This window comes from Capra hircus, chromosome 11 (assembly GCF_001704415.2).
Source record: "Capra hircus breed San Clemente chromosome 11, ASM170441v1, whole genome shotgun sequence".
NCBI classification, from domain to species: domain Eukaryota; kingdom Metazoa; phylum Chordata; class Mammalia; order Artiodactyla; family Bovidae; genus Capra; species Capra hircus.
In genome coordinates, this window is record NC_030818.1 from 44,493,599 (window position 1) to 44,565,243 (window position 71,645).

Consider the following 71,645-nt stretch of genomic DNA (forward strand, 5'->3'; position numbering starts at 1 on the left):
TAGTCCATGGGGTTGCAAAGAGTCGGACATGACTGAGAAACTAATACTTTCACAGACATAACTGCATACCAACCTGAATGCCCCAGGGCTGTTTATAAAGGAACATCTTCAGAAAACTAAACATGCTTCTGGAGGTTGAGGGGCTCGGCAGACCTCAGTGTGAATTCTCATGGCATGGGGGCATTCACCTCCGTCTTCTCTAGGTGCTGTATCTCAGTCCCTCGGCTCAGACCTAACCCGAGTCTGTGCCCCTCCCCCCCCATCACAGAAGGATTTGTGCCCTGAGTAGGGGACATGCTATCCTGGGACCCCCACCACCTAGGCCCCCTCCCTCTGCCCCACAGGGCGTGGGTTCCCCGTGGTTCCACCCGAGAGGCCATGTGTCGGGGAGCAGGCACACACACGCACACGCAGGATTATCTGTCCTGTGGTTAATGATTTGCGTGCTTGCTTAGAAGGTGAAAGATCACAGGCTGCAGACAGGGCTGACTCAGGTCCTTGAAAGCGGCATGACTACAGAGGGAAACTTCCCAACTTTCTTTCTTTTCTTTACTTGTTTTTTGACACATCTATTTTTAAAAAAAATTTTATTGAGGTCTAGTTGATTTGCAATGTTGGCTTACTTTCAGGTGCACAACAAAGTGAATATATCCACTCTTTTTAGATTATATTCCCATATAGGCTATTACAGAGTATTGAGTAGAGCTTCCTGAGCTGCAGAGTAGGTTCTCATTAGTCATCTATTTCCTGACTCTCTTTTAAAACAAAGCACTGACCTTAGTACAACCTGTGTGAATGAGGGTGGATGCTTCCTTGAGCAGGCTTTAACAAGGAGAATCAGGATACGTGAAACTAAGCGACTCAGCCTTCCTGACAATTCTAAGAGCATCTGTCTACAGGGAATAACACAGTGCTGATTCCTCCAGAGACAGGACAGTCACCTCATCCTGGAGGTAGGTGCCCATGGTGCTGGCTGTTCTCTTCTATTTCATTTCTCTTGGGCTAATTCGGGGCTTCTTTCTTCTCTCCAAGAAGTCTACTTGGAATTTATTAATTAAGCTGCCCTGGCTTTCTGGCCTATATTTGCTCTGAGATCCTAATGGTTTGGTCCCTTGACTTGAGACCATCCGTGTCTCAGTCTGAGCCTCAGACCCCACTCCCCACCACCCCTTCAGGCCCTGAGCCTCGAGGCCTGGAGTCTCTGTGAGTGAGGCCTTCTCAGTCTCTCGCTGCGGACCTCAGGGGATAAGACGGTCCCTCTCACGTTCTCCAGGGCCCACTCCTCATCTCTTTGTGTCCCTCTTGTGTTGGAGGTCTGGGCTGACCCTTTCTTCCCTTTCCTCCAGCCTTGACCCCGGGAGGCTCGCCAGGTGCTGTGCTCTAACGTTGGGATCAAGTCGTGCATTTACTTTGCTCCAGCTCCTCACATGGCTGGGCCTCTGTGAACCACTGAGCAATTTACCTTCAAACTTCTTTCTACTCAGGGTTTGATTGTATTTTGTGTATCTTGGGACATGGGGTCTACAGCATGCAAAGCTCAGGATGAAAGGGAGGGAGTCATTGTTTTCAGCATCCTGATGGTGAGGCTCACATGTCTAAAGTCAGTGAGCAGGCCTCGCTGGGCCCCGAAACTCAGAGGGCTGTGCGGAAGGTCAGGGTGCTCCCAGCCATCTTCCTCTCGTAGTCCTTGTCAAAGTCCTCATTCTGAGCCACCGTGAAGTAGTTCTTCCAGTCCCCAGGCATTCCTGCAAGGAGGTGAAACCTCAGTGAGTCCGGGGAGGGGATTGGGTGAGGAGGCACCCAGGGGCTGGCACAGGGCGGATTATGGGGTCTGCTCCTCAGACACTGTTGGGAGTGTCGCCAACAGCACAGGTGCGGGAGCCAGAAGCATGACTGGGAAGCGGAAAGGGGCTGGAGTCCTGTGCAACCTCTGGGCGCGTGGGCCTCCCTCGCTCCCTCTCTCCATCCCTCCCTTGTGCACCTCGCCTCATGAAGGGGGAGATGGAGTGGTCCATGATGCTGGTGGGCAGTGTGGTGTAGTTGGCCATCGGGTTCTCTTTCATGACCTCAAAGGACGTGTGATGGATGATTTTGTCCAGAACTTCCTCCGACACCTCTTTCTCCAGGAACTTCAGGATCTTCCGAATTTCCCGCCTTGGATCCTGCATGTGGAACAGTCACAAAAAGTCAGGTAGTTGGGGGTTTCCCATGAAGGGGTGATGTTCTGTTAGACAAACTGTGTTTGGGGAGGGACGACTTAAGGGAGCAGTTCAATTACAGTCAACGTGTCTTCCCTGGGGGAATGACTGTGGATGGTGCTGGACGGTCTTGGGAAGGAAGGACATAGACATCAGGGCTCTCCTAGCCCCAGGGAGGCTGACCGAGAAGGAGGGGAGAGAAACATGAGCACAGCTCTGCGACACCCATCCGGAAACGTGCTGCCCGCATGCACACATGCAGGGTGAGGACGGACTTCAGGGCAGGGAGTGTGTCCCCTGGAGGAAGAGACGCAGAGGCACAGAAAGAGGGGAGTGACTCTAGGACCAGAGATGGCACAGCACCTGCAAGTTAAACACAAGGTCTGTCAGAGGCTGAATCAGGGGACCTCACACTGACCCAGAAACGAAAGCCCTTGTGGCCTGTTCTTTCTGATCACAGACATGTAGAGGAAGGACCTTTGGAGTCTGACCAGATTTCAGAGAACCTCTCAGCAAGGGCCCAGGGGTGGTTTTGTAATTCTAGGGCACTGATCCCTGGGTGCGAGAGTGACCGTGTGATGCCCTGGACACTCAATGAGTGGGACCATGTGGGACCAGGCCTGCCAGCATCTGTGTGGACTAAACTTCAGTGTGTGGAGTGGGTTTGGGGTGTGGATGCCAGGAGCTTTACAAGTCATCTTCTAAATCTTCAAGGTAATATCCTGAGACAGACAAAAAAAGAGCTGATTTGCATTTTGTAGGTGAAGAAACATGGTTCCTAAGTGGCAGGATCAATCAGATTGTAAAAGTGCGTGAGATTTCCCGAGTGGAGAATCATCTAAAACTTGTGATCAGAAGCAAAGTTGGAAGACTTTTTAGGAAAAATGTATGACATTTTGATTCCACTTATTTGATTTAGTATGAATAGAATGCTACATTTCTAATTAAAAAACAGAGATGCAATGAGCAACAAAGGTATAGTACAGGGAACTATAGTCAATATCTTGTCATAACCTATAATGGAAAATAATCTGAAACTAATGTATGTGTATATGTATAACTGAATCACCTTGTGGTGCGCTTGAAACATTGTCAACTATACTTCAATAAAATAAATATATTAAGGAAAAATAAAGATTGGAGAAAGAAAAAAGAAAACAAGAGAGAAAAAAAGAAAACGTAGTTGCATCATTTGAGGATAAAGCTGAGTTGGACAGGGCATCAGGGAGAGAGGCCTGGTGTGGTCAGTTCGCGTGCAGGTGTGACTATAGTTTGATCCCCTCAAGGACACGGCGGGAAGCAGCGGTGGCTGCATGCTCCTCACCTCCTTCATGTCCTCGTAGAAGAGGTAGAGGATGCGATGCTGGTCCTTGGCGTGCCACCAGCCCTTCACGTGGTCGTACCAGGAGCCCCACAGCACTGACGGGAGGGAGAAAGGAGGGGGTGTCTGTATTAACCTGAAGCTTCTGAAATGAGCACTGGCATCTCAAATAAAAGAGGATATTTGAAAAACACAACTAGAATTCTTATTTGCAGAGACAGGGATTTTTCTTTTTTTAAATATTTAGGGAGTTGATAAAAAGTATCCTGGATTTCGTGGCTTCTGTTCCCGCCCTTGAATGTATTCCCTTATGAGAAACTGTCCCGAGGGCAGGGGGCAGGTCTGTGTTCCCGTTACATCACCGCATGGGGCCAGACCAGCATTTTGAGATAAATACTGTTCCCCAACATGCTGATTACGGGAACAAAGGCCCATATAGTCAAAGCTATGGTTTTTCCATTAGTCATGTACAGATGTGAGAGTTGGACCATAAAGAAGGCTGAGGGCTGAAGAATTGATGTTTTCCAACTGTGGTGTTGGAGAAGACTCTTGAGAGTCCATTGGACTTCAAAGGGATCAAACCTGTCAATTCTAAAGGAAATCAATTCTGAATATTCATTGGAAGGACTGATGTTGAACCTGAAGCTCCAATACTTTGGCCACATGATGCGAAGAGCTGATGCACTGAAAAAGACCCAGAATCTGGGATAGATTTAGGGCAGGAGGAGAAGATGGTGACAGAGGATAAGACGGTTGGATGGCATCACCAACTGAATGGACATGAATTTGAACAAACTGTGGGATGGTGAAGGACAGGGAAGCCTGGTGTGCTGCAGTCCACAGGATCGAAAAGAGTCAGACACGACTGAGCAACTGAACAACAACACAGGCTGACTGTGAAGAGAAGCTGTGAATCCATTCTGAAGAATCCCAGTGACCAGATGTTTGGGCCCCTTCACCCTCTTGATGGAGAATGGGGGAGAGGGTGCACAGTGTCCTCCCCTGGCCCCCAAGCCACCCGCACCCTCCTCCGGCTGCGAGGTTGACCCTGAGGTCAGTGTCACTGGACCCTCTGTCTTCTGGGTCCCACCTGGGGCCAGGGCTGTGCAGGGCGATCCTTTCCCTGCAACTCCCTGTGGCGGACTGTCTCCCTAGGAACTGCCTCAGCACCCGGCCACACCCCTGGGTCCTGCACCATCACCTGTGAGTTTGTGACCCTCCACCCACAGTGTTCTAAGTAGCATCTTATTGTGACCTCTGGACAGTGAACCCTGAACAGTAACCCTGCCTGGGCGACACCTGTGTCCTCCCAGAACCTCGAGCAGCTCAGCCGCTCAGCAGAAGCCATGCCTCTCTGATATGCGGGTGAGTGAAAACAGAGGCGTGGACCTCAGTTTCCTTTCGCTCACCTTTCCCAGCTTTGAAGTTCTCGACATACTCCTCCCAGGAGCCAGGGTCTGGCACCATCCTATTCATTCTTGAGAAATGGTAATAGGATACCAGGCAGTCCTTGGCGTTCCTGGCCACGTAGATGATCTGCAATCAGCCGGGAAAATGATGGTCACAGAGGAAACAAGATGGGAAAGATTACTGTTCAGGAAGAGCCCATGTTGTTTGAAGGACTTAGACCTTAGCCCGTGTTGTTAGACGGACCCTGGGTTGGGAAGATCCCTTGGAAAAGGGAATGGCTACCCATTCCAGTATTCTTAGGGCTTCCCTGGTGGATCAGATGGTAAAGAATCTGCCTGAAATGTGGGAGACTCAGGTTCAGTCCCTGGGTCAGAAACAGCCTCTGGAGAAGGGAATGAATACCCACTCCTGTATTCTTGCCTGGAGACTTCCATGGACAGAGGAGCCTGGGGGATATAGTCCATAGAGTCGCAAAGAGCTGGACACTGAGCAATTAACATTTTCGCTTTCCCCAACCTCAGATCTTCAGACTGGTACCTCCTGTCAGATATGTAGCATTAGATTAGAAATAAGGTGCACAAAAATGTAACGCGCTTGAATCGCCCCCAAACCATTGTCCCCGCTCCCTGCCCTGGTCCATGGAAAAATTGTCTTCCATGAAATGGGTGCCTGGTTCCAGAAAGGCTGGGGACTGCTGTCTTGGACCATCCTGTCTGAGTGACTAGACCTGTGTTATCTGCCACTGTCTCCAGTTTGCCTGGCACAGTTCTGATTATAGCTGGGTCTTAGCAGAGTCAGGGACAACACACCCTTTCTCTCAGGTGTCCTGCTTAGCATGACAGGTGCTGCAGTCACCCTACCTCTGCTATTTCTGGGGCGGGAGAGGCCCCGAGGTGTTACTCAGGCGAGGAGAAGAAGGTCCTGTTGGCTGTCACTGAGCAGGGTGTCTACCCTACTTGTAGGGCAGGGCTGCCTCTGCCTTCTGAGCACCCGAGGAGTTGCCTTCTGAGCACCCGAGGAGTTGCCTCCTCACAGTGACCATCATCCCTGCTAAGATCGCTGGACCCCAGTGCAGTGCTACATCTATCGCTGGAGCTGCTGGTGACCTGACCCCTCCTGGGAGAGGCAGAGCTGCTCTGGTCTTGTCCCACTCCGCTTCCTCCCACCCCCCACTCAGGCTGCCCTGTGCTGTAAAGGCCTTTTTTTTTTTCGTAAAGGTGTTTTGGAAAATTTTGTGACCAAGTCTGCTCTGTGAATTGCAGGACAGAGGAAGGTATGTTTACAATTTTGATAGAGCCACAAATTGCTTGTTTTTTTTTCTTTTTTCCTTCTGTGTTGAGTGAGTTCTCCATATACTTTGTATATTACCCCTTTATCAGATGTAGGATTTGCAAGTATTTCCTCCCATTCAGTTCAGTTCAGTTGCTCAGTTGTGTCTGATTCTTTATGACCCCATGGACTACAGCATGCCAGGCCTCCCTGCCCATCACCCACTCCCGGAGTTCACTCAGACTCACGTCCACTGAGTCCGTGATGCCATCCAGCCATCTCATCCTCTGTCATCCCCTTTTCCTCCTGCCCCTAATCCCTCTCAGTATCAGGGTCTTTTCCAATGAGTCAACTCTTCGCATGAGGTGGCCAAAGTATTGGAGTTTCAGCTTCAGCAACAGTCCTTCCAATGAACACTCAGGACTGATTTCCTTTAGGATGGACTGGTTGGATCTCCTTGCAGTCCAAGGGACTCTCAAGAGTTCTGCAACACCACAGTTCGAAAGCATCAATTCTTTGGCGCTCAGCTTTCTTCACAGTCCAACTCTCAAATCCATACATGACCACTGGAAAAACCATAGCCTTGACTATATGGACCTTTGTTGGCAAAGTAATCTCTCTGCTTTTGAATATGCTATCTAGGTTGGTCATAACTTTCCTTCCAAGGAGTAAGTGTCTTTTAATTTCATAGCTGGAGTCACCATCTGCAGTGATTTTGGAGCCCCAAAATTAAAGTCTGACACTGTTTCCACTGTTTCCCCATCTATTTCCCATGAAGTGATGGGACTGGATGCCATGATCTTTGTTTTCTGAATGTTGAGCTTTAAGCCAACATTTTCACTCTCCTCTTTCACTTTCATCAAGAGGCTTTTTAGTTCCTCTTCACTTTCTGCCATAAGAGTGGTGTCATCTGCATATCTGAGGTTATTAATATTTCTCCCAGCAATCTTGATTCCAGCTTGTGCTTCTACCAGCCCAGCGTTTCTCATAATATACTATGCATATAATTTAAATAAGCAGGGTGACAATATACAGCCTTGACGTACTCCTTTTCCTATTTGGAACCAGTATGTTGTTCCATGTCCAGTTCTAACTGTTGCTTCCTGACCTGCATATAGGTTTCTCAAGAGGCAGGTCAGGTGGTCTGGTATTCCCATCTCTTTTAGAATTTTCCACAGTTTATTGTGATCCATACAGTCAAAGGCTTTGGCATAGTCAATAAAGCAGAAATAGATGTTTTTCTGGAACTCTCTTGCTTTTTCCATGATCCACGAGATGTTGGCAATTTGATATCTGGTTCCTCTGCCTTTTCTAAAATCAGCTTGAACTTCTGGAAGTTCATGGCTCATGTACTGCTGAAGCCTGGCTTGGAGAATTTTGAGCATTACTTTACTAGCATGTGAGATGAGTGCAGTTGTGCGGTAGTTTGGCATTCTTTGGCATTGCTTTTCTTTGGGATTGGAATGAAAACTGACCTTTTGCTGTCCTGTGGCCACTGCTGAGTTTTCCAAATTTGCCGGCATATTGAGTGCAGCACTTTCACAGCATCATCTTTCAGGATTTGAAATAGCTCAACTGGAATTCCGTCACCTCCACTAGCTTTGTCCGTAGTGATGCTTTCTAAGGCCCACTTGACTTCACATTCCAAGATGTCTGGCTCTATATGAGTGATCACACCATCGTGATTATCTGGGTTGTGAAGCTCTTTTTTGTACAGTTCTTCTGTGTATTCTTGCCACCTCTTCTTAATATCTTCTGCTTCTGTGAGGTCCATACCATTTCTGTCCTTTATCAAGCCCATCTTTGCATGAAATGTTGGTGTCTCTAATTTTCTTGAAGAGATCTCTAGTCTTTCCCATTCTATTGTTTTCCTCTATTTGTTTGCATTGGTCACTGAGGAAGGCTTTCTTATCTCTCCTTGTTATTCTTTGGAACTCTGCATTCAGATGCTTGTATCTTTCTTTTTCTCCTTTGCTTTTCACTTCTCTTCTTTTCACAGCTATTTGTAAGGCCTCCTTATACAGCCATTTTGTTTTTTTGCATTTCTTTTCCATGGGGATGGTCTTGATCTCTGTCTCCTGTACAATGTCTTTTCCTTATGTTGGTGGTTTCCTTCGCTGTGAAGAAACTTTTTAGTTTGATGTAGTCTCACTTGTTTATTTTTGCTTTTTATGTCAAATCCAAGAAAATTATTGTTGAGACTGATATCAAAGAGTGTACTACCTGTATTCTTTACTAGGGGTCTTGTGGTTCCAGGTCTTCCATTCAGATCTTTGATCCATCTTGAGTTAATTTTTGTCTGGTGTGAGAGAGTGGTCCCATTTTATTCCTTTGCATGTGGGATCAACTGTCAGATGTAGAAGTGGAGACATAAAGTAGGCAGGGGGCTCTGGGGGAGGAGCCCATGGATGGTTTCTCAAGCGTGTTCCCTGTGTTGTGAGTACTCAGCAGACCAGTCCCCCCGGGTAGGGGATGGGGGGAGGTATTTCCATCTGATCAAATTAGCACAGGTCCTGCAGCCTCGGCTCCTCCTGTGAGCCCAGCACTGCAGGAACTCTGCCCTTTGCCTCTTTCCTCCCACTGGACAGCCCTCCAGTGTCCATGAACATTCTCAGAAAACCCAAAGGGATGCTCAGCATCAAGGTCTTAGGATCAAGTAAACACATTTCTCAATGCTTATGTTGGTTATCACTTTTTTTTTTTTTAAAGCAAATTGAAGCTGAGTAATCAGAATTGAGGAAGCTCCAGCTGGATGGGGACCTGCTGAAATGCTTCCAGTCTGGAGTCAGATGTCCGAGTGGGAGTGAAGGCCACATGCTCACATATTCTGAGTCCACGATCCATCTGTGTGAGTCTCTGGCTGCTGCTGTGACAAATTGCCACAGGTGGGGAGCCTTAAAACAGCAAGAGGTTGGCTCTCTTACAGTCTGGAGCTCGGGGTCACTGGACTGGATTCCAGCTGGCCGTGGCGCTGGCTTCAGGGCAGGGGACAAACTTCCCTGCAGTTCCTGGAACCTGAGGCCATCTATGCCCCTTGGCATGGACTCTTCCCTGGAATTGCCCCCATTTCTGCATCAGGTGTCACATCCTTCACGTTGTCCTTCCACCTTCTTGCCTCCTTACCATCAGGATCCTTGTGACGATGCTCCAGGCTGTCCAGGTAACCAGAAGATCTTCGGTCTCAAGATGCTCGACTTAATCACACCTGCCAAGCACACTCTACAGGTGAGGTGCATTTGCAGGGCTTGGGAGGGGCTGGGATGCAGGTGTCTTTGGGGAACTCCATTTAGCTCACTGCCCCATCATAACAGGAAAAGCTGGGACTAAGCTCGCCCACACCTTCTCCTACTCAAACAATCCACAGCTCTCAGCAGATAAAAGAATGTGCTGCCATGGAGATTGTGACATTTTAGAAGGCCTGGTTTCAAAAAAAGGCCGTTAATCTGATGACAAAATACATGTTAGCATGTCTTCTGACTTTGAGTCTAAAAGCATAATTTGGAAATAAGATTAGTTCTAGAGCACCAAAATTACATTAACTGTCTGTAGGAATAAATCAAGATGTTTTCAAAGTCATGGTAATCTGGGTGTAATCTCAGGGCAGCAAATAAGGTGATACCATTTGATATATGGAAACCTAGGGCACCTCTGATGGGAGATGGATAAGATGAGGTGATGGAGCGCCATGGAAACCAGAGTAGAGAAACTCAAAAGCAGGCACTCACATTGCATCTCCGAGCTTTGCACTAAGTAGAGAGTGTCTTGGCTAAACAGCCTTGACAGTGTAGCTCCCCTTGAAAGGGCTCAGCCCAGAGCATGGAAGGGTCTGTGGTTGGGTCTGCAAAGTAGCCTACCCACAGAGAGGTGGACGGTCCAGCCGAGACAAACATCTGACTCTGCAAATGTTTGATACACTTTTCTTTGCAAATCTCTAAGCTGATATTTGTGGTATATTCTGTATTTCATTGACTTCCAGACTCACTGATGAAGCTGACATCAAAAACAAAACAAAACACTAGTACATTCAGTGTACACTGCATTTATAGGATCTCAGTTTGCTAAAACAAAAATTTAAAAATAGAGGACAGAGGCATGGCTGTTGCTGGTAGCTTATCCATGACAGAGATGATTTCCAGACACCACATGTGGCCCTGGGCCCCCTAGGACCCCCTCTGGAGACCCTCTCTGGGGTCTCCCTCCTCCCTCATGGGTTTTCCCTAAATAAACCCCCTTCACATCTTACTCAGCCCTGGCTTGGCTCCTGGAGGATTCACACTGATATGACTGCCTCCCCAGGAAGCAGGGGCCCTGCCTCGTTGCTCATTGTCTGTGAACGTGGCTCAGCTGATGGTTGATGAGGATGGCACTGCCTGGAGTCTAGTCTACTGGTACCCAGAAGGAATATTCTGAGAGAAAGATGGATCCAGGCTGGAGTGGTGGGTATGGAGAGGGGTCTCAGCTCACTGCCCAACGAAACTGCACCAGGCACTTATCTTTTGAGGTCCATGGTTTTTTCCTCTTAGATGGAGACAGTCTGTGAGTATTTGGATCAAGCTTAGCTGTCCTTACCTTTGAGTTCTCTTTCCAGAAGGAAGGGGGGAGCATCTGAACAGGCAGGTGAGTCTTCAGAGTCCTCGGAGAAGGCATCTTGTTGGCGAGATCCAGACCTGCAACAAGGCCAGTGCTCAGCTAACACTTCTCACCCGCATCTCCGTTGTTTTGCCAGCATCTGGAGTCACACTCACCGCATGCTCGGTACCCCTCACCCAACTCCACATTGCAAATTACATCCTAGGCTGGTGGCCCATCCCGTGTCACCAAGTTACATGTTTTCATCTACAGCTACAGTCTTCAGACAGTGTGGTATTGGCACGAAGAGGGACACGTAATGGAACAAAGCAGAACAGAAAATTCAGAATGCACCCATATGCGTGTGTGTGTTAGTCATTCAGTCGTCTCATTCTTTGGCGACCCCTGCCAGGCTCCTCTGTCCATGGAATTCTCCAGGCAAGAATACTGGAGTGGGTTGTCATTCCCTTCTCCGGCAGATCTTCCCAACCCAGAGATCTACACCGGGTCTCCTGCATTGCAGGTAGATACTTTACCACGTGAGCCACCAGGGGAGCCCATACATAGAAGGCAAAATTCAAGTTTTGTGAAGGGGCCATGGCAATTCGATGTGAGAAAAGATAATTTTTTTTTGCCTGATGGTGCTGGAATAACTGGCTCAATCAGTCATGGGTTTTCAACAGGCAGTATTTTTAGAAATGAGGGATGATTAGAGTTTGAGAGGTTTAATAATGTGCTCAAGGTTGTCCAGATAAGAATCCAAACCAGAACTGTTTGCGTCCAAAGTCTCTGTCTTTTCATCATCAGGTTGGGTCCTACTGCAAAGCTACTCTTTGCTGCTATTTACTCTATAAAAACACTCCCTTGCAGACTTATGGACACAGCGAGGGAAGGAGAGGATGGGACTAAGTGAGAGAGCATTGACATGTATACACGACCATGCGTGAAATAGCTAGCTAGTGGGAAGCTGCTGTATAGCACAGGGAACTCAGCACCAGGCTCCATGATGACCTAGAGGGGTGGGATATAGGGCTGGGAGAGAGGTTCAAGAAGGAGGGGACATCTGTATACATATAGCTGATTCAGGCTGATGTATGACGGAAACCAACACAATATTGTAAAGCAATTATGCTCCAATTAGAAAAAAAATCGAAAAAAACACACCCTTCATTCCTAATTGGTTGCCAGCTCTTCAAGGGTGTGCTCTCCTATATTTCTTAGTATCTTTGATGTGAAGTGCATCATTTGTTGATATTAATAACAGAAGGACTATGTATGATTTAACTTGGACCCCTGGCAGACAGGTCGGAGATGAAACACAGCAGAAGCCAGTTCTCCTGGAGTGGGCAGACCTGACCCAGGGGTGAGGTTCCTGGTCACTGGAGGCCAGCTGTCCTCAACCCTGCCTCCCCTGTGTGGAACATTCCTGCCTACTCGAGTCCTCGAGAAATCACAGGAGACGTGCTGTCTGAAGCTGCCCAGTCCTGTATTTCAGCAGAGGGACTGAGGGGTCTTTTCTCACAGCTGACGGAGGTATGTTGACCTGAACCATCCTCAGACTCCTTCCCAGCAGAGGCCACAGCCCCACAGGCCCAGGCGGCACATACCTGAGTTGAGGGGCGGGGGGAGCGCCCACTCGATGAAAGGGTGCCGATCAAAGGTGTTGGCCCGCTGGCACTTCTGCAGATCCCCGTCGTTCTGGATCATGTCCACGATCTCCTGGGTCCAGGTGGTGCCTGGAAGGGTTACTGAACCTCAGCTCTCCCTGCTCTCTGGGCAACTCCATTCTATGTCAGTTATTCCCATATTCAGTAAAACCTACCTCTGCTTACATTGAGCACCTGCATGACCCCCAGGGTGGATGGGCCTCTGCTCTGAGCCCCTGTCCTCACTGCCAAGGTCTCCCCAGTACCTGTCTTCTCGTGAGACTGAGAGCTCCACTGAGTAGGGGCTGGCCTTTTGTCCCTCTGTCTCTCAGACCTCATACCTGGCATAGGGTTTTGAACCTAATAAGTGTAGCCTGAGAGAAAGAATATTGACTCAAAGGAATGTCAGGAGATACAAAGTTGAGGCAGATACTGTCCATGTTCCAACAAGCTTCCAGTCTTGTTGGAAGAGATAACAATATACTGAAGACGGCTTCTTGCCTAGTTAATATCCATTCTCCCCAAGTTTCTCAAGTTAATAGATCCTTAATTTTTAGCAGGGCATATAGCTAAAGGCTGGACTGCCCAGATGGTCCTAGTCATAAACAACCTGCCTTCCAACGCAGGAGACTCAAGAGACGTGGATTTGATCCCTGAGTTGAGAAGGTCCCCTAGAGGAGGGCATGGCAACCCGCTCCAGTATTCTTGCCTGGAGAATCCCATGGACAGAAGATCTGACAGGCTATAGTCCATGGGGTCACAAAGAGTTGGACATGACTGAAACCACTTGGCACACATGCAAGCACATAGCCAAAGGCTATATAAAAAGATTATTTTCTCAAACTTTCTTAGTGCTAAAGGTGGCCATGCCATTACATTTTGGGAAGCTGTCTTTAAAGGGCAGGAACATGACCTCATTCCCTTCTTCCTGCCTTCTTGTTGCTGTTTGGAACATGCATGTGATGGCTGGAGCTCTAGCAGTCATACTGGACTATGAAATCAAAAGCTAAGCCTATAGATGGTGGAGCAGAAAGTTCAAAGACCCAGGGTTTCTAAGGATCAGTGCAGCCACCATTTTAACTCTGGACTTTTAACCTCCAGGGTGCTTTTACTTTTGAGTTTCCTGATACATATAGCCAAACTGAATCCTAAGGATGGAGACATGTGGGTGGGCAAAGAGCTAGCCCATGTGCCCTACCCACCACATGTCCATTTTCCTTTTCACACCAAAGGCATTTATTGCCCCCGACTCAGCCTAGCCTGGCGCTCGCTGATACATAAGACAATACACGGATAACTGAGAGGTCTTCAGTAAGAGCCATGAAGACCGTACAAAGGGCCCTGGGAGCTCAGAGGAGGAGGGGAGCCCACTGTGGATGGGTAGGTGGGCTCAGCTGAGCTGGTGTTTTGGAGAGGAACAGTCAGAGGGGGTGGAGAGCGTCCACTTGTGTTAATAAGACAGAGCATCTGAGGGAGGGACCCTCGGAGCTAGGGTTAAGGTGGGCATATTCACATGCTAAAAGCTTAATCAGGACTCACGGGGATGGGGGATGGGGTGTGGGTATAGGGAGGATTGAGAGGCCGTGGGGGAGGTGGGAGAACACAGCTACAGAGAGTTCTGGGAGAGTCTGGGGGGTTGACTGCATAATTTCCAAGGTGAAGGGAGAGCAAATTTCTGCTCTGAGGTGCAGTGCCAATTTGAATTCAGATCCGAGCAAGAGACGTGCAAGCCAGACAAAGATGATTTTTGAGAAACTGAGAGCTTCCAACAGGAGTAAGCAGGAGCAACTCCCCCTACTTGGTCCCCTGCCCGCCCCTCCCCCTGCCATCTAGTTTTCTGAGCAGGCCTGGCTGGCAATGCTGTGTGGTAGGAGCAGTGTGAGGCTAGGGAAGGCATCCTGAGCTATGGAGGAGAGACATGCATGGTGACATGACATGGCCAGTTAGGAACCGTGGGGCAGGGGTACCCCGTGTGATCTTCCTGGTTCTGAGCATCTCAGACTCCTCTTGCAGCGTCTACTGGCCACCGAGAGACATTCCCAGGCTGGTTACAGCTGAAAAATTCTCTGCCTTCCTTGGCCCTACTGCTTGAACGATACATACATAACTGAGGGGCTTCCATCTCACCCTCCATCCAGCCCTCTGGGTTCTGAGGCCTCTGCTCCTCCAGCTGCAGAGCCTGGCCTCTCTGCTTCTTCCCTTCTGTTTCTTCCCACAAGCTTCTCTCCCTTTTGTAGGATTCTGTTTAAGTGTCACCCCGCCCACCTCCACCCCCATTCCTTCCCTCTGTACTCATGCAGGTTTGGACTAACACCACTTGCACTTTTCCCATTGGGGCAAAATGCTCAGTTCCAGCTCCATCTCCATGTGCAGGAGAGCCTGGAGAGGAGCACAGGCTTCCCCTAGGAGCTTCCTGCTGTTCCTAAGGCTCTGCACTTTCATGTGATTCTGTGGAAGGCTGGCCTTCTCTTCCTCCATCAGGGACCGAAATAAAAAGGAGGCTCGTGGACTCTGGGGGTTTGGAGTGCATCAGTAAGAGTGGTTTTCATTTTTCCAGGAACTGTGTGCTAAGTCACTTTAGTTGTGTCCAACTCTGCAACCCTTGGATTGTAGCCCCCCCCCAGGCTCTTCTGTCCATGGGATTCTCCAGGCAAGAATACTGGAGTGGGTTGCCCTGCCCTCCTCCAGGGGATCTTCCTCACCCAGGGATTGGACCCACATCTGCTTTGTCTCCTGCATTGGCAGGTGGGTTCTTTACCACTAGTGCCACCTGGGAAGCCAGGGTCTGGCCCTGGTGAAAACCTGTAATTTTAAAATCTGAGGAATCCCCAGGCATCCTGGCTCTGCTGAAGCCCCCCACCTCAACTTTCTTCAACCTACCTGCCTTTGCGTAAGTTGCAATGAGAAGGTCATCAGGCTTGGCTTGAAAATTCCAGATTTTGTCCCAGTTATCACTTATCATCTTGGTCATGAGGATTCCATTCACTTCCTTGGTTTCCGGTTGCAGGTATTTCTCCTCCAGGTGGAGATCTTTCATCTCCTCCAAAGACATCTTTGTCGGTGAGACTGTTTCACTGGTACATAAAAGAAAGGGGGTGGTTATGTCATTTCTAAAGCTTTGAATAGTCATTCCTTTTTTTTTAAATTTAAGATTCTCTGAGAAACTTAGGAGAGATGTGTTGGAAATTCATTATTATGTTTAATGTTAGCCTAAGAAGTGAGAGAAGTAAAAACTATGGGACCTTGAGCATTTTAAATAACTTCATTATTTAAAACATACAAATTGGAAAGAACAGAATGTTTTATTTAAAGCTGATTCTTCACATCTTCCCCCAAATATAAAACAATCTTCTTCATTAGGAAGAAATTAGGAAATTAAAAAAAATAATTTTCAAAAGATGGCTGTAGGCAACAGACTATCAAACAGTATTATGTGATTCTATTTCCATACCTGCTATCTTTCTGTTACTCTGTGCCCCATGACCTTGGGATGTCTACCATGGAAAAATCTGACTTGCTAAAGAATAATGTCGATTTTCTGAGTTCAAACAGATTTCTAATTTTTTCAGTCTATTTACAAATAGAAGCTATTTTTTGAATGACAGTATCCATTAGCATATTTTGTTGTTTTGTTTTTCTGCCAATATTTTTATTTTTATCTTGCTCATTTTTTCCATTTACACCCAGCTGGATTTGGTGGACTAAAGGCATAGCCAGTATTGAATATTCTGTCTTAAAATATAATGATTGTTAGAGAACAAAAGACAAGCCACAGGCTAAGGCAGAATATTTGCAGCAGGCATATCTGATAAAGTTCCGTTATCCAAACTATGCAGGGAACTCCTAAAACACAACAGAAAGAAAACAAACAACACGATCAAAAAGTGAGCAAAAGATCTAAGCCACACCCCACCAAAGATACAGATGACACATGAGCATGTGTTGAAAGCTTGTGTCCATACAGAACGTGAACACAGACATCCATGGCACTTTATTCACAAGTGCTCAAACCTGGAATCCAAGCCCTTATAGGGAATGGATAAAAAACCATGGTGCATTCACACAAGGGACTGTTACTCAGCACCAAAAAGAAATGAGCTGTCAAGCCATGAGAGGACATGGAGGAAGCTTCAGTGAATATGCCAAGCAAAACAAGCCAGTCTGAGAAGTGTTGGTCACTCAGTCGTGTCCGACTCTTTGTGACCCCATAGTCTGTAGCCTGCCAGTCTCCTCTGTCTGAGGGACTGTCCAGGCAAGAATACTGGAATAGGTTGCCATTCCCTTCTTCAGGGGATCTTCCTGACCCTGGGATTGAACCCACATCTCTTGGACTGGCAGGCAGGTTCTTTACCACTGAGCCACGTGGGGAGTCAGTATGTATGGGTATATTGTTCCCCTATTGATGGACCCACATGGCTCTTAGATATGTTGCCAGGTATACATTTTGCTCTCCTTTTATTGTCAGCCTAATTATCCCATTGTTTTCTGGCCTCTTTATGTTATTGAGAATTTTGCTCTCAGTTCTTTTTTTAAGTAGAATGTCTTTCTTCTCTAGTTTTAAAAACAGTATTTTCTCTTTGTTGTTTATGGGTTTATAGGATGATATCTAGGCTGGTGCAAGTTTTTATTTACCTTTCTTGGAACTTGCACTTTTGGTTTCAGGATCACGAGTGTCATAGATTTGGAACACTCTCAGCCCTTCTTCCTCTTCTCTCTGTTCTTTCCTTGGAACTCCAGCCAGCTCTGTGTCTGACCTTCAGTTTCTGTCCTCAGATCTCCTAGCCTTTCCTCGCTCTCTCTCTGGCTACAGTCAGTGTCATTCTTTTCAGCCTGCCTCTATGGTATGAATTGTATTGAATCTGTTACTTAACTCATTCTTAGTTTCAATTACTGTCATTATTTTTTACTCATAGATATTTTGTCTGTTCCTTATTTCCCACAGGTTATGACTTCATTCTTACACATCTTAGTGGACCTATTACATGTTGCTGGCGTTTCTGACTTCAGAACTTTGCAGGTGGCACTCAGCCGGCTCTGCTCCATTTACCCTTTCCCCAGGTGCCCTGTAGTTTCTTGTCCTTCACTCATGACCGACAGCCCTTTACTCATGGGAGCTCTTTGCTCATTCCAATAGTGGGCTCCTTCCAGGCTCAGTGACTGCTTTTGAAGACTCTCAGCTGACCTCTATGTAGAATGCCTGCTAACAAACGGGGGAGGAGTGATAGAAAAAACCCCACCCGTGGATGCTGACCACCATTGGATAAACTAGGGGCAGAAACAGGCTATTCACAGACTCAGAGTCTCAGCCCAGAGGTTTCAGATGGGCAATGTGCCTTCGTGATGGAGTGATGTGCAGGCGACACCTGGGCCAAGACCTGTCACTGAGCACATGAGGGGTCATCCTGTCCCCACACCACACGTGGCTGCACATTTAAAGGGCTGCTTGTTATCTGCATCTAGAACTTTCTGCTGTTTCTATTGGGAAGGTTTTCAAGTAATCTGGTTTTGTCAGTAGAACTGGAAGTTCCTTAAGCTATCATTTTTGGCTTAAAGTAAAACTTCTTTATCATGTAAATTGGCAGAAAGGACTTCCCTGGATATGTTTTAAACTTTGTAAAGTTCTTCTAGTCAAAAGAGAAAAATATTAACCTAAAAACCACATTCTTTCTGAAATTAAAAGATAATCTACACATATTCAGTTTGCTGCTGCTCCTGCTGCTAAGTCGCTTCAGTCGTGTCCGACTCTGTGCGACCCCATAGACGGCAGCCCACTAGGCTCCCCCGTCCCTGGGATTCTCCAGGCAAGAATACTGGAGTGGGTTGCCATTTCCTTCTCCAATGCGTGAAAGTGAACTTGCTCAGTCCTACCAGGCAGGCTTCTCTGCCCATGGGATTTTCCAGGCAAGAGTACTGGAGTGGGTTGCCATTGCCTTCTCCCATATTCAGTTTAGTAAAAAGCAATTTCAGTGGCATACAGAAATAGCGGAACTTGAGCAAACCTTGCTCTGGAAATCTAGAAATCCAGAAACAAACTAGTTTGAGCTTCTATGTGAGGAGCCCCGTCCCGTTCACCTGGGGCCTCCCGTGCTGGTCTGAGGACTCACACGATGGGAGTCTGACTTGGTTACGGCTGTTAAACCACTGCCTCAGCCTCCTTCTCTCCTGAGGCCTTGGTCAATCCGTCCCCTTGGGCTGAGGCTTGGGGATCCTGGGATACCCTCCCGCTGGCCATCCTCCCCATCGCCCCAGAAAGGGCTCTCCTGACCTTCTGGGTCTGCAACTGCCCAGCCCTTTCTTGGCCTGGGGTGTGGGGCCCCTTCCTGCAGCCACAAGCAAAGCCGAGAAGGCCTCTGGTCACCCGGCTCTGTGGGCTGCCCGCCTGGGCCCTGGATCTGCCGTCCGTTTGTCTGTCTGTTCTTTTCAAAACACTTCCAGTGAACAGCAGGGGCCTGAGTTTGGGGCAAGACCCTGGGCAAAGAGGCTGGCCCAACTTCCTGGGGGATCTGGGCCCACACTGGAAACACCTCCGTGTTCCCTGGGGACTTGCTTTGATGGGTGGAGGTGGCAGCCTGGCCTTTTGCAGGGAGGGATAGACCTGGAATTTGCTCAGGGGATCCCAGGTGAACCCCTAGGAAGGCCGCCTGGGATCCAGGGACAGAGGCTTCAGGAAAGTCTGGGATAAGGGGTGGAAAGTAATTTTCTGCCTCCTATCTTTGAGAAAAATGTTATTTCTGTATGAGCAGGCGCAAGCGGCCAGCCCATCCCTCTCCTGGCCACTTGCTCGTCCTCCTCCACAGGGGCTGAGCTGACGGGGAAGGACCCCAGGTGGCTCACCAACCTTGATCTCTGCTCCTGTGTGCTGGCCCCGAGGACTCCTTGCAGGCTCTTCTTCCACCTGTGTCCTGAAGCCCGGACCTGTGCCTGTGGAGGAGGCTGGGGAGCAGCTCCTCTCTGGTCCTGCCCCTTGGTTCCCTTGAAATAGGACCTGCTTAAGGTGGGCGGGGATGCGGCTTCGCTCAGGGTTCAGGCAGAGGGAGGGAGGTGAGGGAAGTGGCCAGTGGGCACCCTGATCATCCCCTCTGGTCCGTCTTCCCAGACCACAGCCTGGCCCTTGGTTCCGCTGTTTCAGCCCATGGCTGCCTATTTCCTGGTCCTGGCAAGCCATTTGGAATTACAAGGACAAAGGGCAGTGGCTCTGTGGCAGCTGCAGTAGCTTCTCCTATTCCTGGAGTGACCTCAGTAACTGCCCAGACATCTTCCCAATGCCCCCAGATGAGTCCTAGGAATTCTTTCAACCTTTTTCCAGAGCATCACCCCTCACTGAAAAGTGTTTGCTAAAAGAGCCTGGTGGCCATGCCCGGTCTAGAGTGTACATAGAATTCCGATGGGATAAAAGTCAAAAGGTTAAGAAAGCAATGGGATTTATTTTGTTTGCTTAGGATTCCATCTACTTACTATTGTTAACCAAGCCTTTTTGTCTCCTTTTTCTAGTTTAATTGAACTACCTGGGTGCTTACACAAAACTGCTGTATAAAATGTTCTTGCAGGAACTTCCCTGGTGGTCCAGTGGCTAAGACTCTGCACACCCAACGCAGGGGGTCCCCGGTTCAATCCCGGGTCAGGGGACAAGATCCCGCATTCCACAATTAAGACCTAGCACAGCCAAATAAATAAATAAATATCTAAAAAATGTCCTTGCAGTCAGACTGCCTGTGCCCTTGCACATTTGCTAAAATCTGTTTGTTTTATTCATTTTTAAGTGCTTTACTTGTATCACTATGATTTAAAAATCCTCCTCTCAGTCTTGCCAGATAGCTGCCATCATTACCTGTTTTACAGGGAAGAAATAAGAATCCTGGAGAGTAAGCCACCAGAGCCCAGAATAACTCAGGGGTTTGAATCCAGCTGGTCAAGGTTCAAAACCTCATAGCCACTACTTTGTTCTTCCCACGATGAGGTGAGGGCAGGTAAGTCCCAAGATGCTCACTTTGAATACACAGATTCAGGTCTATAGATTGACTAGATCCTCCCTATTTTATAGCAATGATTTTAGATTATGAAATTAGATTACATTATGAATTGGAGGAACCAGAGATCAAATTGCCGTTGGATCATTGAAAAAGCGAGAGAGTTCCAGAAAAACGTCTATTTCTGCCTTTTGATTATACCAAACCCTTCGTGTGGATCACAATAAACTGGAAAATTCTGTAAGAGATGGGAATACCAGATCACCTGATCTGCCTCTTGAGATACCTGTATGCAGGTCAGGAAGCAACAGTTAGAACTGGACATGGGGCAAAAGACTGGTTCCAAATAGGAAAAGGAGTACATCAAGGCTGTATATTGTCACCCTCCTTATTTAACTTATATGCAGAGTACATCATGAGAAACGCTGGGCTGGATGAAGCCCAAGCTGGAATCAAGATTGCTGGGAGAAATATCAATAACCTCAGATATGCAGATGACACCATCCATATGGCAGAAAGTGAAGAAGAACTAAAGAGCCTCTTGATGAAAGTGAAAGAGGAGAGTGAAAAAGTTGACTTAAAGCTCAACATTCAGAAAACGAAGATCATGGCATCCGGTCCCATCACTTCATGGTGAATAGATGGAGAAACAGTGGAAACACTGTCAGACTTTATTTTTTGGGGCTCCAAAATCACTGCAGATGGTGATTGCAGCCATGAAATAAAGACGCTTACTCTTTGGAAGAAAAGTTATGACCAACCTAGACAGCATAGTAAAAAGCAGAGACATTATTTTGCCAACAAAGGTCCATCTAGTCAAGGCTATGGTTTTTCCAGCAGTCATGTTTGGATGTGAGTGTTGGACTATAAAGAAAGCTGAGTGCCAAAGAATTGATGCTTTTGAACTGTGGTATTGGAGAAGACTCTTGAGAGTCCCTTGGACTGCAAGGAGATCCAACCAGTCCATCCTAAAGGAAATCAGTCCTGAATGTTCATTGGAAGGACTGATGTTGAAGCTGAAACTCCAATACTTTGGCCACCTGATGCGAAGAGCTGAGTCATTTGAAAAGACCCTGATGCTGGGAAAGATTGAAAGCAGGAGGAGAAGGGTTTGACAGAGGATGAGATGGTTGGATGGTATTACCGACTCAATGGACATGAGTTTGAGTAAACTCCAGGAGTTGGTGATGGACAGGGAAGCCTGGGGTGCTGCAGTCCATGGGGTCTCAAAGAGTCGGACATGACTGAGCAACTGATGAATTGGATTATGAAATTAGATTAGCAAATTTATAACTGTCCAAATAAGCTATAACATTATTATATGTTAAACTGGTCATCTAAAAAGTGTACCAAGTTACATATGTGTATGTTACTACATTAAAAAAAATGTTAAACCAAGTGTCTCCTTGGGTTTCCCTGGTGGCTCAGATGGTAAAGAATCTGCCTGCAATGCAGAGACCTGGGTTCCATCCCTGTGTCAGGAAGATCCCCTGGAGAAGGGAATGGCTATCCACTCCAGTATTCTTGCCTGGAGAATTCCATGGACAGAGGAGCCTGGCTGTCTACAGTGCATGGGGCCACACAGAGTTGAATACCAGCGATCAACACTTTCACTTTCAAGTGTCTTCCAAAGATGCTTGCTCTAATCTGCAGCATTAAACTTAAAGTTTATGAGGTCTGTTTGCTTCTGTTTGTTCTGGAGGAAAAGAGTGAGATGCGAGAAACAATATTTCTCTTTACAAGGAATGATAATTTCTGAAATTTTGATTTGGACTTTCAGTGACACTTAATGTTCATGACCTCTTGAGGAGCACACCCAGAACTTAAATCATGATTATCTGCATGATGTGTGTTTAATTGTTAATCACAGCTAAAATGTTAAATAGTTATATTGCTTCTGTTACCGATGTTCAAATGCCTTAGGATTTCTAGCTGGACTAGTCAATGGGAAGGATGGTGAATTCCCCAAGAGGAAGTGGCCAGAGAAGGCTGGACTGCTGTTCATGTCTGGATTGCATTTGAAAATGGTGGTGGGTTTGTGGATCCACTGGAGTGAAATACAGGGTACAAGCACTTAGATAGTTGAGGACTAGGTCACAATGGAGCTTTTTGTCTGAATGCAGTAGGTAGCTAGATGGTACTTATTTGTTCATGTGTGAATTCCATCCATGCATCTGTGCATCCACCTATGCCTCCATCCATCCCTCCATCCTTCTATCCATTTATCCATCCATCCATCCATTCATCCCTCCATCCATCCATCCTTGTACAAATCCATCTATGCATGCATGCTTCCATCCTTCTACCCATTCATCTATCCATTGTCCAAAGCAGAGTCACTGAGCACCTCCCATGTGCTAGGCTCTGCTGAAGAGTTGGTGCTGTAGGATGAAGCTTTCTGGTATGGTGACACAGATAGTAACAAAATAGGATGCAAGGTTACAGAAGGTGCCCTGTCATGAGGAAGACCAGGAGAGTTAGTGGTGGGATGCAGCAGGATGCTGGCCAAGAAACAATTCACAAACATGCTCTCCAAGGGAGTGGGTTTAGACCCGAAGGAGCCAGGTTGGCTTGGAGACTTGGCAGTGGAATTCTGGGCAGAAGGAGCTGCAGGTCCTAAGACTAGGGGCTGGAGTAGCTCTTGGAACTATAGGAGCCTGAGCCTCCGAGCTTGATGATCAGGGGTAAGGTCAGAAATGAAAGCTAGGGTCAGGTCAAGATGCTTTGGGTCTGGAAGTGAGTTTGGGTTTTGTTCTAACATGAGAGGGCCCTTCTGGGGGGCTTACATCTCCTGTTCACATCAGGCTCTGATTCACATGGGCAGAGAGCACACTGGCTAGTCCTAGAGGGTGGTTTGTGGGGGGCAGGATGCCAACAGCAGGAGCAGCTCAGAAACTCTTCTGCACTCAAACCACTGCCCACTGGGATTTATTCAGCCTTGGAACAGTGCTAAAAAGGTGTGCACTTTATACGCATGTCCTGGGTGGTAGATTTTGGCAGTGGCTGTGGGAATGTGGGCCCTGGCTGATATTATTACAGACCTGTGTTGTCCTTGGGGAAAGAACCAGTCCCAAGGCCAGCTCCCTACCCCCTGAACACCTGTTGGGTGTATTGGTTTACCGTTTGGACCCCTGCAGCGGGCATTCATTTCTCTCCACAATAGAAATCTTTTCAGGGAAAGCCTGACTCACTGCTCAGTTTCCCTGGGGACATAACAGGATCTCATCATTGGTGGACATAAGCTCAATCGTGTGCAGTCACAAAAGAATTAGGAGTGTGTTTACTGTTTCGAAGGGGCCAAGTGCACGCAGGGCCTGAGAGCAGGTGTGTGGGCCATGGGGAGAGGGCTTGTCTGGACCACCCCTCAGCTTCCTCCTTCCTTGCCAGATGAGGAGGAAGAATGCAGTGAAATTCATCTCTCACAAAGGCCAGGGCTATAATTTTGGGTAAGTCTGTATCTGAAAATAAAACAGAACAAAAAATATTCCAGGGGAGAAAAATAAACTTGTTCTGAGACACAGAGTCCCACCCTCTGGAAATTCACTCCCCCAGGGTCAAATTCCCTTGGTAGATTCTTTCAGAATTACTGAAGTTTCTGGGACACAGGAAAAAAAGTGGGCACAGTTAAATGGTTTGATGAACTTGCTGGCATTAATTGAAAATTGAAAGTAAGAAAAAATTTAAAAGCACAGAGGCATATAGGATGGAAAATAAAGTCTTTCTCCCCTCGTTTCCTACTATCAGCTCTTCTCTCTAAAGGGAAAAAAGTTGTTAAATTTCTAGTATATCTTTCCTTTAAAAAGTTATGCATGTTTATGCATAGGTCTACTGTCTGTCTATTGACCTATCATCCATCTATCATCTATCCTCTTACTATTTTATTTACTCAAAGAGTTCATTCTAAACACACTACTCTGTAACTTGCTTTTTTATTTTTTGGTTTTTCACCTCACTGTTCTTCACAATCTATCCATCTATCTATCCACAATCTATTCCTTCTCACCCATTCTTTTGGACGATGACTCTTTATTTCATTGCACAGATGCACCATAATTAAGGAGCCTCCTCTGCTATAACGTCTTTATTTTTTTTGGGGGGGATTGTTTTGGAAAATTTTGTAAACCGGTCTGCCCTGTGAATTGCAGGCTATAGGAAGGTATGTTCACAATTTTGATAGACAGAGTCATAAATTGCTTGTTTTTTTTTTCCTATTGAGTTATATGAGTTCTCCATATACTTTGGATATTAACCCCTTATCAGATATAGGATTTGAAAATATTTCCTTCTATTAGGTTGCCTTTTTCTTATGTTGGTGGTTTTTGCACCACAGCTTTGCTGTACAGAAGCTGTTTAGTTTGATGTAGCCCCACTTGTTTATTTTTGTTTTTGATGTAAAAAAAAAAAAAAATCCTTGCTGAAACTGATATCAAAGAGTGTACTGCCTGTGTTCTCTTCTAGGGGTCCTATGGTTCCAGGTCTTCATTCCAGTCTTTAAAACCCGCTTGAAGTTGATTTTTGTCCAGTGCGAGAAAGTGTTCCCGTTTCATTCCTTTGCCTATGGGGTCAACTGTCAGATGTAGAAGCGGAGACCTAAGTAGGCAGTTAGATTGACAATTCAGAAATTCAGCGCTCAAGTCTGGGATGGCGGCCAGCAGAGGGCAGTGATGAGCTTTCTGGGCAGAAATGTCCCCAGTGAGTCTAAAACCTGAAGAGGAGGACAGAGACTGCACAGTGAGGATGGAGTTCAAAGGGCAAGTTTTGAAGAAATCCTGAGCTGAACTAAGACACTGGTTTGAAGCTAAAACTCTCCACCAGATGAAACAAAGGGAATGGAGATGAGGTTCAGGGGGAGGGATGTAGAAGCAGTTCCCCACGGACTGAGGTCACCCGCTCGGTCCCTGGACCACACCCTCCTCTCTTCTCCTGGAAAGGTCTGTTCGGGGGTCTTGGAGCCCCTCCCCTCATTACTCTTTGGCTGCATAACTGCCCTTTGTGCATGCCCTCTTGGGGTTCCCTCCACTCACCCCCACTGTTGTGAACAGGCATGTGGAAAACAACCCACTTGTCTCTAATTCGAGGGTGCATTCTCATTCTTTTTGGGGGTGTCTTGCTTAATACACAGGACTGTTAATTACCTGCAGCATGAAACACCTAGGGATGATTTAATAAAAGACATGCAGGACTAATGTTAATTTCTATAAGACATTTTGAGAGAATTAAAGAGACCTAAACAAATGGGAAAATACACCATGTTCATAATTTGAAAGATGAAATATTGAGACGTCAGTTCCTCAGAACTGATCTATAGACTCAGCGCTGTCCTGATCAAAATCTTGGCAGAGGCTCACGTGCATGCACAGGCATGTGTGGGTGTGTAAAAGCGTTTGCAAGGATGGAGTGGAGTGACTGGAATTTTTATATACTTCTTGTCAGAAAACACAGAGTTCACTAAATTTCAGCATTTGCATAATTCAGATTTCAGCATTTCCATTCCTAAGAATATAAACAACAGAAAGGCACACACATTCATCAAAAGTATACATATATTTATAGGAATGATCACAGCAGTGCAGTAGCTATGCAGTAGCCAAAATCAAGAAACCACGTAAATATCCATCAACAGTAGAACGTGTGAAGTTGGTTATATTTACCCAATGGAATAATATCCATCACTGAGGATGAATGGGCCATGCAACCATATAGATGAATCTCATGTATGTTATGTTGGGTGATATTACGCTGAAGCCAGGCACAAATGGGTATATCTTTTGTAATTCTATACAAAAGATAATAATTTAATGCCAAATAGGGGTAAAAAACCTAATGCACAGTGTTAGGAGAGTGGGGAATATTGAAGAGGATGGTTGTTTCTGATGTGGTAGAAATATTCTATCTCTTGATCTGGGTGCTGATGATGAGGATGTACTCCCTTAAGATTCATTATCTTACACTTACGATTTGCGTGTCTTTGTTTCTTTTCTTCTTGTTAAATCATTGTCTTTCAGTCGCTCAGTCGTGTCTGACTCTTTTGACCCCATGGACTGCAGCACACCAGGCTTCCCTGTCCTTCACTGTCTCCCAGCGTTTGCTCAAACTCATGTCCATTGAGTCAATGATGCCACCCAACTTTTATCCTTTGTTGCCCCCCTCTCCTCCTGCCCCCAATCTTTCCCAGCATAGGGTCTTTTCCAATGAGTTGGTTCTTCAAGTCAGGTGTCCAAAGGATTGGAGCTTCAGCTCCAGCATCAGTCTTTCCAATGACTATTCAGGGTTGATTTCCTTGAGGATTGACTGCTTTGGTCTCCTTGCATTTCAAGGAGTCTTCTCCAGCACCACAGTTCAAGGACATCAATTCTTTGGTGTCAATTCTTCAGTGTGCAGCCATTTTTAAGTAGTAGTTAATTAAGATATACAGTTGACCTTTGAACCACACAGGTTTGGGGGATGGTCCTTTTATTCCTGGATTTTGTTTAATAGTAAATAAGGCAGCACCACATGACTGGTAGGTGTGAAACTTTGTCAGGAAGCAATGGCAGGAAGTGAACAGGGAAGAACCTTCATATTACAGGTTAGTCACTAAAGAGACACTGCCTGTCAGCCTAAATTCTACACAGTGGCCATCTCGGGGACCCTTGCCTCCCAGGTAGTGAGCATTAAGCCAAAACACCTCTGTTTAGCTCCCAAGAATCCTCCTGATGAGGCCCACCTGTGAGTGCCTAACCTGTTCTCCTGGAGGCTGATGGGAACCCAGAAGTGTCTGACTTTCCTCCCTCCCCTTTAGTATAAATGGGCTCTGAATCCTAACTCAGACATGATGGTTCTGACGCACAAGCCCACCATCTCCTGGGTCTACTGGTCTTCTGGATAATGTCACTATTCCTTGTCCCAACAACTTGTCTCAATTTATTGCCCTGTCGTGAGCTGACCAGAATGAGCCTGGACTCAGTAGCAAAAGGAGAGCTGACCGTAAAGTTATCTCAATTTTTGACTAGATGCTGGGGAGGAGGTGGTTGATGCCCTCAACCATCGTATTGTTTAAAGATCAACTGTACTTCATGTTTCATAAAATCTACCATTTTAAAGGTACAATTCAGTGTTTTTAAAGCATTCACAGAATTGTACAACCACTATTACCTTCTGATACAGGATGGTTCATCATCCCAGAAAGAAACCCTGTAGACACCAGCAGTCACTACACTTGGCCCCTCATCCCAGAAACCCTGAACCTACCTTCTATCAATATCTCTGTGGACTTGCCTGTTTGGAACATTGCACACAAAGGGAGCGTGTGTTCTCTCACTGATCACAATGCTGACCAAGCTCATCTGTACTTCCCTCCTCTTCATGGCTCAGTAATAGTCCCTGCACACACTTTGTTAATCCATTTGTCAGTGGATTCGGGCGGTTTCCACTTTTTAGCTATTGTGAATAGTGCTGTGTGTAAGTATTTGTATCTCCAAAGAGCAGAATTGCCACATGTAGATTAAAATTTTAAATAAATTTCAACAGACTGTGTAATTCAAAAACAGTTAGCACCATCTGGCTATAAGGCAGGAAGTCTTAAAAAGAAGTCTAATGGAAACATTCTGGTTAGAGCTAAAAGACCTTCTTTTTAGGGAAATTTTGCTAAGAATTTCTGCTCTGAGACATAGGCTCTTCTAAATCTTGGAAATCTACCAAAATACCATGATTCTTCTTCAGAATGCTAACACAAGCATAAACACTATAAATTAATACTTGCAAAGCATTTGGCATTATATATGTTTCCCTTTAAAGACAGACTGTATCAGTGTTATAAGCATATGTATATAAAACATATAATGCATTAACTAAATACTATTTATTATAAACATATAACATAAATAATTATATCTTTTAATAATAGGAGGCACCTTTACTGGGGATCAGCAAGCAGTAAACCACGTGTGATCTGCTTTTGTGTGGTCAATGAAGTGACAGTAATTTTTATGTTTTTAAAGGGTTGTTAAAAGCAAAACAAAAAACAGAGGAAAACGTATAACAGACTGCATGTTCTCTGAACACTTAAATATTTACCCTCTGCCCTTACAGAAAATGTTCACTGTCCCTGCCTTACATTAAACAACTCATCATCACCCAGAAACTTGAAATATTTTCTCTAGAAGATTAAACAATACTCTGCCATCTGATTTTATTTCTCCACTTAATATCCAACAGAATCATGAGATAGCAGTTTGGACACTAGAGGGAGACTTTAATTTTGTTTCTGTTTTTTGATTTTTTTCACACAAAAAGAATGCTCAGATGAAACCCACCCAGACTTGAGATAAATCTGCATGGACTGAATGTTACATTTTCTAGGACAAGATTTAGCAGATGGTGCCGATATTTAAATGTGTCCTTGACTTTGCCTTCAAGAGTTGCAGGAACCACATGTTTTTTTCTAGACCTGGCAAGTGGCTTGGATCAGATTCCGCTGGATCTCCTTGGACCCTCCCAGTCTCTGGATCCAGCTCTGCCTTCTCACAGGTCCCATCCGGCCGTCCCTCACCTGCAGCCCTGCTGTACACCTCTGCGTCCCGGCCCAGGTGTGTAGCCTGGAAGCATGGGAAGCTGATCTTGTAGGAGGTAGACCTCCAGCCAGAGGGAGTGGGAAAACTGTGGATGAATTGTCCTCCTTCTGCCCCATCGGAGGGCCCCTCCCACATGTTATAACTGAGGCTTTTTCCAGTGTGTCTCCCCGATCAAGCTGTCAGTCACATTCAGGGAGGAGAGCTGGGTGGGCTATGTGGGGCGGGCTCATTGTATTGGCTCTGCCACCCTGACAGGATTATCCTTTCAATAAAACAGTGACTCATAAACTATCCACTTTAGGTTTTTGAGAAACACAGGCTCAGAGGGTAATGAATGAAAACAGAAAAATAAAGAATCCGTTTCATTTTCTGAAATCAGTCTGGTTGCTTGGGTTTTGGCATTAGAACACAAAATATACTCTTTCTTCATATTCATTTGGCTGCACTGGGTCTTAGGTGCGGCACACGGGATCTTTAGTTGTGGCACATGGGACCTAGCTTCTTGACCAGGGATCGAACCCAAGCCCCCAGCATTGGCAGCTTGGAGTCTCAGCCACTGAGTCACCAGGGAAGTCCCCACAGAATATTCCAGTTTCTCCATATAGCTGGGAAAGTGTGTTTCACACATATTGATTTTCTTAATATAGTCACTGAGGTTAATGAAGCTATCAAGTTAACGTCCATGTAACCCAAATGATTCCTTTCTCCAGCTGTCCTCTCCCATCCTGCTTCTTGCTGGGAATCATCTTGCTTCTATTCCTCCTGTTCCCAGAAGGAGGAACAGTGATTACAAATCAAAAGCCTGATCCCCAGCCAGAGCAACCTCCTGAATCTGAGCCAGTCGGGGTCCTTCCCCAAGAGAGTGGACTTGGGACAAAGAGACGCTGACTTTGCAACTGTTCTGCACTCAGGGGGGAGCACCTGTGCCTCCCTCCAAAGTCAACACTACTCTTGTTATCATGGACGGCGGCAGGTGGACAAAGGAGTCAAGGATTTGGGCCTGACCATCTTGGGTGGTCAGCCTGCCAATGGAGGAGACGTGGGTTCAATCCCTGGGTCAGTAAGATCCCCTGGAGGACGGAATGGCAACCCACACCAGTATTATTGCCTAGAGAATCCCATGGACAGAGGAGCGTGGCGGGCTACAGTCCACGGGGTTGCAAAAGAGTCAGACATGACTTAGTGACTAAACAACAAAACAAGAGAACATATTTAGTTTAAGTCTTTTACCCGGAGAAACTGCTGTGCATGGGGTCACAAAGGGTCAGACAAGACTGAGCATGAACACTCTTCATTATGTTGGTTTATCATTTTTCTAACCTGACTATGTATACTTCTGCAAAACAAGGGAGGTATATTAAAAACATACATATGAGAAAACGTGCAGACAGAAGAGAAAAACAGGAATCTTTAGACAGTAACTAAGTCAGACGGATACCGATCTACAGCTATTTCTGTATCATCTTTATTATTGTACAATTTTTTCAGGAGACAGATATGTATTCATATTGTCATGTTTGTGTGCTAAGTCGTGTCTGACTCTTTTGTGACCACATGAACTATGGCCCTCCAGGTTCCTCTATCCATGGGATTCTCCAGGCAAGAATACTGGAGTGGGTTGCCATGCCCTCCTCCAGGGGACCTTTCTGACCAAGCGATCAAACCTATGTCTCTCCTGTCTCCTGCATGGGCAGACAGGTACTTTACCACTAGCGTCACCTGGGAAGCCTATTTAGGTCGCACTATTAAGATTGCTGCTCTCTTGGTGTGATTTATTACAGATCCCAGTACAGCCCTGGGTCCAGGCTAGATGCAGTACTGGACTATTAGCTCTTGTAAGCATGTGAACATATTAATATATACACTAGAGAAGGAAGAAGGTGCGTGTGAGAGTGAAATATTGTTTGGCATAACTATTTCATTGAAAATACGACAACATGAAAAACTAATGTAGAAGTGGCAGGAAATTTATGTTTCTTGGTGAAGCCAGCAGGCTCTGGGATGCTTAAATCCTGTTATAAGGAGCTGTCGGTCCTTTCTCCCCATGGTATCAGTGGGTGTATATGGAAGCAGCTGTGTTTAATATAAGAGTGATTTTATATGGGCTTTTTAAGAGGCAGTATATTTTTGATGTAAGAGAAACCCCATCCGTGGTTTCGCCTGCATGTGAGCCTCAGGAGGTGTGAAAGCTGATGGATTAGTCTGGGGAGAACATTCTCTTTTTCTGACAAACCAGTCGGCTTCCCACTCTGTCTCTGCTTCATCGAATGAAAGCACCTTTCATGCTTGGCTTCATCCATTGTTAAGTTTTGTACGGCCACAGCCTGTAGGGCTGGGTGACAAAGAGCATCCATCAGCGTAAACCGGCGCTCAGTCCCTGGGTCCCGTCTGTCTTGGTGAGGCTCGCGGACTGTGAACCTGTTCTCCTTATGAGATGGCTGGTCCTGCCGACACAGCAGGACGTGGTGCACGATGCGGATTCTGACACTGAGAGCATTTTTAAAGCCCAAGATACATGCACGTGTGCTAAGTTGCCTCAGTCATATCCAGCTCTTTGCGACCCTGTGGACTGTGGCCCGCCAGGCTCCTCTGCACATGGAATTTCCCAGGCAAGAATACTGGGGTGGGCTGCCATGTCCTCCTCCAGGGGATTTCCTGGCCCAGGGATCAAACCCTCATCTCTCATGTCTCCTGCATTGGCAGGCAGGTCCTTTACCACTAGCACCACCTAGGAAGCGCCACATGTAGGTGAACTGAATTTCAGAGCATTCTTTGTCCTGCTAACAGTGTTGCTCACTAGAGTGTGAGTTAGTATTCTTCTCGAAAGCATTGATTTTTCAGTGGCCATAGAACAATCCTCGTGTGTCTGAAGGAAGGGAGAAATGAAGCAGAGCTGGTTATTAATTTTGTTGCTGTTGTTTTCACAGTGATTACCATTGAGCATCTGAAGGTTGACCTGGAAAATCAGCATTAAACTCGGTGCCAAAAAAGAGCCTCTAGCTGGACCGTTGCTAACCTGTATTAGAAGGATCTTAAATGTCTTTTGTCCTGAGTGAGTGAAAAGGAAACATGACCTTTACCATTCCTTCTGGGAAAATGTCTGATTTAGTAACAGGCATGAGGGAGGGGATGCTGGCCCATGGAAGTACATTGCCCAGTTTTCCTAGAAGCTTCCTTCGAGGCATTTGAGAGGAGGGCTTTTATCACAATTGACTTCTTTTTCTGAAAGGAGCAGCTTTAAGACAGTGCATCTCTCTCTCTCCCCCTGCCCCTGTTACCTCATCCCTCCCCTTCTCTCTCCTTTTGTCTCCTTTTCTCTCTCATTCTTCCCTCCCTCTTTATTTCCTCCTTTCTTTTTCTTATCCTATAGAAAATTTGGAAAATATAGAAAACCATAAATAGAGAAATTACCAAAGTCATCTCGAATCCCATTCCATGGAAAGTGTGCTTCGTTTGGAGGGAAAACGAGTGTGTGTGTGTGTGTGTGAGTGTGTGTGTGTGTGTGTGCTGTTGTGTATGTACACACAGATGTGTGCAATATGTGCAGCTTTGTGTTTTAGAGCCTTCCAAACAACTAAGCAGGTTATTCTTAACTAATAATTCCCTTTTAAGACACAGCCATGGGAAGTGCTAGCATCATCGACAAAAGGGGCTGATGCAATTTGCGAAAATATTTTTGCAAGGAGCGACATGGTCCCTCTTCCATGTTGAGTACTGGTTTTGGGTGGGTGGGTGGATAGGTTCTGAAAATCTCCCCCCCCCGTGGAAGTGTTGTTCTGTGTCAACTCTGCCCTCCTTTCTCCCCTGCCCCTGACAAGATGCTGATGCCAAAGCTGGCTGTGGATAAGGCTCCAGCGAGGACAGTGGGAAACTCAGGGTTGGAGTTAAGATGCGTAAAACATGTGTAAGAGCAGAAGTTGGGCTGGAGACATCACTCGAAAGCACGGAAAGTGTCTTCAGGCACAAGAGCAACTCAGCACTGTGATGCCGCAAAGGAGGCTCGGTGAGGACCAGAAACGTTCCATCATAAATAGTGCTTCCCTGCAGGAGATGCTCTGGTGGAACAGGCTCCCTCTTGCCCTCAGCTGGGCACTCAGCCAGCCCATGTGGGCGAGCTGTGGACCAGCGCACTCCTGAGTGTCCATCCTGTCTACATAGAGAGGGGATGGAGCCAGGCGTGCACACGCAGCATCACAGGTTAACATACAGCAGTTTTTACAGTGGCCTCACTCTGGGCTCACTACTGTGTTACACAGCAACACAAGCTGGAGAGAAATTCCACCAGGACCCAAATAGTGAGGTTACTTCTGAGCTATTAGTGTTTTCTCTAGGTAGATGGCCATGTTTTGAATAAATAGGCATTGAATTACCTTGACAAAGTAGAATAAGGGAAGCTTTGAATGAAGAGAATTTTTGTTGTCATAAATTCCAAAGGTTTGTTATCAAACAGATCACATATCTTTCACACGGGAAGAATAAATATTGTTAAAATGTCCATACCACTCAAAGCAATCTACAGACTCAATGACTTCCTGTCAAAATACCCATGATAGTTTACACAGAACTAGAACGAATAATCCTAAAATTCACATGGAACCATGGAAGACCCGAAATTGCTATAGCAATCTTGAGAGAAAAGAACAAAGCTGAGGTATCATATTCCCTGACTTCAGGCTATACTACAAAGCTACAGTCGTGAAACAGCATGGCACAGACACAAAAATAGGCACAGAGGACGATGGAACAGAATAGAGAGCCTGGAAATAAACCCACACACCTAAGGTCAATTAATCTATGACAGAGAGGAGCTCATGTCTGACCAAATACAAAGCAAGGGGGGTGTGGAGAGTTCCTGAGTCTGGGGGGTGGGTGGGGTGCCATTGGCCCTGTGTCATGAGCAGATGGCACAGTGGTAAAGAAACTGCCTGCTAACGTAGGAGACACAGATGTAGGCTTAATCCCTGGGTCAAAAAGATCCCCTGGAGGAGGAATATGACAACCAACCCACTCCAGCATTCTTGCCTGAACATTCCCATGGACATAGTCTGGTGGGCTAGAGTCCTAAGGGTCACAAAGAGTCAGATGTGACTGAGCAACTAAGCTTGCAGAGCGAGTGAAGGCATCGGACATCCCGGGCCTGTGGGTTCAGACCTGGTGCCCAGGAACCTGTAAAACTCATGCCAAATGGATGCACAGGAATCCACACGGTCCGCTCACACTACCAAGGAGGGGAAAGCTATTTTCACTGAGCCTGTAACCCAAGGTCCTGCCCAAGGAAGGAAACTGAAAGTGACCGTCCTGCAGTGGGAGGGCCCTGGGAAACCCCCACAAGGAGGCAGCTGCCCCTTTGGCTTTGCTGCCACACAGCATGGGCCCTGGCCTTCCATCTAAGCAGAGTGGGCAGAGGGCACATAGATTTCTTGGCTTTGATTGTCCAGGGAGAATTTTTAAATATCTCAGTATTTATATCTAGTGTTTACACTAACAGGATCCTTGCTGACCACCTCTTGCATTTTCCCTTCAGCGCTCACTCTTCTTTAGAGATCAAAAATAATTGTGTTATTCCTAACAAAATGATGATTCTGTTTGGGGGTAGAAAGTCAGAATTTTCTACACATTTTATCTTTTTGATTTTCAACAAAGCTACTGCTGTTTTGACACATAAAATGACCTTCTCTGTGCCTCTTAAATTCTCTGCTTTCTCTTCTCATTGTCTCTAATTCCAGAGCAGAAGGAAAAAGATTAAGAGAACATATTCTTGCTGCCCTTTCCAATAAGAAGAATCATTTGCCTAAATCCCCGAAAGCCAGAAACCTGGTACGATTTTTCTGGCTGATTGGGTTGCACATTTAATCTACCAGGCTGTTGAATTATTGATGCTGTATTTCTCTTCTCTTAATTTTGTAATACTTCCTGTAAACTCAACTTCACTTTAGGCTTTCATCCTGATTTCATGTTTTATTTTAGCCACGACACCATTAATAATTAAGTGTCTAAAGTTGTGTGTTATCCATCTCCTTTGGTGATTTTTAAGGCAACGTTGGTTGAAATGAAATTCTCTCCATATTCCTGGATGTTTATTATGGAAGATGCAGCTGTACCATTTGTCTAAAGCATAACCATGACCATATATCAACATAGTTACCTGATGTGCACAGATGTTAAGGTACAGGCTTACTGGAGGCTATTTTTTGTAATTGGGTTTAGGAAGTTTATTTTGATAAAGATGGCCAAAGGGATTAGTGAGGAGGCTGAGTGGTGACTTAGGCTACAGTTGTACAGTGCCAAGAAATATACCCTCTGTAATCAAAAAGAAATTGGTTTGAGAGAATTATGCATGTGATTGTCTCAAGAGGTGTGTATGGCTGACAGAAATAATCAAACATTTGTATCTCTTCCAACAGCTAGAGTGGATGATGAGTAATGCGGGTGGGAAATTGGGAGGTTTTTTTAGCTGCAGTAGATTAGAAGAAAAATACTTTTTTCTTTTACTTTGGAAAGGGAATTAAGGTTTATAAATTTGAGGTAGCTCAACCTGAAAGTTCTACAGGCATAGAGCTTAAATTATTAAGATCTCTTATGCTGAATTTATAAATTCCAAGGGGCTGCTAATAATTCCTTTCTTTTCTTTAACATTTACTCGAGTGGCCTCTGTGCAGTTTTGAAAAAAATAAGAGAATCACAAGGGTCTTTGATTGTATTATAAGCGTAGTTGCAACACTGGAAGATTCCTTTTTTTTTTTTTTTTACGTCCAGGTCTTTATTTTTACACCCATCAGGCCATGAACTCTTAGGGGACGGGCTCCACAGTTCGGGTTCCTTTCCATCGGTCCTCACAAAGTGTGCTTCTCTGCTTCAGCTGAACCCAAGTCCCTTTCTCTCTGGCTTCCTTCTTTTTCTGATCATTTTCCTTCACACGTTTCAGGAAGCTATCTCGGCTCTTAGAGTGCTTAATATGCTCGATACACACATTAATTCTCTTGGCAAGAATCTTGCCCTTAACTTGTTTGTTTACAATGATGCCAACGGCATGCTGGGTAACATTGTAGACTCTCCCAGTTTTGCCATGGTAACATTTGTGGGGCATTCCTTTTTGAACAGTACCCATTCCCTTGATATCTACAATATCACCCTTCCTGTAGATTCGCATGTATGTGGCCAAAGGAACAACTCCATGTTTTCTGAAGGGCCTGGAGAACATGTAGCAGGTGCCCTGCCTCTTTCCCTTTGTGTTGGTCATCTTGATGAATCACTGGAAGATGGCGGTTCCGGCCGAAAAACTGGAAGATTTTATTATCAGAAAGCTGAGCTTTGGCCCAAGGAACTCCACCATGAGCTCTTGTTGTTCAGTCACTAAGTTGGGTCTGACTCTCTGTGACCCTATGAACTGCAGCATGCCAGGCTTCCCTGTCCTTCCCTATCTTCTTGAGTTTGCTTAAACTCATGTCAATTGAGTAGATGATGTCCGTCTCATCCTCTGTTGCTCCCCTCTTCTCTCTGTTCTCAAGTTTCCCCAGCATCAGGGTCTTTTACATGAGTATTATGCTTCTGCATTTTAAAGACCTGTTGGTGTCAGAAGCATTGCACTTTGAGAGGTTAGAACTGGAACAAGCCTCTGCAAGTTTCCTGCTATACCTCTTGTGTTTGAAGGACTGAAGTCACTCAGGGACAAAGAACAGCGGTGGGATGGACATTCTCGGAACTCCAAGGCCCTGTGCTTCTCACTCACCTGCACCACCTCTGAGAGCACTAACAGAATTGGTCACGTGGGTGCAGGGGTGGCCCTTGGGCCCACATCTCAGCATCTAAAAGTCTTAATTGCTCTCCCTGTGTGGTAGGGACAGGGCTGAAAAGAGAAAGAGAAAATAAGACATGGAGGTGCAAGGAGGAGGAGGAAGAGATGGAAAAGTTCTGTGAAAAAGTAGGGAAATCTTATCTTGTGAAACATGAGATTCATTCACGAAACTGAAGGTTTATTTGTGTTTCTGTGTAGTATAGGGTTTCCTTCTTTTTTAGAAGCTAAATAGTACTGCATTTTATGAATAGGTCACATTCTCTTTATCCACTCACTTGTCCATAGACACTGAGGTTGTCTCCACATCTTGGCTGTTGTCAATCTGGGAGCGCAGATATCTCTTTGAGATCCTGATTTCAAGTATTTTGGATAGATACCTAGAAATAGGGTTCCTGGGTCATACAGTAGTTCTAATTTTTTTTTTTTTTTGAGAAACCCATACTGTTTTCTATGCCAACTGCACCTTTTGTGCTCCTACCAACCCTCTATAAGTGTCCCAGTTTCTGAATTCACCTTTTGAGTTTTCCAAAATGCTCAGACTCATAGAAGCAAAGAATAGAATGGTGATTCTTGGGGGCTGGGGTCAGGGGGAAATAGGGAACTCTTCATCAATGTGTAAAATTTAGTTATGCTCGATGAATAAGTTCTAGAGATCTCATATAGAACATTGTGCCCATAGACAGCAATAATTTTGTAAACAAAAACAAACAAAAAAATTGAAGAATCTCCTTGTCTACTCTCAAGAGATATCTCCACCCCCATATTCACTGCAGCATAATTCACCCTGGATATAAACCTCAAGTAAGATTTCAGGGTCATGATAGTTCTACCTTAAATTCCTTGAGGAACCTCCGTGCTGTTTCCATAGTGGCTGCACCAGCTTACATTTCCATCAACACTGAACAAGTGTTGCTATTTCACAAGACCCTCACCAGCACTTGGTATCTATTGCCTTTTTGATAACAGCCATTCTAACAGGTGTGAGATGATATCTCACTGTGGTTTTGATTTGCATTTCCCTGATGTTTAAGGATGTGGAGCACCTTTTCATGTACTTAGTGGCCATTTGTACATTTCCTTTTGGAGGAGGGGATATGTCTCTTTACATCCTTTGCCTGTTTTCTATTTGGATGATGATGATTTCATTATTTCTATTGAGTTCTATGAGTTCCTTGTATATTTTGGATATTAACTAATGTATAATTCTTATCAGTCATATGGTTTGCAAATATTTTCTCCCATTCTGTAGGCTGCCTTTTCATTTTGTTGACTGCTTCTTTTATTGGGCAGAAGCTTTTTTATTTGATGTAGTTCCACCTGTTGATATTTTCTTTTTTTGCTTGTGCTTTTAATACTATATCCAAAACCTCACAGGCAACGTTGATGTCAAGAACCTTATTCCCTATGTCTTCTGCTGGCTGCTATCTCCATTTTTGCAAGCACTCCTGCCAGCAAGAACGCAGCCAGCTGAGAACTGAGCACTGGGGGCTGTAAGCCCCGACCTCCTTTCTTTCTGTCTGACCCCTGGTGGTCAAGCTCTGCAGATTCCCCTGGGGTTCCTGTAAGGTGTGACATGGGTGCGCTCCTGGGAAACTTCTTGCAACAACGGGGAAACTGGCTGCCCACCTTGGGCCCTTGTTTTTCCTCTGGACAAACCAGAGGAAACCAGTGTGTGTGTGGGGGTGGGCTTTCTCAGTGTGATCCTGTGCTAGCCTAGAGGATGGGCTATGAGGTCAAAGAGTAGCAGCTCCTCTTCTCCTCCTGTGTTCTTCTTAGTCTCTGCTGTCCAGGGCGTGCTCACTCTTGGGTTCTGGGGTGTTTATCTATGGGTAGCTTCTAGCTGAGCTTGTGAGGGGACTTGAGTTGAGAATGACCTACATCTCTGTACTGATGACATCACCCCTGGTGTTTTTATTAAAAAATTAGGACTATAGAGCTAAGCAGTGGAAGAAAATTATGTCCTGTCATCTAAGGTCATTCAAAAACATGCCAGAGATGTTGTCCTATTTTTCAGAACACTCTCAGCTGGTAAATTAAGGTACTTTTCCTTACGATGCCAAGGGCAGTCTGAAGTCTTTTTCAGTTCTGTACAGGAAGACACAATTGCAATTTGACAGTAGTTGAACCTAAAGAATATATGTGTATCATTATAGAAAAGGAAGTTTGGTGTTGAGAGTGTGGCTTTATCAAGTACTGTTGAAATTCACTAGCTTGAGTTATGATATATGATGAATAAAATGAACTGTGCTGGGGAATCGAAAATAGAGTGGTAGATGGTATTGCATTTTGTTTTGCTTCAGGTTTTGTTATTTTATCTCAAGTTGCTTATATTTCTTTCTGAAACTAGTTATTCCACCACTACACCAGGGGAAGTTGTTCCTCTATCCATGAATCTGTCATTGTGCAAATTACCTGGATGCCATACACTGAATTTACAGTGCAACTTTTCAATATGAATTCTGCAGCACTCAAGTGAATACAATGAATAATTCATACCTCGAAACCAAAAAACAGTATTCCTTGGTAATTATGGTTTCTGAATATTCAAGTCTTTGATAGAGATTTCACCCACAAAGAGTTTGTCAAATTTACACATACACAAGTATATCTTTAAATTTTGATATGCTTTATAATGCAGGCTTCCCTGGTGGCTCAGCGGTAAAGAATCCACCTGCAATGCAGGAGATATGGGTTCAGTCCCTGGGTTGGGAAAGATCCTCTGGAGAAGGGAATGGAAACTTATTCCAGCATTCTTGCCTGGAAATCCCATGCACAGGGGAGCCTGGTGAGCTACAGGATGGGGTTGAAAAGAGGGTGACACAAATGAGAAAATAAACAACAACAAATGCTTTATAATACCACAGCTGTAGCTCCATAACTGGCTTATGACAAATCCAGTTCACACGTTGTCAAAACTGGTGGATTCTAGAATTTTAGTTAGAACTACCTTTGGAAGATCCAAGAATCACCAAATATAGCACAGAGAATTTGCAAGTAAGTGCTAATTAGAAAAATTCTAAAAATGTTAAATCCATATTAATTTTGAGTAAAATATGATTTTGTCTTATCATCTGACACTTGTAAATTCCATGATTATTCTTATTTCTTTTTATCACCTGGTTTTTATTGCTTTTGAAAATCCTATATTCATTGTGTAACTAATTGTTTGAAAGCTTTCTTTCCCTGTACATGTGCGCACCCTCCTCTCTCCCGACAAACATACACAGAGATACATTGCTCCTCTTTCCATGGGATTCTCCAGGCAAGAATAATGGAGTGGGTTTCCTCTTCCAGGGGATCTTTCTGACCCAGGGATCGAACCCACATCTCTTATGTCTCCTGCATTGGCAGGCAGATTCTTTAACATAGGTAATTTGATGATTGCATTTTCTCAGTTTTGTAGAAATGCTGAATTTGTCCTTCTTGTTGATGCCATGTATTTTGGGAGGAGGTAAGTGAAAGGGAAATGAAAAGTAAGATCTGACATTATTCTCCAGATCTGAGATTCCCCATGTACCTGTCATCTTTTATCTGATTCCTTTCAATGTTTCTCCTACCTTCCCTGGTTTTAATATTATCTTAGGCTTCTCCCGAATTCCAGTAATTGGATTTGAAGCAAGTCTATTTATAGTCTTGCTTTTTCTAATACAACAGTCAAATCTCTAATGGCCTTTTAATGTCAACTTGCTTTCTTCTCAATGATATTTTTTTCTTTTTACCTTACTCTTTTCTTTGATCTTCTAGATTTGGAATTCTTTAAGTTCTATTAAGTTTGTATTTTTAAGCTGTATAGCTTAAAGTGTTTGTAGGTTTTTATCCCATCCCCTGGGGAATGTTTTCTTCCAGAAAAAATTCTTAGTTCCTCACTTTTCTTTTGTTATTTTTCTCCCTCCCTTTCTTCCTCATTATTTTTCTGTCACTAGTTTACCTACTTGCCAGGCTGTCCATTACATTTTGTTCTTTTTATAATTGGCTACTCTCTCTGAGTGTCAAAGAACTGATGCTTTCAAACGGTGGTGCTGGAGAAGACTCTTGAGAGTCCCTTGGACTGCAAGGAGATGAAACCAGTTAATCCAAAAGGAAATCAACCTTGACTATTCATTGGAAGGACTGATGTTGAAGCTGAAGCTGCAACACTTCGGCCACCGGATGCAAAGAGCTGACTCATTGGAAAAGATCCTGATGCTGAGAAAGACTGAAGGCAAAAGGAGAAGGGAGTGATAGAAGATATCGCGTCCACCACCGACTCAATGGACATGAGTTTGAGCAAACTCTGGGATGTAGTGACGCAGCACACACAGGGAAGCCTGGTGCGCTGCAGGCCACAGGGTCACAAAGAGCTGGACACGACTGAGCGACTGAATAACAACAACTCTGTAGATCTTTGCCTTTCAATAATACTGTTTAAGATTTTGCTTTGTTTTGTCTCTGGCCCCTCCTCAAAAACAGCGACAAGACAAAATACTCTGCTTGATTTTTCCATGCCACATATACCTGGTGGGTTAATCAGAACAAACGCTCCGGAACCATCTTCTCTCAGGTTGTTGTCCACACCTTACAGCTTCTTGCTGAGCCATCGTCAGTGTTGATGAGCCAGGGTGGATGGAAAGGCACTTCTCTTTTCTTTCCTGAGGGAATCTCAGCTCAGCGTCTCACTTTTAATCACCGCTAATAGCTATTTTGGCACATATTCAGAGCAGCTCAGTGAGGGGCAGAGGACATATTTTGCATTAACTGGATGATGTTAAGTTTCTAGCCCTGCTCTGTTGCTTCAGGACAGAATGGATGGTACCTCGCTCACAGCCTACAAGGGGCTGGCTCTTGCAATGCTAAGCGGGGCTGAGTTCCCTGGTTCTGTGCACTGGACTCTGTGCTGAGGGCTTTTCCTTCAGGCTAGAGAAGGGCCACTGTGGGTCGTGTGCCAACTGTGTGGCTGATGTGATGGTCTATGTGATGATTAGAGAGTCTGGAAAAAGGAAAAAGTCATAAAAGTATGATTTGGCAGCTCCTTTCAGATGCTTCTGTGCAGGTCCCCCAGAAATTTCCCTCCAGAAGTTTCTGTTGTTGGTGATTAGTAAAAAGACAGAATGTATGCAGGGTGGGTTTGAAGCTTCCTATACACCCCAATTTGAGGGACTTTCTTGTTTTCAGGGCCCAACACCGACTGAAATGGACACCTCTGGGCTTGACAGGGACCTGGGGTCGAGTGGTTCTGATTGGTTTGAAGGGACAGAGCACAAAAGGCATTCTGAAATAACCCCTAGGACAGGAGCTCCGCCTAGAATCTGTCACATAATGGCCAGAAGCTTAGACTTTGGAGATCTGGCTTTAAATCTTGGATTCTCTAGGTGAGTGTATTTTAACACATTGATCAGTATTCCTGAGACTCAATTGTATCAATTAGTAGAACGAGGGGAATGCTATCAATCTGATAAGGTTACTTTGAGGACTCAGGGTGATTGTGTGTGTCAGTGAGTGTGTGCATGAGTGTGTGCATAAAGCACAGTGCCTGGCTTCAACTACTCAATAAACGACAACTAATATTGTTTGTCAGGTTGGGACCCTTTGCGCAATATTCCAGCTCCCTCAGGGCTGCTTCAGTTTCACAATACATTTTTATCTTTCTTATTGACAAAACGCCCGATGAAAGCTGTCTTAGTCGTCTCAGGCTGGATAACAAAATACCATTGTCTGGGTGGCTCAAACAACAGAAATTTGTCTTCTTGGAGTTCCAGAGGCTGGAAAGTCCAGGGCGAGGCTCCAGCAGGCTGTGTCTTCTGGTGAGGCTCTCTTCCCAGCTGTGGGAGCCAGCATCCTGCTGTGTCCTCTCCTGGTGCAGGGAGATGGCTCTCCCTCTTCTTAGGCCACAGGGCTGGTGGGTCAGAGTTTCACTCCAATGACCTCATTCCAGCTGAATTGACTCCTGAAGATCCTATCTCCATGTAGCAGTTATGTTGGGGGTCAGGGCATTCACACGTGCATTTTGGGAAGACACAATGCAGTCCACAGCAAAAGCCAAGCGCTCCTGACAAAAGGCACTCTTGACCATGGCAGAGGGTCGACCCCAACTCAGAGACATAGGTTCTGGCTTCCGGGGTGTCCCTTCCTATTTATTATGAGAATCGTCTTTTGCGACTTGCCGAGCAGGGAGAGGAAGACGAGTTCTCAGGACCATGAGATCCTCATATAAAATCATGTTTTAATGCATAACAATAGAACTGGATTTAGGTTCTGCCATCAGTTCCTCTCTCTGGGATGGGGAAATGGAACAGTATGAGACACCTGGTTGGTGGGGCCTCTCCAGTACTCCTTGAAGGCAGAGAGGTAGGAAGACAGGGGTGAGGGGTTCCGAAACCCTGTCATCTAAAGCACAAGGCTGCCCCTGGTCAGTCAGATGGGACTTTATCTATGGTTCTCATGGGAAACTGGCACACGGTCAGTATTTGTGGGATGAATAAATGAACATCCCTGCAGATCTGCTTGGTGGGATTACAAATACCTATTTTTATCAAATCACAGGAAGTCCGGCTTGAACAGTGCTCCTGTTTGACTTGTACATGAAAAGAGAAGGTGGCCCATGTAGGCAGTGTCTTACTGTGAAATCTTTGCTTGACTTCATTATAACAGCTGTAAATAAGAAGAAAGATTTGAATTAAGATGAATATGACTGTCTTTGTCACACTGTATTGTGACTATTAATGTGTTTGTTTTCTCCCTCCACTAGTCTGTGAACTCATTGAGAAAAGAAACCTCATTTATCTTTGTATTCCCAGGCCTGGCAAAGTACCTGGCATGTAATAAATGTATGTATTGTATATTTAACTATAAATTCTAAATTAACTTAGTATGACAGTAAATTGGCAATAATGAAATAATGAAGTACCTTTCTATACTTCAAATATCTATTTCCAATAGTAGAATAAAATAAATCTTGTATAAAGATCCTTTAATCATGAGATAATTTTGCCCCAAAACAATCCAATAAAAATGATTTCACTTGTGTGAGACCCAGTGTCTGTCCATAGTTAATGAGCTCATGAACTTGACTTCACACGGGAAAGCCTTATTTAGAGCGGAGGAATCGTTTTGAATGATGCCCTGATAGTAGCGGCAATGGGCAGCCAATGAAACTAAATCGCTTGTAGGTTCCGGGCCACTGAAGCGAAGCTCCTTCCACGAGATGATCTGTCATCCCATCAGGCTTTGTTGTGACAGCTGCAGACAATGATAATGTCGAGTCTGGCATTGAAATGTTCTAATTTGATCCCCAAATGAATTCTTGTACTTGTTATCCATGAAAAATGAGGTATATAAGAAGGCAGTAGCCCTTCAAGCAAAGTTTCCGGAGTGTGCAGCCTAGTGAGGACCTGCTGAGAGTGGGCGGCGCACACTGTCAACAAATTCCTTTAAGGATTAGCCTGGGACCTGGGCAATGAGTCTAAGCTGGAAAATAGATTTTTTTTTTTAAAATTTCTAGAAGGTAAGGGATGGAATAATAAATGCCTCACAACTTTTTCCTGTTATAATATTAGGCTATATTTCCTACTATGGAAACCACTCCAATGGATTGCAACTCCTTGAGAAAAATAGATCATTCTGACTAAATATGCAGAGCCCGCCATATTTAGCAAGAGGTAAATATTTTAAAATATCTAAATGGATTTGCTGGCAGCCAAATGCTCCTTTAATTTAACTTAGCCATACACTGGCTTAATTAAGGTCAATTTATCACCAGAGCACTCTGCTCCCAGGACCCAGACCAAGAGCTTAGGGGAAATTAAAGAAGGGAAGCAGTGATGCTGAAGCTGGTGGGACACTGCCTTCCACACCAGCAGCAGCATTCCCAGAATTCCAGGTTGGGCTCAAGAGCTGGTCAGCAGGGGGAATGCTTGCCTCTAGGAGGTACTAAAGGCAGCTAAAGTCACAGCTGGCAACCCGGGTCCATTTATGTCCTGGAGGGACTGATTATTGTCAGCTCTGCCATGGCTCAGTCTTATAGACCCGGGTCAATGTGGGAGACAGGTTCAATCACTGGGTTGGGAAGATCCCTCGGAGAAGGGCATGGCAACCCATTCCAGTATTCTTGCCCAGGGCATGGCAACCCATTCCAGTATTCTTGCCTGGGAAATCCCACAGACAGAGGAGCCTGGTAGGGTACAGTCCATGGGGTTAAAATGAGTTGGACATGACTGAGTGATATATTTGGATTTTAGATTTTTTTGGATCCAGCAAATTCTAGTAAGTGAGGAAGAGAGCCCAGTATCCATACAACCTGCTAGCAACAGGGAATATAGATCTTGGATTGACATAATCTGATTCCTTTATGTCAGCAAAGACACACGTCCATCAAAGCCAGTTTATACAATGAGAAGAAGAAGAGATTTTCTGGTGGCTAAAGATCAGTATTCCCAGATAAATCTCACTAAACAAAACTCCTTTGTGTTTTCCCATTAAGAACACAGAAATCAAACCGTCCTTGATTGATGTCGGTAGTGTCTGGATAAGGCATGACAAGACCTCCTTCCATCAAACAACGGTTGTCTGAAGCAGACTGTCCACTAGATTTATCACCCGCACTCAGAGGAAACAAACAATCATTTCCTATAATACGCTCCTTTCAGAATGGAATCTAAGCATCCAGGGGCTGCCATCCAACCCAGTTGTTTTCCCCACAGCCTGGGCCAGAGGAGGAACAAATTGTACATCTTCTAATGACTCTGGTCACGATAGCTAGTATTTTATGTGTTAAAAATACACTTGCAAAGTGAAAAACTAACAACCCGATTCCCTGAGACCAAGATGCCTTCCTTACGAGGACAAACCATACTCCCAGATGACTTTGCAGATGGGAGCCTGTGATGCATAATTTGGATCCATCTCCAGTGAATACTCCTCCACTCTGTCCCATAATGTAATTAACATTGCAGGTCTCCTGGCTCTTTTTAAGAGAATTAGAAGCAATGAGTCATCTGGACATCATCAGAACGAGCTCTCCTAATGCACACTGAGCCAATCACAGAAATTGCTATCTGGCAGCATTCCGAGAAAGCAAGACCTGAAAGCCATCATTTAATCTGATTTAGGGCCTCTTAAAATATTCTTCCAACTTGACTAAACATTGTTCTGGTAAAAAAGATGGAGAATTATTTTAAGAGCCTGCCAAGGACTGAGCTGTCTTAGCTGTTATTGATTCTTTTTTAAGTAATTGCATTTAATTTGGAAACCTATGGACAAACAAGCTAATGAAGAAGTATGACTATGCTAATTAGAATGAATGTATAGCACAAAGATCCTATAAAAGCAGGGATCTTTGCATGGATGTACTGTTGTTCTGTTTGGTGTTCTTAATGGCAGGACTTAGTCTATTAGTCTGTATTGTTGTTGATTAGTTGCTCAGTTGTGTCTGACTCTTTTTGACCCCATGGACTGCAGCACGCCATGCTTCCCTGTCCTTCACAATCTCCTGGAGTTTGCTCAGATTCATGTCCATTGAGTCGGTGATGCTATCCAACCATCTCATCCTCTGTCGTCCCCTTCTCCTCCTGCCTTCAATCTTTCCCAGCATCAGGGTCTTTTCTAGTGAGTCAACTCTTCGCATCAGGTGGCCAAAGTATTGGAGCTTCAGCTTCAGCATCAGTCCTTCCAATGAATATTCAGGGTTGATTTCCTTTAGGATGGACTAATTTGATCTCCTTGCAGTCCAAGGGACTCCCAAGAGTCTTCTCCAACACCACAGTTCAAAGGCCTCAATTCTTTAACCCTCAGCCTTCTTTATGGTCCAGCTCTCACATCCATACATGACTACTGGAAAAACCATAGCTTTGACTAGACAAATTTTTGTCAGCAAAGTAATGTCTCTGCTTTTTAATATGCTGTCTAGGTTTGTCATAGTTTTTCTCCATTTTTGAGTCTCTTGGCTGGGTCACCATCTGCAGTGATTTTGGAACCCAAGAAATAAAGTCTGTCACTGTTTCCATTGTTTCTCCATCTATATTCCATGAAGTGATGGGACCAGATGCCATGATCTTCATTTTCTGAATGTTGAGTTTTAAGCCAGCTTTTTCACTCTCCTTTTTCACTTTCATCAAGAGGCTATTTAGTTCTTCTTCACTTTCTGCCATAAGGGTGGTGTCATCTGCATATCTGAGGTTATTGATATTTCTCCCGGCAATCTTGTTTCCAGCTTGAGCTTTATCCAGCCCAGCATTTCACATGATGTACTCTGCATATAAGTTAAATAAGCAGGGTGACTGTGTACAGCCTTTATGTACTTCCTTCCCAGTTTTGAACCAGTCCATTGTTCCATGTCCCGTTCCTTCTTGATTTCCATACAGGTTTCTCAGGAGGTAGGTAAGGTGATCTGGTATTCCCATCTCTTTCAGAATTTTCCACAGTTTGTTGTGATCCACACAGTCAAAGGCTTTAGTGTAGTTAGTGAAGCAGAATTAGATGTGTTTTTCTGGAATTCTCTTGCTTCTTCTACGATCCAATGGATGTTGGCAATTTGATCTCTGGTTCCCCTGCCTTTTCTAAAACCAGCTTGTATACCTGGAAGTTCTCAGTTCACTTACTATTGAAGCCTAGCTTGAAGAATTTTGAACATGACCTTGCTAGCCAGTGAAATGGGTGCAATTGTGTGGTAGTTTGAACATTCTTTGGCATTGCCCTTCTTTGGGATTGGAATGAAAACTGACCTTTTCCAGTCCTGTGGCCACTGCTGAGTTTTTCAAATTTGCCTGCATAGTGAGTGCAGCACTTTAACAATGTCATCTTTTATGGTTTGAAATAGCTCAGCTGGGATTCCATTGCCTCCACTAGCTTTGTCTGTAGTGATGGTTCCTTGTTGATATAGGGACATTTAAAAAAAATTAAAAGATAATTGCTTTACAATATTGAGTTGGTTTCTCCCATACACCAGCATGAATCAGCCACAGGTGTACATTTGTCCCCTCCCTCTTGAACCTCCCTTCTAACTCCCATCCACCCCTCCAAGTTGTCACAGAGCACGGGGTTCATGTACCCCAATGTTTGTTATGGCACTTTTTTACAATAGTTAGGACATGGAAGCAGCCTAGAGGTCCACTGGCAGATGAATGGATATGGACATTGTGGTGCATATATACAATGCAATATTACTCAACTTTAAAAAGAATGCATTTATGGGGGCATTTTTTATGACAATTTTAGTAACAAAGAAAATAAACCTTTAAAAAATTTTTTCTGGCTGCATGATGTGGCATCTAATTTCCTTGACCAGGGTTGAACCCATGGCCCCTGCACTGGAAGTGCAGAGTCTCAACCACCAGGCCTCCAGGGAAGTCCCTGAACATAAAATCTTAATAGTTATCACAGGAGTGTTCTAAGAGGTTATAAAAGTTAGCCCACCAAAGCGGTAGTAGCCTTTCAGAATAGAAAGTTGGTGTAAATGTATGGTATTTAATACTTGGAATGATAGCTCAGTTGGTAAAGAATCTGCCTGCAATGCAGGAGACCCCAGTTCAATTCCTGGGTTGGGAAGATCAGCTGGATAGGCTACCTACTCCATCATTCTTGGGCTTCCCTTGTGGCTCAACTGGTAAAGAATCCTCCTGCAATGAGGGAGATCTGAGTCCAGTCCCTGGGTTGGTAAGATCCCCTGGAAAAGGGAAAGGCTACCCACTCCAGTATTCTGGCCTGCAGAATTCCATGGACTGTACAGTCAGTCCACGGTGTTGCAAAGAGTCAGACATGACTGAATGACTTTCACTTGGAATTTTTCTGGTGTGGCACTGTATCCTTTAGTTTTTGGGTCATATTACCACTTTTTAACTGATTTCTAAATTGAAAAGATATAAAATGACAGCAGTATGGCTCATGATTACTTTTGGTGGAACAGCCTTTGGAGGTACATTAATAAAACTCTTAAGCAAGGATGAAAAGCAACAAAATGAATCAAGATCCCAAGTTTTGTTAAGAAATGCTATTCCAGATTCCTCAGCTGGGCATTAATGGTGTTTTTTAATGCCCATTGGGATTCTTAGTAGAAGCTGTAAACCAGTATTTTCGCACAAAAGATTATGGTTTCAGTTTGTAATTCTATAGCCATTTATTGAGGATTTACTATGTGCAATTTTCCTAGCCATTCCCCCTGCAGATTCCTCTCCATGGATCCCGCAGAGTCAGGTTTGACTCTGTCCTCCACTGGGAAGATCATTGTCACCTGCAAGCAGAAGCCACAGAAGGAGCTTGTGTTAAAGAGTGACTCATAGCTCAACAGAACTTTTACTAGAAGGGGATGTCAGAGGATGAAATGGTTGGATGGCATCTCTGACTCAATGGACATGAGTTTGAGCAAAGTCCAGGAGATAGTGAAGGACAGGGAAGATGGGCATGCTGCAGCCCATGGGGTCACAAAGAGTCGGACAGGACTTAGTGACTGAACAACAACAACGGCAAAGACATTCATGAACAAAGGGCCATAATGTCTATATTTGAATGCCTTACCTATTGGTACATTTATATTCTTTTTTGAGAAAAGAACAGATGCCAAACCTACAAGCTCGTTCCCACTAGCTTGTGGGCAATTGCAGAGACCTGATGCCAACAAGGAAATTTGGGGGAGGAGATGAAGGGGAAAGTAGAGTAACCATGTCAGAAGACTGGCAAGACCACCAAGCATTGAGTTGTAAGATGAACACTTTTGGAGAAAACATGATTGATATTTTTGTTTTAGCCAATTCTATTTCTGATTGTGTCTGTGCTAACGCAACTGTGCTCAGTCGTGTCCAACTCTTTGCAACTCCATGGATTGTAGCCCACCAGTCTCCTCTGTCCACGGAATTCTCCAGGCAAGAATACTGCAACAGGTTGCCATTTCCTTTTCCAGGGGATCTGAGTTGAGATTGAACCTGAATCTCCTGTGCTTTCTGCATTGCACAAGAATTCTTTACTGCTGAGCCACCAGTCTATTTTTTTTCAGGCTTAATCCTTAGATTGAACACACAAATTTCCTTCCTCCCTTTCTATTTACAGAAGTTATTAAACAGGACTAGGTTTTCATTGTCGGAAATAGAAATATCTGGATTGAAAACTGTCATGATGAAAATTCACATTAAAATTTGAACATTAAACCTGGAACAGGACATTGAAATGTTGCTGAGCTCCAGTTGATGATGGAATCATTTGAACTTTGAGTGTGATTCATTTTTAGATGATTTATTTGACTACTATAAAATAGACATATACATACAAACACTAATTTCCAGCTGGAAGGGAACTTAGGAATTTAATCTAAAATACCTTATTTCAAGAGATTGAGGCCCAAGGAATTAAGTGACTTGCCAAGCCACAATGATGTTTGTTTAGTTCTGTTGCAAGACAGAGACCCAAGACTTCTGTGTCCTGTCCAACGTCCTTTGTTTGATATCCATTTCTTATTCCCTTAATAGATAACAATATGTGACCCATAATCACATTTTGGAATAAAATCAGCTAGAAACTTGGGAACTTCCCTGGCAGCCTAGTTCTTAAGACTTCACCTTCCAATGCAGAGGGTGTGGATTCGATCCCTAATCGGGAAGCTAAGATCCCATATACCTCCTGGCCAAAAAAAAAACAAACAGAAGCAATATTGTAACAAATTCAATAAAGGCTTTAAAAATGGTCTGCATAAAAAAAAAATCTTAAAAAAAATCACCTAGAAACTTAACAAGTAATTGGGTAGAATGGTGATTTTCAGAAATCCCTCTGGGTCTTCTAAAAACATGCGTGCCCCCAGGAGTCCATCTCAAAGTTCTAGCCCAAAATGGTCAAGAAGGCTCACTGTAATTGCTATTTTTAGACAGTTAGCCTGAGGTTAAGATTGGGAGCCGGTGGCCAGAGCATGCAGAGTTCCTGTGGTTCTAACAATTATGAAAACTGAGCAATGTATGTACACATTTCTTTATATAAAGCAAGCTACATGGCTAATGAGGTTGCAGAGATCATTCAGTTACATTGAAAAGAAAGAATACCACACTCAAATAGTGTTGAAGAAGCAAGTTAGTGTGATTAATTATACAGGTCCTCACCATTGCAGCTCTGCAGATGTGTTGTCTGTGCAGGTTGCCTTTATACATAGGGATCCCTGAATGCAGTAAGGTGTAAGCAATAAAAAATTTTTTTCTTTGTTTTTGAGTCTTAAAAAATTTTTTTTAATTGGTGGGAAATTGCTTTACAATTCTCTATTGGTTTCTGCCATACAACTCAAATCAGTTGTAATTATAAATATATCCCTTCCATCCCTCCCCTCCCTGCATTGCACCCCTCTAGGTCATCATAGAGCACCAGGCTGAGCTCTCTATGTTATTTAGCAACTTCTTATTAGCTATCTATTTTACACATGATAGTGTGTGTACGTCAATGCTACTTTCTCAGTTCATCCTGCCATCACCTTCCCCTGCTGTGTCCACGAATCTGTTTTCTACTAGGTTCATCAGCACCATTTTTCTAGATTCCATATATATGCATTAATATGCGATACTTGTTTTCCTCTTTCTGACTTCGCTTTATGTATAAGAGGCTCTAGGTTCATCTACATCACTACAACTGACTCAGATTCATTCCTTTTTATGACTCAGTAATATTCCATTGTATTAATGTACCGCAACTTCTTTATCCACTATGTTGATGGACATCTTGGTTGCTTCCATGTTCTGGTTATTGTAAATACTGCTTCAGTGAACATTGGGGTACGTGTGTCTTTCAGAATTGTGGTTTTCTCAGAGTATATGCCCAGTAGTGGGATTAGTGGGTTATCTGATAGATTTATTAGATATTGCTAAGAATTATAAGGGAAGTGGTAGGTGGCAGTCTTTGTAAATATCTCTTTCACCAGTACTGTGAGCACTGAGGAGCCTGGGCCTCTTGGCAGAACTGTCCATGGTGCTGAAAACATCTGGGTTGACATCTTCTGTGTGTCCCCCCTTCACTCCCTTTCCCTTCAGAGCAACACCTGGAGCAGGTACTGAAACTGGAATAAATAATAACATTAATTCCTGGCCCCAAATCACCAAGCACTTGATTTTTACCCAGGAAATACTTAGGAAGTTGTCTGATTTCTTTTTTGGAACAGGAAGGGTGGTTAATAGTGATAGCGGCAGAAAACGAAAGGGGATAGGATGTATAACTCTGTCTCTACGTGGTGTTTACTCCCATTTCAGCAGGAAAGGCCCTGAAAGAGACCACATGGGCCGGAGGGAGGAGTCCTGCTGCCCTGAGAAACAGCTGACAAGGTCCATAGCTGTGACCTTCTCTATAGAGCATCTGAACAAATTTTGGGATTGGAGGTGGGAGCCCCAGCAGCCCTGAGTAGCTCACAGTTCACAGCTAGAGCAGCAGACCTACCCATGGTGCCTCTCTTCCCCCTCACCCTTCTCCTCATCTCTTCCACCACCTGCCCACCATCACTAATCAGGCCCTTTAGCTCGAATGTCATTGAAAGGGGGCTTTCCAGTTATCTCCTCTTTTTCCTTTGGTACTTAGGATTTTCTTGAGAATAACAGGTATTTCTAACTCAGTGCCAGCAGAGGACCTGTGGCCTCTGCCCTACATCAGAGCCAGCCAGATGCAGACACCAGAGACAAACTCTGGTCTGGTCTGGAGTGTGCTTGGTGGGACACATCATCAAAGCAGGATGACATAACAACTGTGCAGGCATGAGCTCTGTTCAGGTCTGGGTGGGGAGGCCTATTCTCCCTTTGGGAATTATTGTGACAGCCCAAACCTAAAATAGATTGCAAATAAAATATGGTTTTCAGCCTGGTGGAGAATAACAATTTGATTGCTCACCTATTGCCCCCAGGCTCTGAGTCTGCTGGGTGACTGCCTCAGCTCCTGGCCACAGATGTTTCTCTGAATGATTTGACGAAGCCAAGTTATCCTTCTTCTTGTGTGAAAATAATTATTGGTAGGGTTTCAGGATGTGCAATAGCTGTAAGATTAGACCCAAAGGAAAGGTTGTGAGATTGGCATGAAATAGCAATTGCAATAAATGATGTCTTAAGAAGTTGTGGATTTATTTTCCAGCAGATGTCCTTAATTCAGAAGATTTGGGGATAGCAAAGAAAATCTAGGTGCTGGTACCAGAGATTTATTTGCAAATGAAATAGTTTCCTAAATGTTTATCCAGAAATTAATATTTAACACATCATTGCTTCTGGTAGCTGTTGATATCTGAGGGCAGATAAAATAATAAAAATGATGATTCAGGAACTGTTTTTATGGGAATGCTTTAATGAAGTAGTTCAAGGTCTGAACAGCTGGTAAAGAATCTGCCTGCAATGTGGGAGACCTGGGTTTGATCCCTGGGCTGGGAAGATCCCCTGGGGAAGGGAAAGGCTACCCACTCCAGTATTCTGGCCTGGAGAATTCCATGGGTTGCAAGGAGTCGGACATGACTGAGCAACTTGCACTCACTTCAAGCTCTGGAGGCTGGAAGTAGATGGGACTGAACGTCTGTCGGCCCCTAGTAGAGGGCAGAGCATGGAAATGACAAGGTTTCTGGGTCATTTGCATGTGGACTGGCCATGCTCTACATAGAATAACAGTGGTGGTCAAGCACTATGTTTGCACAACTTGTTTGTCCCAAGTCTGTCTCACATCCATTCATTCCAGTCTGCATTTATCAAGTGCTGACTTTTTCTGGGCATGCATCTGTGAAAGGGTGAAACTGAGTTACTTCAGGTGAGGAAGCTTTACTCTCTTCTGTGATACTTATTATTCAGATCAATTCAGTTCAGTCGCTTAGTTGTGTCCGACTCTTTGCAACCCCATGGACTGCAGCATGCCAGACTTCCCTGTCCATCACCAACTCCTGGAGCTTACTCAAACTTCATTGGGTCAGTGAGGCCATCCAACCATCTCATCCTCTGTTGTACCCTTCTCCTCCTGCCTTCAATCTTTCTCAGCATCAGGGTCTTTTCAAATGAGTCAGTTCTTCGCATCAAGTGGCCAAAGTATTGGAGAAACCACTTCAGTATTCTTGCCCTGAGAACCCCATGAACTTATTATTGGAAACCAAACTAACAGTGCTCTAAGATGTTGTCCCTTTATTTGGGAATTGTACCTCTAGCCAAGAAGTAGTAATTACCCATTTTCAGAAAAACCTAATGGTGTGTTTGAGCTTGGCACAGTGGTGAATAAAATGTAATTTGCACACCAGAGAACAAGAAAAGTAAAACACTGAGCATACATAAATGCTACCTTGCTCACTCTAAAAGGTAAAATTAGCAGCATGTTTACTTGTAATCCACTATACTGCTGTGGATTGAACTTGTATAATCTAAAACTTTATTTATTGGATTGCCTGGCACTTGTGGTAAGAGACCCACCTGCCAATGCAAGAGATATAAGAGACAAGGATTTGATCCCTGAGTTGGGAAGATCTGGAGGAGGGCATGGCAACCATCTCCCGTATCCTGCCTGGAGAATCCCATGGACAGAAGGGCCTAGCAGGCTATAGTCCACGGGGTCGCAAGGAGTTGGCCACAACTGAAGAGACTTAGCACATCAAACATTAGTCACTTTAATGCATGCACTAGTATTAGGCTCCACTATTGATAACTGTCAGAGATAGAGCTGAAAGTTAGAAACTAGAGAAGCTTAAAAAGTTGTGGTAAAGCAACAACCATTTTCTACAGCACAGGCTTCTGTCCCTGAGTGTAGATGGCTACCACCCATGTGTATTTAAAAATGCAAGTACTATTTCTCAGTCACCTTAAGGAAAGACACTCCTTACCAAACTATTAAGTTCACTTTATTCATAGCACTAATTATACTTGATATCACTCTGTGTATTTGTTTATGGTGTTTCCCTCCCCATTGGATTATAAGCTCCAGGAGCGAAGTTTCTTGCCTCTCTTTTTTGTATTTCAATATCAGTTGACTATCACTTGGCTATTACCTATATTGCCAATAACACAGTGCAGCGTCACCCCCAGACTCAGTGAATTAACCTCTGGCCCTTTATCCTCACAGGTCTGCAGGTCAGTGGGGAGGCCATGTCTTCAGGCCGTGGTGTTGGGGTGGTCTTCCCTATGGTGAAGTTCTGCAGGTCCAGCTCTCGCTCATGCTTGTCATCCTCTTTCTGGAACTTGCGTTTCTTCTGGCAATGTAGGGACTACAGGGCAAGCAAACCTCTTAAGACCTACGATCAGAATGGGGCACTTTGTCCTCCACCCAACACCTTAGCCAAACCAAGTCATGAAGACTAATGTAAAGTCAAGGAGTGGAAAGGACAAAGTGCCCAGGATGAAGTCACAGCAAGGGTGTGGATGACAGGCATGGAGAAAATGGCCTCAGTTGTCTCTGTTCTCTGCTCCTCCCTCTACCATAACTTTGCAGTGAGATTTTCAATCTTCTCTCACCCGGAAGTGGAGTGTGTTTATCTACTCTTTGAATCTATGCTGGATTTCTAATTTGCATTGGCAAAACGAACATGCTGGAATGCAATGTGCCAGTTTCGAGCCTAGACCTCAGTGGGCTTTGAAGTCTTACTCTCTCTTGGAACCCTGCTTCAGCCATATCAATAGGTCTGAACCAACCTGCTGCACAATGAAAGACACAAGGCTCCATCATCACTAAGGCCCAGTAGGCAATGCCAGACCTGTGCATCAGGCTGTCTTTCATCTGCCAGTTCCCAGACAACCCACCAGTTGTCCATGAGTGCATGACCAAGGTCTTCTCTGGCCAACCAAATCTGATGTGAATCAGTAGATGACCCACAGATTTATGCACAAAAATGAATTCATACTGCTTTAAGCCAATTGATTTGGGGAATTTTCTTTTACAGAAAAATAGCACAGAGATTCTTGCGAGTCCCTTGGACAGCAAGAAGGTCAGTCAATCCTAAAGGAAATCCACCCAGAATCCTTAGAAGGACTGATGCTGAAGATGAGGATCCAATATTTTGGCCACCAGTTGTGAAGAGCTGACTCATTGGAAAGGACCCTGATGCTGGGAAAGATTGAGGGTGGGAGAAGAAGAGGGTGACAGAGGATGAGATGGTTGGGTGGCATCACCAACTCGATGGACATGAGTTTGAGTAAGCTCCATGATTTGGTGACAGACAGGGAAGCCTGGCAAGCTGCAGTACACGGGGTCACAAAGAGTCAGACACAACTGAGCAACTGAACAGCAATGACAAAATATATCTGCATCACAGAGTCAATGTGAGATTGAAATGATATTCTCCTTGTATAAAGTGTTGTCAGACGCTTCTGTCACAGAGTTGATTCTCACTATCTTTTCCCACCTAGCCTTTGATCACTTATGATTGCTTTTTAGCCTTACATTTTACAAAATGGTGTTTTACTGAATGACAGTTGAAGGTCATGCATTTTTGCCATAAGAAAATAAGTGGAAAACAAGCCACGTGGTTGGCAGATGACGTCAGCTTTCTTTTCCGATTGCTCTGTCCAGAGCTCTGCCAGCACTCAGTGTATAAGCTGTTTTCTTCTTGAGGATAATGGCGCCCCTGGCACTGTATGTTCATAGACTTGCCGATGGCACTTGTACGTTTAGAGAATGCATTAGAATGGATGAAGGGGCCCAAGGTTGTTCTAATGTTAACCAGTACTGGTATCTTGTTAGATGAATTTTTAGCACCAGAACAAGATGTGATCTTAATGGTGCTGAAGCAATTGGTCTCTTCAATTTGACATAACTCTTTTTTTAAAAAATTTGCCATAACTCTTGTGTGCATGACTTTCAGAGATGAAGTGCCATTTTTCTTGGAATTTGAAGGACAAGAGCTACAAATGGACACATGTTCTCCTCTGATTCTCAAGCTGCCTGCTAAGACCTGCCAGGGAGTGGCTAGCTTCTGTGCCCTCCCTCCTGCCTAATTTAAAATATTCAAAACATCAAAGGGTAAACATCATGCTTTAAGCATTTCTGGTCACAGAAATTATGTCTGCTTGAAGCCCACTGTTGAGACAGTTTTATCACCAGAATAATTAATGTCTTGACTGGGCTACTCACTCCATGTTGCTTCTGGCTGTGAATTTTGATTAGATGTTAAGAGAAGAGGATGTCATTAGCAGCTCACCAGAGATGTGGTTATTCAATTGCTAGGAAACCAAATAAGGTACTTTGAGATTGAATGTGTTTGTTTTCCCCTCTTTTGACCCAGCTGGTTGGTTGCTGGTATAATAAAAATGATGACCTTTGAGCTACATTAGTAACAGGCTTGGCTAGGATGTCAAGTTTATAAGCTTACGTCATCAGCTTCTCTTCTCAGCACTCTGCCTCTGACCCTGGAACTACTAATCACATTACTGTAAAAGACTCTTCTCTTGATTTATCTTTGCATGATGACTCCATCCCTTCGTTCCAAAAGAAATTACCCATCACAGCTTGTTCTTTTGGTTTCCTTGGAGCAAGGTCAAAGAGGGTCCAGTGATGGTGGTGGCAGACTGACTTCCTGATCACCCTCCAGGTTATCACTTGAAAAGAATTTCATTAAAACTATCAACTTTTAAACTCTTCTGTATTAAACTTTGGTACGTAACACTACTTCAGCTTGCATGTAGAAAATTGTTAGGGAGTGAAATCAGTTATTGGAAACCCAGACTCCAAAAAGTGTGTGCTCTAGAAAGAAGTGGGGAAAATGCACTGTCTAAGCTGGGTCTTTCTTCAGAGAAAGCTGTGTATGAAGATGGATTTGTGGCTGTACATTCATATTTGTGGATATATCATTTATGCATATTTTTGTTCATTATCTACATTGTGCACTTGATCATATTTTTAAGTAATGCTATACTTTGGCCACCTCATGCGATGAGTTGACTCATTGGAAAAGACTTTGATGCTGGGAGGGATTGGGGGCAGGAGGAAAAGGGGACGACAGAGGATGAGATGGCTGGATGGCATCTCCGACTCAATGGACGTGAGTTTGAGTGAACTCCGGGAGTTGGTGATGGACAGGGAGGCCTGGTGTGTTGCGATTCATGGGGTCACAGAGTCAGACACGACTGAGAGACTGAACTGAACTGATTCTAGTTCAAGAAAGACTTTTTTGATTCTTAAGACTTTATGGTGTGCTTGCTTAGGCATCACATATACTAAAATTGGAACGATACAGAGAAGATTAACATGGCCCCTGGACAAGGTGACAGGCAGATTTGTGAAACATTCTGTATTTTTAAATGTGCATCAACAGAAGAGTGCTTCCCTCATGGCTCAGACAATAAATAATCTGTCTACAGTGCAGGAGACCTGAGTTTGATCCCTGGGTCAGGAAGATCCCCTGGAGAAGGGAATGGCAACCCACTCCCACTCCAGTACTCTTGCTTGGATAATTCCATGGACAGAGGAGTGTGGTGGGCTACAGTCCATGGGGTTGCAAAAAGTTGGACATGAATAAGTACATCAGCATTTACAGCCTGGACACCATAATGTCCTCCTTATGAATATTCTGAACACAGGATTCACAGGGACAAAAGTTGCTGCTCACTCTGTGGGGAAACTCTGCTGAGAGCTTGAGTCCAAAAAGACGATGGAGCTCCTGATGGTTGCAAAGAATGAAATTCTCCTGTTCGAAGCCTGAAGGAGCCAGTGTATGTACAGAATATTCCCCTTTCTCTGTCTCCCCCACTCCATTTGGCTGGTTGTCAATACAAGAAGCTTTGCCCACTCTAAATATGCTGGCTAGATCAATAATTGAAATGAATGTGCTGCTTCTAATGTAATAAAATTAATAACAGACAAATTACTCAGTATCGATTCTCAATTTCCTTATGTTAGACAATTTCCATATGAATGCTTGTTTCAGGAGAGTTAATATGGACCCATAGCCAATTCTGAAATGTAGCTTTACATACACATGTGTGCCTGCCTATGTGTATATATACGTTTGTGTGTATGCATGTGCCTAAGTATGTATATATATGTAAAAACATATGCTTTAGATATATTTTATTTATTTTTCTTTAATGGTTCCTCAAAGAAGGGGCTGATGGTTGTTCAGTCGCTAAGTCATGTCCAACTCTTTGTGATCCCATAGACTGAAGCATGCCAGGCTCCTCTGGCCTCCACTATCTCCTGGAGTTTGCTCAAATTCATGTCAGTGGAGTCGGTGATGCTAGCTAACCATCTCATTCTCTGCCGCCCCTTTCTCCTTTTCTGATTATGGGGAAACAATCACCTGGCTCTCCCTGCCTTGAGATGCTTGTTGTGTATGAGGTTAGATGTTTCTGCATTTTCTGAGCCAAAAGAACAATCAGAGTACATTCTCAGGATGTAAACTCAGGGACATGCCTAGACAATGTGAGGATGCTGCTTGTCACTGTGCTGATCTGACCACACATGAGAACTCCTTAGTCACATGATACAAAGAGGGTGCGGATACACTTGCTGTGTAAGAGGAGAGCAACCAGAGGAGGGACAAAGCCCATTGCTCTGCTTCTAGGACTGCCAGGAACACACCTGCAATGAAGAGTTCAATTACTAATTGTTGCAGCAAGACAGGGCTTCCCTGGTGGCTCAGGTAATAAAGAATCTACCTGAAATGCAGGATACCTGCATGTTTGATTCCTGGGTTGGGAAGATCCCCTGGAGGAGAAATGGCAACCCACTCTAGGATTCTGGGAAATCCCATGGACAGAGGAGCCTGGTGGGCTATAGTCAGTGGGGTTGCAAACAGTTGGACACCATTGCATGATTAACACTTTCACAGCAAGGCAGGACACACACAGGGGTCTCTCAGCAGGAGGGAGGAATACTGGGTTCTGTTGGGGACCACATGCTCTTAGAAACAGACCCTTTCCCAGTCAAGCTCCAGATGAGACCCCTTAGTTGTGACCTTGTGAGAGTCCCTGCTTCAGCTACAATGTGCTGCACTTCAGCTACTGTGGCTTTTTAAAGCGACTCCATATTTCCTCCTATAACTTAGAGCAGATTTCTACTTAGTACCTTAAGATATTTAAAGAAATGCTTTATATGTGAACCTGTGATAACCATCCAGTCTGATGCTCTGGAAGGAAGATAGGGAATATAAAGAAAAAGGCATTATTTATTTCATGAATATTTCCCTTCCACCTGTTAAATGTTACAGTAGAGTTGAAGAAAGAAAAGACCAAACGAGGACTGTTTTGGAATTCTTTCCCTTAAAATGAGTGTCACTGCCTCTTAGTGTCGGGTCACTAGATTTAATCCCCCAAGAAAAAGTTTGCCAGATATATCAGCACAGAAGCTTTTTAAAAACTTTATGTTTGGAGACAGTATAATAAATATGTATGAAGGTAGGACGTTTGACTGACACTGAGTTCAGTCTTTCGCCCTCTTTGTTTACTGGTAGTCATTGTTCTTTTTCTCTGATGCTTTACTTGATTGAACTAAACCAGAAAACTATAAGCAATTAAAAAAAAAAAAAACACTGGGCACATTTCATCTTCACTGCCTTCCACAGGTTTGTTTGTCTTGCTGTGACCTTGAGTAGAAGAAAACATTTCCATTTATCAAGTAGGAGGTGACGAAGTCATTCAAGGGTTACATTCTCAGGGAAAAAGTGCCATTTATGTTGTATGACTGGAAAATAGATGTCTCAAAGTATTTTATTACCTGTGATTTCCTGCTAATTAAAAGAAACATTAATCTGCTGTAGTTCAATGGTAAAAATTCACTTTTGTGCATGTTTGATGGTGATGAGTAGAAGCATATTTTGATCATGACACTTCATATTGAATTTAAACACTATTCCTCTCCAAGGGTGCTGAAGCATGCCCTTCTCTGTAGGCATGAAGCTTTCTGTAAGTAGGAATTCTTATTAAATCATTTTCTTCCCTCCACTCATACTGGTCTGTGCATTTATTCCATCCCAGGGACAATTGCTATTGAAGTTGACAGGTCCTGAGGCAGATTGGCAAAGCAGCCTTTTGTTTCTGTCCTAACAATTGCATTTCCTTTGAATGAACTATTTTGCCAGGCACTCTACTCTGAAGGACCTAATCAGTTTGCAGCAGGTGTTAATGTCCAGTGGAATACTTCACTAGACAGGATTGGAGAGTGAAGTCAGACTACTCTAGTTGAACTTCCAATGGAGAAAATGCAGAAAATGCAGGGAAGCCATTTCCTTCCAGCTCTGAGAATCTTCCTTCCAGTTCTGTGAACTCAAGTGAAATAAATAAATCCTGAATGTTAGTCAACAAAGTGAAGTATCTGCCTCAAAGCATTACAGTTGTGGTTAATTCAACAAGATATCTTCCCAAGATCTTCCACAGGTAACATTCCACAGGTGTTTGATTTTCGCTCCAGCATACTTTGTAAATATGATTTACCTAGAAACAGACATTTCACTATGCACATTCGCTTTCTGCTGCACTTTCTGAGTCCAGTGTTGCTTGGCTTTCTCTCAGCCTTGTCTTTCCCCTCAAGAGCAGACTGAAGCCTCAGAAGCCAGCATCTGGAGAAGAGTGATGGATCACTGTAGGCTTGTGCCACTCACACGGGGAAGGGTCCATGGAGTGTCTTACTTTCCAAGGAAACATTAACTTGCCAGCTGATCTTTACCTTTCTTGGGGATGTGGGATTTGTTTGTTTGGTTAATGTTTATAGATTCAGATGAGTGCATTTCTTACAGCTACATTTGTCACTCCCTGTTTGAATTAACGCTTTAATTTTGTTTGTTTGTCTTCAGTTATTAGGCTAAACCTCAGTGCCTTCAGGAACCCCTCTGCATATCCCACTGTTACTTTAATGTTGATGAAGAGGTCATTGCATCTCATTGATTGCTTCTCCCTGGCTTCCTCCACGTCAGGAAAGGGCACAGATGGGAGTCTTCAGCTCATTAGAGGCAGTGCTTTGAGACCTCATCAATCTAGTCTATTTTTACTTTAGAGATGCCATAAGAATTTCTGCCCCAGAGAGGCTACGTTTATAGCTTTGCGATTGCGTCTGCACCCAGGTGAGACGCTTCTAAGTTAGCGAGACAGAACCGGGGAAACAGACAGTCTTTGTGGGATGAACAGGATAGCTTGAGGCACCAGTAAGAATCAGACAGTAGATTTATAGCCTGCCTACAGTTATTTAAGAATACACACACAGCTCAGACAGATCGATATTCTTGAAACACAAGCTAGTGAGTGTTTTCTCTGCTCAAAATGGAGGCTAGATTAATGGAGAGCCCGCTACGTCCAAATTTAATCTCCTCAAGGCAATTAAAGCAATTTTGTGTTTTCTACTTTAGTGCTCCCCTGAACCGACAGCATCTGGACAACTTTAATTACCGTTTCGATTCAGTAAAAATGCACAAAAATGGCAGGTTTGGGGACTAAGTGACTTTTTCCCCTACTGTTTTCCTGATTTCTTGACTGTGGGGTTTTGGCTTCTTATCTGTTCATGCTGGGGGAGGTAACTGCATTTAAGGCTGCATGTGCTCCCAGGAGTGTGGACACGAGGACCCTGAGGGATGGTCACTGCGGGGAAGCTGGGACCATGGATGTTGGGGTGTTTGAACTCTGCAACATGGTCAGTGGATTCTCTTCCACACCCTCCACTCGACTCAGATCCTCTCTCTCAGTGTCACCTCCCACCCAGAGCTTCTCTGCTGTTTCTCTTCTTTTCCATTTAGGTCACCACAGAGCACTGTAGAGTACCCTGCATTGTACAGTAGGTTCTCATTAATTGTCTATTTTATATATATAGTGTCAATAGTGTAGATGTCTTAATTCCAGTCTCCCAACTCATCCCACCCCCATTCCTCCTTTGGTATTCAAAAGCTTGTTTTCTATATCTGTGACTCTATTTCTGCTTTACAAATAAGTTCATCTGTACCATTTTTTCTAGACGCCACATATATGCCTTAATGTATGATATTTTTCTTTTTGCATGTTATTAAATTCGAAAACTGTTCAACATCCAACACAGCTGACAAGCATGTATGTATTTATGTGACAGTAAATTCAAACCTTTAAATTCCCAATAATGTTTAATGCAAGAATGTAAACTATCTGATGATATATTTCCTTGTGGCCATTTTACAACTTTATGTAAACATCAGAATTGCCTTTATTCATTAAAAATTAATGAGATACTGGCTAAATAGAAGGCGTGTTATTCTTGGCTCTTTGACTTTTAAGGACCTTCTTTAAATTCAGGAAGTACTTTTCTTTCCTTTGAAGCCTCATCGTCTGTCAATGGCTTTTGACATCCTGTTCTCTAGTCATACATGACTGTATATCATTCATTTTTATTTCTATCTGCTTCTCCTAAATTCTCTGTCTTGAATTCCTGCACATTTTTAAGCATGTGGAAAATTTCAAGTCTGGAGCAAAAATCACTTCCTCTGTCGGACGGTCCTCAGCTTCTCTCCAGGGATAAATTGCCTGTGTTCTGTGCAGAAGCTGTTCATTCTTTTAGTGTAACAGAACAGCAGGTGTGCTCTGGAGTCATGCCTGGATTTGAGCATCTGTATTATCCCTTATTAGCTGTTTGATACTGAGCCAATTACAAAACCTTCTAAGTCTTGTTTCCTCATATGTGACATGGAGCTAATAATTTTATATTTAATATTTTATAGCATTGGTGTGAAAATTAAATGAGATAATATATGTGGATTATTTATTTTATCTCTCAACATACTATGTGTATTTGGTATGTTCTGGTTGTTGTTATTTATTACATTGGAATATAGTTAATGATGTTTCTTTGGTATCCTCCCGAGATTAAGAATTCTTTGGGGAGGGGACCATTTCTTATTCAATTAGTCTTAATCTTTATCCAACACATAATCTTGCACATAGTTGGATAGTAGATGTTCAGGAGATTTTTTTCCAAATAACTTATTTAACAAACAACTTCTTTGCTGGTAATAACTGTTTTAGTCAACTTAGACCATTATTTTACTAAAATAAAATTTACATTTATAATTTAATTATTTTATAATTGCTAAACATAATTTAATTAAATTTATTTTGACTTTAAATTTATTAATTTATTAAAATAATTTTTATTGGTGACCATTGGTGATATAGCAGGATATTATTTGGGTTTAATACACATATTTTATTCATGAATACAATTCTGACAGCTTAGGATTGCTAAGAAACTGGAAAATAATTACATGGATTTGATATTTCAAATGCTTAAAAAGACTTAAATGAGAAAAAGAATCACAAGTGGTTATAATTTCAACAAGGAAATGGTCATTGCAATTCAGTGTACATGTCCTTATCCCAAATGTGTAATATTTTGAGAGCAGAGGGTAGCTAAACATCAATTGCTGTCAATTTTTTCTATGGTTTCTGGAATTTATCTCCTCATTGTCACCAACACTAAACCCCCAGTTCGGATGATCATCAACCTGGACTTCCGTTGAAATCTTACCTTGTGTACATGCATCTACTCTACATAAACACATCTACTAGAGCGGATTTTTCAATATGAAAATTTTATCCCCTCACTTTTATGCTTAAAATAACCTGCTAAAATACTCCCATTAAAATTAAAGTGAAAATATCTTGATTATAAAATTAACGCAAGCTACTAAAATGTACAAAATTATAAAAATGAAAAATAAAACATTTATAACAAAAATGCTCATTGCCAAAGCTGTAGTATATACATGTTTAGATGTTTTTCTGTGTATACCTAACATATACATGTATTTCCAAATTAAGTGATTAGTTAACATACTTCTTGGGTCAACCTATTTTTTTGCAACCTAATTTTTTAAATTACTAATTTATTATGTATATTTTCTATAATGTTTGATGGCTGTGTACCTCATATTGCTGGATTGTAAGGTCATCTGCAATTTTTGTCACTGTAAGAAATACTTTTAGTGTGTGGAAATTTGCAGAGTGATGAATGAATATCATGTTGAGGAACTGTTGGTAATGCAAATGTCATTTTACAATATTATATTTTATAGAAGATAGGATTAATATTCATAAAACTAGAAAAATCATAGATTTATCCCAGGGATACAAGGATGGTTCGATATCTGTGAAACAATCAATGTGATATACCTTATTAACAAATGAAAGAATAAAAATCATTTGATCATTGACAGATGCAGAAAAAGCTTTTGACAAATCTCAACATCTATATATGATAAAAACTCTTGACAAAGGGGTATAGAGGGAACATTCCTCAACATAATAAAAGCCATATATGACGGTTTAGTTCAGTCGCTCAGTCATGTCCAGCTCTTTGCAACCCCATGAATCACAGCACGCCAGGCCTCCCTGTCCATCACCAACTGCCAGGGTCTACCCAAACCCATGTCCATTGAGTCGGGGATGCCATTCAACCATCTCATCCTTTGTTGTCCCCTTTTCCTCCTGCCCTCAATCTTTCCCAGCACTGGGGTCTCTTCAAATGAGTCAGCTCTTTGTATGAGGTGGCCAAAGTATTGGAGTTTCAGCTTCAACATCAGTCCTTCCAATGAACACCCAGGACTGATCTCCTTTAGGATGGACTGGTTGGATCTCTTTGCAGCCCAAAGGACTCTCAAGAGTCTTCTCCAACACCACACTTCAAAAGCATCAATTCTTCTGTACTCAGCTTTCTTTATAGCCCAACTCTCACATCCATACATGACTACTGGAAAAGCCATAGCCTTGACTAGACAGATCTTTGTTGACAAAGTAATGTCTCTGCTTTTTAATATGCTATCTAGGTTGGTCATAACTCTCCTTCCAAGGAATAAGCATCTTTTAATTTCATGGCTGCAATCACCATCTGCAGTGATTTTGGAGCCCCCCAAAATAAAGTCAGCCACTGTCTCCACTGTTTCTCCATTTATTTACCATGATGGGACTGGATGCCATGATCTTAGTTTTCTGAATGCTGAGCTTTAAGTCAACTTTTTCACTCTCCTTTTTCACTTTCATCAAGAGGCTCTTAAGTTTTTCACTTTCTGCCATAAGGGTGGTGTCATCTACATATCTGAGGTTATTGATATTTCTCCTGGCAATCTTGATTCCAGCTTGTGCTTCCTCCAGCCCAGCGTTTCTCATGATGTACTCTGCATATATGTTAAATATATAACAAGCCCACAAGTAACATCATCCCCAACAGTGAAAACCTGAAAGAATTTTATCTAAAATAAGGAACAAAGCAAGGATGCCCACCACTTTCTTCTCAAAATGTTAGTTTCTCAGTCATATCTGACTTTTTGTGACTCCATGGACTATACTCCACCAGGCTCCTCTGTCCATGGAATTCTCCAGGCAAGAATACCTGAGTGGGTAGCCATTCTCTTCCCCAGGGGATCTTCCCAACCCAGGGATAGAACCCGGGTCTTTTGCACTGCAAGCATATTCTTTACCATCTGAGCCACCAGGGAAGCCCTTTGTCTCACCATGAGGCTATTCTTCTTGGGATGCTGTTTTCTTCCCAAGATTAAATACACATTCTAGCTTCTTATAAACAGTTTCTTCTTTGACAGAGCATTTCACAGTTGAAACTTTACATTGATTCATAAATTATTATTTTATTACTGCCTGTCTCCTCTACTAGACTTTAAACTCTATGACAGCAGATATCAAGTTTATTTTGCTCATAATTTTGTCTTCAGAAGCTGATACATACTTGGTATATAATAAGTTCTCAATAGATATTTGTGGAGTAAATGAATAAATGAAGGTAAAGATGGTGATTCTTCAATCCTCAGATTACACCAATGATTCCAGTTTTGTTTAAATATGGTCATTAAACTAGGACAGTCTACAATGAAAGAGGAAGTCTAAATGAGTAGGTTGGCAGCTAGTATTCAAGTCATTCTTAGAATTAATAAAGAACACATTATCTGTTCCCCTCGGGAAGAGTGGGAGTAGTGAATTCTTGGTGGTATTATTCACTGAGTTATTTGATAGGTTACATTTATTCTTATGGGAAATTTAAATGCCTATGATATGCTGAGCATTAGACATAGCATATAAAAGACAATTTGATAGTACATTAAGTGCCCAGTTTTCTTTCCTCTTCTTACTTTTATCAAAGCTTTTATGAAATATTATCAGAATTAAAATGAAGGGAATGCTTTTTAGGATTATTTTGAAAATGAAAAATTCATGAGTTTTATCTTTGTGCCATTGAATAAAAAGATATTAGAACTAGAGAGAATTTTATAGATATTCTAATACTCCCTCTTTAATTTACAAATGAGAAAATGGAGGCTTAGATTGATTAAATGATTAATTGAAGTCACAGAGCTGGGAACTTAAGCCCAAATTTTTAAAACCCATAGGAGACTGTATTCAATTACAACATGTTGCTTCCATGGCATTTCTCCATTAATGTGATGCATACTTATGAGCAGCTTATTTTCATTATGTTAGAAGGAATGGTGGTGCTTCTAGCCTGCACCATGATGCAGTGATGGAAATCAGATGCATCTTCCCAATGCAAACAATCTTGAGGCCACTGTTTAGGGACTGGATGAGAGAGCACAATGCTGCGGTCCAGGGAGAAGGGGCTCTCAGAGATGAGCCTCACATGCCCCCAGCTTTCTCACTGGGGGTACTTCCCATTGCTCCATGTCCTAGGGCAAAGAAGCCCAGGTCCAGGGGTGATGCTGGGTGGAGCAAACACAGAACAAATTTCAGGACCACTCAGGCTGCTGGAATATGAGGAACTGGCTGTCAGAGAAGAAGGCACATGAGGAGGAGTTTGCACAGGGGTTCTCTCGAGTCTTTGGCCAAATACTAGGCAGGCACAGGATGGGACTCCTTGAAGGTGGGCAAAGAGCAGTTGCTCTTGCTGCTTGTGTGTTGGGGTCGCACGATGTTGAGAGACACTGATGATCTGAAAAACCATCGCAGGCATCCCACTGAGATCCAAGCAAGACCAGAGCACAGAGTGTGTTAGCCTTAGAGTTGTTGTTCAGTTGCCAAGTCACGTCCTACTCTTTGTGACTCCATTGACTGCAGCACACCAGGCTTCCCTGTCCTTCACTATCTCTCAGAGTTTGCTTAAAATCATGTTCATTGAGTCAGTGATACTATCTCACTGTCTCATCCTCTGTCGCCCCCTTTCTCCTGCCCTCCATCTTTCCTAGCATTAGGGTCTCTTTTAATGAGTCAGTTCTTCGTATCAGGTGGCCAAAGTATTGAAGCTTCAGCTTCAGTGTCAGTCCTTCCAATGAATATTCAGGGTTGGTTTCCTTTAGGCCTAGTTGATTTCCTTGCAGTCCAAGGGTACAGTAACAAGGCCTGAAGGTGAAGTAGCTCAGTCATGTCCGACTCTTTGCGACCCCATGGACTGTAACCTACTAGGCTTCTCCGTCCATGGGATTCTCCAGTCAAGAATACTGGAGTGGATTGCCGTTTCCTTCTCCAAGGGACCTTCCTGACCCAGGGATCGAACCCGGGTTTCCCGCATTGGAGGCAGACGCTTTAACCTCTGAGCCACCAGGGAAGCCTAACCAAGCCTAAAAATAAACACTAACAGAATAAAGCTAATTGGCTCAGTATTCTTCTAAGGAAGTTGACAGAAGTCAGATTCTGCAACATAATATCAACAATTTTCAGAAAGCCATAAGAATGACCACATCCAGAGATGCTGGCCTTAAAGATAAGGGCTTGAGTACAGCAACTGTTAGTATGTTCAAGGACTTAAGGGAAAAGGGGACAAAAAAGGTGACAAGATGGGGACTCTATTCAGAAGTCAGTTCTTTAGAAAAGAACCAAATGAACATACTGCATCTGCCAAACACAGTATCTGAATTGGAAATTCATCTGATCGGCTCAGCAGAAGATTACACAGATTAACAGAAGGAAAGGTAGTAGGTTTTTGGACAGGGTGATGGGAACGGAAACCCAGAGAGACAAGTGACTGAGGGCACAGAGGCTGTGGGCATGTGGGTTAATACACCTGTGACTAAAGTGCCAGAAAGGGAAGAAAGGGATGTTGCAGTGGAACAGCATATTTGAGGGAATAATGGCTGCAAATGTTCAGATTTAATAAAAAAAAAATCAACCTACAGATTTAAAAAGGAGGCCAAACAGATGCAAAGCAAACCAGGTCATTTTGGATTGACACAAACCAAAGAGAAAGGGAATATCTTAAAAGCAGTCAGAGGAAGAGGGGAACAATGATAAAAATCAGAGTTGACCTGAAGTAAGAGTTCATAGTTCTGAGGTTTCAGTAGAGCTGGGCAGAATATGCTATTTGAATATATAAAAACATTTAAAAAGTGAGAAACCAAATAATCCTTGAAGGCAAGTAATTTGTCCCTTTGAGCTTGCTAATATTTAATCGGTCCAGTATAATACGAATTTGCATTCTTAGTATTTTTAGTCTTGAAGACAGGGGAGGAAAGAGAAGAGATCTAATAGTTGGGACATCTGATTTTATCTATCTGTCCACCTACCTATGAACACATGTACGTATACATGCATATATTCCAACAATTCTCACAACAACAATCAGTGCTGAACTTTCATCAGAAATGAAGTAATTCAGAAGAAAGTAGAAAGACCCTTGAAATGCTGAAAGAGAAAAGAAATTATGAACCTAGAATTCTATATCTGGCAAAATATATAACTTATTCACTTTGTTGTGCAGCAGAAACTAACACATTGTAAAGCAACTATATTCCAATAAAAAATTTTTGCACGCAAAAAAAAGAAATTCAAATTTCAATGTCCAGCAATGAAGTTATAGGGATACAGCGATAACCAGTTGTTTAAAAAATAAATCATTCTAACCCCATCCCCCCAATAAAGGCCAAATAAAAACATTTCAGATTAGAAAAAGCTGAGATCATTGTCTTTAGAGGCCTACACTAATCAGATCTAAACAGATGCTTCTGGTGAGGAAGATGCCCTGGGCTAGGGGACCAGATTTGCGCTCCCATCTCTGGGTTCTGTGGATACTGTATCATTATTCCGGTCCTGGAGTCTCTTTGCTGCCACACTGGTTTTTGCAACATTACTGCTCTGGTCCCTGCTGTGTGACAGGGAACAGTGAACTGAACTATACTATACTCTGCAGACCCAGCAGTGAGGGGCCTACTTCGTACTTCACAAGTGAATGTTTAGAATATTATATCCAGTTTAGAGCAAATGCTATTACATGTGGAAATTTCTGGAGCAGAGGTCACAGAGGAAGACAAGGTGTCTGGGGTCCTTCAGCCTTCTGTGGGTGGATCTTCCGTTTGTTTGTAAAGCACTTCTCACCCCACAATCTGCATGTGGGATCTTTACTTTTGAGGCTGACACACTTGTGTTTCTACCTGTCCGTGCAGGTGCAGGGGCCTCAGAGATGAACATGCACTATGAGGACCTCAGAGCCCCAGGGTCTGCAGGTGCTTGGCCCCAACAGCGTGCCCCTCATCACAAGGGCACAAGTGGTCAGCCCCAGAGGTATCTGTGCGAACCGTAGGAGGTGTCGCTTGGGGTGGCTCTGACCCCCATGCTTCCCTGTGAAAATTTCATCTGGGGAAGATGCGCTTGGTTGCCCGAACACCATAAACTAAATGAGCCTTAAACTGTGGCGCAGTCCTGCAGAGAAATGATGGCAGCAGAGCTTCACATGGAACAGAGGAAGTAAACCTGCATGAAATGAAACATCAAGAAGACTAAATGATCTCGGTGGAGTGAAATGGAGAAATCGTTAGACCTGGAGTCTGAAGACCTGAGCTTGAGTCCTTCTCAGCTGACCTGTGACAACTTACTTCATCTCTTTCATCCCCACTCCCTTCAATCTGCAAAGCAAGAAGTTGGTCTAAACAATGTTTAAGCAGAAATCTAAGCATTCCTTTAGTCTGCGTGGGAATGGTTCAATGAAAGAGACTATTTGATTGTGAATTAATAATGAAAACTCAGCTCTATTTGACAACAGACAAAACAGTCTCACTAGGTGACTGTTGGATGCCTGGGTTTTATCTATTTACTCATAAGTTGGATGTATCACATTCAAAGTGATACAATGAATGTCCAGTAGTGTTCATATTTCAGTCAGTGTTCACATTTTTTCTAACATATATGAAGGATGTGGTCCTTTTCTCTCGCCACAGAAAGTTTTAGGAGGATGGACGAGGGTGAGGTGGGTGTTTTGCAAATCCTGAAGCTCTGACAGGCTCTGGCATTTTGGGAATTTCTCCAGCCTGGGATGAGAACTGTTGGATGTGCAGAAGCCTCAGGTCACATCCCAGGACCTATGGCAGTATCTCAGAACTGCATGTAGAGGAACCTCAGGTTCGTCCTCTCCTTTGGGAAGACCCACGATTAGATGCTTGGGGCAGCATTAGCCTTCCAGCTTCTCACGACTACTGTGTACCTTCAGGGCAGGTGCGTCGTGTCTCTGACCCTATGGCCAGGTGCCCTTTGGCTTCTGTCCTGTGGGACTGTAGGGTCACCACAGACTCACTGGCCATTGGATGGTAGGTACCAATGGACAATTTTCCCCCTTTCTTACCCGGGGGAGGTAACCTGAGATGTATTTCACAAGGTCCTGCCTCCTGAGATGTTATTTCACACAGCCCTGATGATGGGTTAGCTGGAGCAGGGGCCTCCTGCACTGCGTCCTGGTCATTAGCTCTGTTGTGCACATCGTTTCTACATTCCTCATTTAATTCTCTCAGCAACCTTATTTTGCATTTTAAGTATGAAAACATGGACGCTTAGAGAAGAAGATAAGTTTACTTCTTATCTTAGAGCCCCTGCCTCTATTCACACAGCTAGTGTGTGGCAGTTGTTGTTCAGTTGTTTAGTTGTGTCTGACTCTCTTTGACCCCCGTGGCCTGCAGCATGCTAGGCTTCCCTGTCCTTCACTGTCTTCTGGAGTTTGCTCAAATTCATGTCCGTTGAGTTGATGAAAAGCTTGCTTCAAACCTAGATCCAATCTAGGACACGCAGAGGGTCAGGGAGCTTTTCTTGAGCCCCACCCCACTTCGGGACTGTGACCAGGCCATGCTCCTTCTCTGCAGTCTCATCCTACAGCATCCTACAGCACA

General features: G+C 43.8%; 2 protein-coding genes and 1 long non-coding RNA gene across 17 annotated transcripts; 1 reads left to right on the forward strand and 2 right to left on the reverse strand.

Annotated features, from left to right (window-relative positions):
- Positions 672-26,334, forward strand: LOC106502622. 15 transcript variants are annotated; one of them, XR_001918797.1, is made up of 10 exons: positions 672-953; positions 2,127-2,191; positions 8,908-9,046; positions 9,328-9,423; positions 12,068-12,300; positions 15,421-15,473; positions 17,356-17,471; positions 19,157-19,407; positions 19,905-20,380; positions 20,788-20,839. It is a non-coding gene; the product is annotated as an uncharacterized LOC106502622 (long non-coding RNA). The 15 variants fall into 15 exon arrangements; XR_001918795.1 differs by lacking the exons at positions 15,421-15,473; positions 20,788-20,839 and adding an exon at positions 24,839-26,334; XR_001918799.1 differs by lacking the exon at positions 15,421-15,473 and having other exon boundaries at positions 8,908-9,083.
- LOC102174578 (sulfotransferase 1C1) lies at positions 1,492-16,649 on the reverse strand. Its single transcript, XM_018055316.1, has 7 exons — positions 15,294-16,649; positions 12,375-12,503; positions 10,768-10,865; positions 4,929-5,055; positions 3,523-3,617; positions 1,982-2,162; positions 1,492-1,745 (listed from the first exon to the last, which is right to left on the reverse strand). The coding sequence occupies exons 1-7, from the start codon at positions 15,541-15,543 to the stop codon at positions 1,633-1,635; spliced, it is 993 nt and encodes a 330-aa protein (XP_017910805.1). The 5' UTR covers positions 15,544-16,649; the 3' UTR covers positions 1,492-1,632.
- On the reverse strand, positions 35,723-36,198 carry LOC102174851 (60S ribosomal protein L21-like). The gene has a single exon (XM_013967636.2). The coding sequence runs from the start codon at positions 36,170-36,172 to the stop codon at positions 35,723-35,725; it is 450 nt and encodes a 149-aa protein (XP_013823090.1). The 5' UTR covers positions 36,173-36,198.

What these genes read in the sequence shown, in the direction of transcription:
- LOC102174851 (XM_013967636.2), bottom strand. Translation starts at nt 36,172, where the DNA reads ATGACCAACACAAAGGGAAAGAGGCAGGGCACCTGCTACATGTTCTCC.
- LOC102174578 (XM_018055316.1), bottom strand. Translation starts at nt 15,543, where the DNA reads ATGACTATTCAAAGCTTTAGAAATGACATAACCACCCCCTTTCTTTTA. An exon ending in TCTACGAGGACATGAAGGAG is followed by an intron (nt 2,163 to 3,522) that starts GTGAGGAGCATG and finishes TTCCACATGCAG; the next exon opens with GATCCAAGGCGGGAAATTCG. An exon ending in CTCCCCCTTCATGAGGCGAG is followed by an intron (nt 1,746 to 1,981) that starts GTGCACAAGGGA and finishes ACCTCCTTGCAG; the next exon opens with GAATGCCTGGGGACTGGAAG.